A 72089-nucleotide genomic window follows, 5' to 3' on the forward strand; every position below is an offset into this window, starting at 1 on the left:
TGTAATTTTCAGAATTAAAATAATAATGTGACAAATATTATATGTCATTAAAAAAAATAAAAAATAAAAAATTCATCGTCTTCTTCCCGATCCCGATCCCCACCCCCAAACCCCAACCCCAGGTTCAACACCATCACCTCCTCTTCTGCAATCCATATCAGACCCGATCCGCACAACCCGAGGCTAACCCAACTCCAATTACAGCAACGACCTATCTACAACATCTCCAAACGATTTCTCTCGACGGCGACGAGTTTGACGGCCGAACCTGCTAGGTCCAAAAATTGCATCTTTTTGTTCTTTTCTCTTCTCTTGCTCGCCTTATCGCCGCCATCGCCGTCAAAATACGAGATTGTGGTAAGGTTTGAGGCACGGGTAAAATTTATTGGTGGAAACTAAAATTTCAAAGATATTGTGGGCGACGGATTTGGAGAAGATGGTGGTGGTGGTGGAGGGGTGAGTTGGTGGTGAGTGGCGGAGAAGAAGCGGCGGCCGGATGGACATGAGTGATGTTGCCTGTGAGTTGGGTGGGAGTGCGGGCCTGTTAGTTGGGTTTGGATGGCAGGGGTTTTGGAGAAGAAGCTATTTTTTTTTCTTTTCTTTTCTTTTCTTTATTTAATAGAATGTAAAAATATATAAAAACTTTTAATGTCACAATATATATTTTATTTTGTTTTAAATATTTTGTTTATTTTTAATATTTACAAAATAAATAAATATATAATATTTATAAAATTATTATATGTTTTATTAATTGCTGAAAAACCCAGGGCATTTTTGTAACTTTACCTTCAGTCAAAGCCTAAAATCACAAAGGGTGCAGTGTGCTTCGAAAATGATAACACAAGGGGGTGTTGGTAAGTTTTTTTTCCACAGGGGGTATTTGACAATTAGAGATAACACAGGGGTGGTATTTGCAATTAGCTCTTTCTAATATTATCAAAAGTTGGTTGACCGATAATTATCGGCCATCCAACTATACTATTAAAATTTTATTAAAAATATAAAATAAAGGCCGTGTTTTCTTAAGTGGTTATTGAAATTATCAAAATACTTAGTATTTTAAATTTTAAAACAATCAACAAAGGAAAAAAAATTGACTTAAATCTTCAACGAGTTTCTTTATGCTCTTTCTTAAACAAAAAGCCGCAAAACTCCACTAAATCTCTTGTGCATGTTTGAAATTACTTTGAATTTTCTAATTATACTTTTTCGTTAAATTGTTATTAATTATTTTTGAACTGATAAATGATGATGGCACCGTGGCATTAAGCAAAATGTGGATATTTTTACTCCAAAATTTGATTTTTTTTTAAATGAACTAGGTGACGGGTATAAACCATCAACTGACCCATTCGGAACCATACATTCGGTTGCCAACCATCAACCGACCCACAAAGGTTGGGTCGGCAACGGTTTTCATAGTTGAGCAAAAATGGTTTGACGGATGGGTTCCATTAATGTTTTGGCCTATGGGAGCGCTTCAACACTTGATGTAAGGTAGTGTATCAAGGGAGAGAAATATCACTCAAAGAATTATAAACCATCTTCGTGTATTGTCTTTTGGCTCAATTCTTTCGGATCCTGATGTCATTTACGACAAGAATCTATTGGCTGACTCTTGGCGTCATTAGCTTATGAGAAAAAAACCCATGCTTCACCCGAACTCCTTTTTGAATATTTTTTTCTACTTAGGATTTCTGATGTACACTATTTTAATATTGAATAAAATTAATGCATTATAATAGATGTACACTATTTTAATATTGAATAAAATTAATGCATTATAATAATCCAAAAATTTACCCAAGTATGAACTCTAACTAATTTTTAGAAATTTTACTAGCCGAATGACTAAGTTGTTAATCATTTATTAAATTGAATAATATTGTAATTATGTAATATTTTAGTGCTTTCCCTACAAAAAAAATATTTTTAACTTGTCAAATTTCATTCGGTTTATTTGCTTTTCAACTTAAATTTTGAAATATTATTTAGTGTGAACTTTTACAAATATTATTTACATGTTGGCGCCAGATTTCAGTTAGTGAAGATTGAGGAAATTCGCCATACATTAAAATTAAAATCTTGACAAAGAGTTGTTTCCATGTTTATTTTGGAATTAATTAGAGTCATATTCTTGTAATATTTTTATTAGGACTTAGATTTATTTCGATGTATTATATTCTAGTTAAGTATCTTTTGTACATATCTGGAATAGAAGTAAAAATCCACTAGGATTCTATTACCTAGTTATATCGATTTCTTAGGACTCAAGTTGGGTTTATGGTGGTGAATTTCGTGCTTATATAAGGCCCTCAACCTCATGTGAGTCCCATGGAGCTTTAATTGAAAAATCCCAGCATAAAGGCTTTGAAGGATGCAACCGGTGCTGCAGCCCTGTCTGGACATCAGGTGTCGCAACAGGGCGGGTTTCTTCTACCAGGAAACAAAGAAGATCGGCGTTTCGGGAGAACTGCTTCAAAGATCTCGGGAGAGGTCGATCCGCCAACTAAAGAGAGTTCAACATTGGAGGGAGTCCAAGAGTGCGGATAGAGGAATTGCTTTGATTATCAACATGTTCGAGTCGTGTGCGAGAACAGCATATAACATAAAGAGGGAGTGTTTAGTATTTTTATTAAGTCCAATATTGTACACTTAAATTTGAACTATTTTGCAAGTCCTCGTGGATGTAGGTACATTTGTATCCGAACCACATTAAATTTTTGTGTTCTTTTATTCTGTTTTTAGTAGATTAATTTTATATACACACAAGAATTTTGTTACCACACCTAATGTCGTAACAAGAAGTCTGTCTCAACAAAACGAGTAGATTTTCATAGCCATTTAAATCAACAAATGGCATCAAAGCGGGTCACTAGATATATTTAATGTCTGATTTTGGGTTTTGATTTATTTTCTTTGCTTATTGGATGACGTATGTTCACAAGTAAGGTTGAGATGGAAGTGTGTCACGACATTCACCCAATTCCGATGTGTTGTAACATGCCCCGTGATGGGACACTCGGATAGAAGACAAAGATGAATGAAGAAAAAGGACGTATGTGTTGCAGGGGGGAGTAAATCTCCTTTGCAGGATGATTCATATTGACAACGTGGAATTCTAAACAATCTACTCCAAAGGGGGAGATTGTTGGCGCCAGATTTCTGTTAGTGAAGATTGAGGAAATCCGCCATACTTTGAAATTAAAAGATTGACAAAGAGTTGTTTCCATGTTTATTTTGGAATTAATTATAGTCATATTCTTGTAATATTTTTATTAGGAATTAGATTTATTTCGATGTATTATATTCTAGTTAACTATTTTTTGTACTTATCTAGAATAGAAGTAGAAATCGACTAGGATTCTATTACCTAGTTAAATCGATTTCTTAGGACTCACGTTCGGTTTATGGTTGTGAATTTCGTGCCTATATAAGGCCCTCAACCTCATATGAGTCCCATGGAGTTTTAATCGAAAAATCCCATCATAAAGGCTTGGAAGGGTGCAGCCGGTGCTGCAGCCCTTTCTGCACATCAAGTGTGGCAACCGGGCGGGTTTCTTCTACCAGGCCACAAAGAAGATCGGCGTTTCAGGAGAAGTGGTTCAAAGATCTCAGGAGAGGTCGATCTGCCGTCTGAAGGGAGTTCAGCATTGGAGGGAGTCCAAGAGTGCGGATGGAGGAATTGCTTTGATTATCAACAAGTTCGAGTCGTGTGCAAGAACGACATATAACATAGAGAGGGAATGTTTAGTGTTTTTATTAAGTCCAATATTGTACACTTGGATTTGAACTATTTTGCAAGTCTTCGTGGATGTAGGGTACATTTGTATCTGAACCACATTAAAATTTTGTGTTCTTTTATTCTGCTATTAGTAGATTAATTATGTATGCAAACAAGATTTATGTTACTACACCTAATGTCGTAACAAATTATCCTTCTCAACAGAACCAGTAGATTTTCATTGGCATTTAAATTAACAATACCGTTAGTTGTGATTTTTCATTAACTGAACTTTACATTTTACATTTACAACTTTAAATTGGACAATTATTTTGAAAAACATGTTTTATCTAGATAATTTAGACATTATAATTTGATGAAAAGTTAAAGAGAAAGTAATTTTATAAGTTAAGACAGTAAATTCATTCAATTTTCTTAATTAGATTTATTTTTATAACTTTATTGTTATTTATCATGAATGAAAGTTTGGGTAGTGTCAACTTGGCACCAAATATTTTTTTGTGTTAGTTTTAAAAAGTTGGACCTAACTATTCTTTTTAGGAATTTTTTGAAATAAAGTTGTTTAATGTCTTTATTAAAGGCGCAACTTGGTAAACAACCTTCAAGTCCAATTTCATTTAATATCAGGAAGGTCATATTTTTCTATTTTCTTAAAAGTCTCTCGAGCAGCTTACTAAGAGAGCTAAGACTGAAAATATACATTTTATACTGACAATACATTATTCTCATCCACCCCATTCCTCCTCAAAACTACATCCGCTTAGAAAAATGACATTTTTTTTTCACTCATCCGCATCTCAACCACTCTCTACCATTGACCACCTAATTTCCACCAACCATATCACTAGAAAACATTATTCTCATCGGTCTTATTCCTCATTTTCCGTCAAAATTCTTCAACTAAGTCGTGCGTTTTCAATCTTGGATGTCTATTTACAGTCTAATTAAATTGTCTATTTTTAGTTTAAGCTGTCCACCTAAGCTGCTCGAGTGACTTTTAGCAATTTTAAAATATCCGAGCGAACTGTTAGCTATAAAAACAATATTGATGGAGTTTTAGCCATTTTTTTCTATTATAAAATGGATCAAATATGTAATTATGTATGGAATTCGAAGCATTTTGAAATTATATTTTCTGCGAATTATCTTCTGTGTGCATCAATTAAGATCATATAATAACTATAGTTGCAATCAACTATCAATAGAGAACTTAAGAATATCTTTATTTAAAATAGTAGCCGATAAATTATATCTTCCACTTTATGAAATGCTAATGCTTGGACGACTTATGGTAGCAAAATTAAATCTAATTGGATGTTAACACCTTAAACACGGTTTTAACTGTATATCAAACTAAAATGTAATCTTTTGTTTTTTTTTTTTTTCATTTTTCATTCTTCCATTTTGGAATACTATCCCGTGCAACACACGGGTGCAAGACTAGTTCATACATAAACATTTAATCTTTTGTGCATTTATTATACACGCACTTTCAAACTCGTCGGAGTTACAATTATTTGATAACATTTTTTTATATCAAATATGAAACTGTCTTAGAACTTATTTAAGTTCATACAATAACTATACGAGTTTAAACAACTTTTTCTTTGTCACAAAGAAAATTAATCCATAAGTTGACGATACTACACTAATTGTCCCATGTTCACTTTTTACATCATAAATTCGGAATTCAAAATCAAATTGTTGATTTCCTTAACTCTTTTATTGATCGTTGGTTATTTATTAATTTAATAAACTCTCACTTGATCCCCTTAGAGATATATTTTTAACTAACAACTTACACTTATTACAGTGTATCAAATATAGCTTATTTTCAACATGGGATTGTGACTTTTCACCTCCCTATATATTAATTTCTCATTCATCCGAAGTTGATTTTGAGAAATTACATACACTAGATACATCTCGTCTAGTCAAAATACATAATTTAATTCCATAAATTATAAAATGGAATGCACTTAAATTCTTAGTCAAAGTTGGGTCAAAACCCAATTTTCCAAACACATTTAATTTTAGGGTCTATTAGATATAACTCCCTTAGTCTTATAAATAATAGGGGTAGACTCAAACTTAAATTTGCCATTTTGATAAAAACCCATATTTTTCTAAATTACATCAGTACCCTCAATCAAATCCCACACATCCCGTTACTTTACCTTTTGAAATAATATCAAATCCCTCCCTATTTTCCCGTTAAAACACTATCCCCACAAAACCCACTACCAAAATCTGCAAACCTCCCAAAACCAGAAATTTATACGGCGTGGATCGACGATTTTCTGCACTCTGACCAAGCCGCCGTAGGTACGTCGTCGCCGCTCGCTGAATCGCTATCGCGAATCGGTATGTTGATATGTTTTGGCTAAATCGACTATCATGTTTGTATAATTGCAGATCTTTTATAATCGCATACCGAATTCGAGCCCTAAATCAGTGATATTGCAACAATTGATGGGCAGGACATCCACCAGAAGAGGTAACCCATTACTATATTTTTGTTTAACTGCAACGTGATAGTCTTTTTGAGTGTTTTTTTTTGGATACTCTGTATATATTTGCTTATCTAACACACTCAGTAATATGTTGCAGGCGTCGAAATATCAAAAATGAATGACGGCATTATGCTACTAAACGCGGGTAAGAAAGTGTTTTAAACAGCGTGATGATTGACCATAGTATAATTAATCTCATGGGTTTATTCATGTCATACAGTGTGATTAAATCGGATGTATATGATAGTTGGTTGCTGAAGTCCGATAGTATATTAATACATTAATAGTCGGTTATGTGTTGTAGAAAGCGTGATGTTTGGCCGTAATATAATTAATCTCATGGGTTTATTCATGTCATACAGTGTGATTAAATCGAATGTGTATGATAGTTGGTTGCTGAAGTCCGATAGTATATTAATACATTAATAGTCGGTTCTGTGTTGTAGATAGCGTGATGTTTGGCCGTAGTCTAATTAATCCCATGGTTTTATTCATGTAGTACATGTGTGAATATACTATTGTGTATGTGATAGTTGGTTGACGAAGTCTGATAGTATATTATAATAGTCTGACAGCTTGCTGTATTAATTTGTTGTTACGATGAGATAGTATTTTGTAGAAATTCAGACCGAGTTGTTATGAATTGAGATAGTATGTTAATATAAAGTTGTGTTGTTATGAATTCATAGATTATGTGTATATATATGTGTAGCACTATAACATTATTTTAGATGGAATTGTTAGTGTCTTAACTCCACTGCAGTTTTAGTTATGCATGCTTGTGTAGTTATGTGTATGCTGTGAATTTGTATGCCTATGATATGTTTAATTGCTGTCATATCCGACATGTACTTACCTATGTAACTTTAATAGTATTCACGTGAGGATTTAAACACGTATTATAATCTGTTTGATCATTTACGTAGTCAAATAATCTGTATGTGCATTGTCGTAATGAAGAATGCAACTGTCTGTATCAATATTTGTTGCGTATTTTGTGTTTCTCATAATTACACACTTTTACACGATTTACAGCCGAATCAAACATAATGGCAGAAAAGGAACTAGATCAAGGCAGCTGGACCCGACAATTCCGATCCAGCCTACACTCAACAGTTGACTTCTTCGCAAATGTCAGTCTGCGGAAAGCGCACTACAAATGCCTGAAAAGAACGCCATTCTACCGCCTAATCTTACCGTTTGCCAAGCATGAAATATCCATCTCGCAGGTCAGAGGGACACAAATAGGCACAGTCCTCATATTGAAAACATACAACAAAACAGACAGAGTGTTCAAGATTGGAGGAAAAGAATTACATATCACAGAGGAGGATTGCAATCTGATATTCGGAATCAAATAAGATGAAAAAAAAACATAAATATTCACAGAAGCACCAAAACAGAATTCGGTCTAACCCATCGTAAATTTAGAGACGAAGAAAAAATACGGTTGGGGATGTTGAAGCCTAAGATGATGGAATACATAGACAATAGGGATGACGAGGATGTGGAAGATGTGGTTCGTATAATCATACTCCATGTACTTGCATCCTGTTTTTTTGCAACTTCTGGAGACCAAGTCAGCTGGTGGATGGTACTGCTGTGTGATGAACTCTACAAACTCTGTGATTACTATTGGGAAGGGTACATCGTCGAATTCCTGATGAAATATGTGCAGACAACATAAACATCATTAGTCCGTGGGTGCACAACACTATTGTTGGTATGTCAGCATAATTGTATATACATTAACTCGTAATCAACTTTGCATAATAATATTTTGTTAGTGCACATAATTAACATGCATTTGTACATATGTATGCTCGTATATTCATTTGAAACATAGTGTACATTATATCCATATAGTTTAGTACTGTAACCTTAGTAGTATATTTTTTTTGTTTTAATAGTATATTTATATTGGCTTAGTAGTATATTTATATTGTATTAATAGTATACTTATATTTTCTTAATAGTATGTTAATATCTAACATGCAGTCGATTTCTAACACCAGTTTGTTTCCTCAGTTCTGGATGTGCGGAGGATAAATATCATTGAACCAATCGTTGTTGATGCTTTCCCAAGGTTCCAGAAGTGGAATTTGAAAACACTGGGGACAGCGCTGGAGCATAAAGCCATCAGAGACATCCACAACGATGAAGTGAACGAGTCAGCACTTACTCAAACAGAAGAAGAAACTGCGTTCTTCAATAAGGACTCACCTGCTGTGGAAAGAAGCAGTAAAATGAAAAGAAATTTTAAAAATAAGGATCACAAAAAAGGGAAAACAGATGACACATGCATCAGCTCTGACACAGGCGATAATGCTCAAAATATCAATGTTGATGAAAAATTCATGAAGAAATTACGTGAGAAGTCGTCAGAAAATCGTCGTCTTTCCAAGCTTGCACTTCAGTACGAGACCGAATCCCATATACTGAGAGAGAAGAACAAACATCTGGAATACCTCTTGGCCAAATACACACCAGCCGCAGAAGTGAGGGCTGGAGGATCGGCCCAACCCATAGCCCAAACTACAAAAGCCAAGTTAGCTGCCGAAACATTACGTTGCGCCGCACTCGAAGAACAGCTGACTGTTATGAAACAGTCGTACGAAGACTTAGAAGCAACAACAGCCCTGTTGAAGCTACATGTAAAGGCCCTGACCGCTGACAACAATAGCCGCAAGAAGTCCAAAACAGGGCTTCCAAACTAAAGTGACGTACCTGATACCAAATTGCACGAATCCGCTGGTAAATCAAACACTTCCCTGATGACAGGCTCGACTTCAAAAACTCCCACAGAAGACAGTATGCCATCTTTCCGATTGCTGTCACAAACACAACCTGACCCTAATGAAACAGCAGCAGAGCGCGGTGATCCTTTACCTCTGACGTACGTTGACGAGACCGAGATACAGCTCGTTGATCTCATTACCGATGTAACATTGCTGAAAGACATCAATAAGGAGAATAGTCAGACGATACTCCACCAAAGCGAATTAATTAAGCAGCTGAAGCACACAATATCTAGTACAAAAAAGACTATCAATTGTCCTGTAATTTCAGCTGAACAAATGAATGTATCCTTCGAGATTGATGGTGGGCTCATGGACTCCAACAGCGAAGGCACATACAATCAAGGTCATGAGGGCACAGTGTACAAATCTGCTGACAAATTCATCTTATCGCATGCCAACACAGAACATGCCCAAGGCATCGAAAAAATACTCCCCATATCTGATAGAACACGGTCTAAGCGTCCTGCTGTAACACCAACAACTGTATCCAAGGTTGTAAGGACGAAGTACAGGAAATTCAAAAACTATCGCAACATGTCAGAGAGTAACAGGTCTCTTCTGGACATCACTGTGGAGGCTGCTGCGAACAAGGAATAGTAAGCTTCAACAAAAATACTTATGCCATATTTTGTTTAATACAATATAAGTATTTTGCCCCCCACTAAACATTTTATTTACACTAATTTGCCCACAGCACCAAAGTTTGGACAAGCCCAGATGGCAGAAAATTTGTGTGTGTCAAGGATTTGGTGCAGAGCATTACGCACGGTGAAATCTCCTCACTTGTAAGTCTACAATTATTCATTACTCCTGTTTTTTCTCATATTGCACTTATGCAAAACATAGATATACATTAATGGCAACACTTCTACAGACAATTGACGCATATTGCGAGATCTTAATTATAAGACAATCCATACAAGAGTTCAACAAGACGCTGTATTCTGAGTTGGAGGGGACGAGCTATGTTTTTTCCATGCATGCTACTGGTAAGTGAATAATAGTAGGTATTACATTTGCGAACTCGTGACCTCCTGCAACTTATGTAATCACATTGATTCCGTACAGAGTGCAACGAGAAACCCAAAAAGCAACGACAGGTCCTTCCATCCTCCTGCAAACATAGATGCATATCGCTATCTAGTGTTCCCGCTCCATTCTGATAGGAATCCTAACAAAGTGGCAGACCATTTCACCCTCCTTGTTTTCGATCGGTTGGAAGAGACCTGGAAGTTCTACAACTCGCTGTTGCCAAGGGAGAATATAACCGACAAGTACTTGGTCGATGCACATGATATGGTAAAACTCTTCACCAACCCACCATCTTCAAATAAAAAACATACGTAAATAATAACATTTGTCTTTCTACCATGACAATAGAAAACATCAATGCAAGCTACTGCAAGTAGATACAACATCGACATCAATATCGATTTTGACATTGAAGTCGTTAAGGATTGCCCACAATAAAATAATGGACGCGACTGTGGTGTCCATGTACTCTACTGCATAAAGCAAATATTTCATCAACAACCCATAGACCCAAGCAGCGCAAGTGATGACTTGGCTAATATGCGCAGAGAAATCGTAGAGATTTTCTTGGAATGGGGTAACAAGGAATATGATGCATAGGCCAGTCAACCTTCTGATAATATGATGTCAACTAATTTTCTGTATGCATAGGCTTGTCAAAACTTATTTTTGAATATTATGTGTAATATGATGTTTTCAGTATTAACTTATTCACAATACTTATTTTTGAATTTTATGCAGTTATGAGCACATAATACGTTACATACATGCCAATAGTATATTATGTTGATGATAATAGTACTCAAATATATGTAGTAGTGAATTGTACATCCTATATCACCGAATTGTGTGCACCATTTACAACACTCCAAAAACAAACATGTGTTGAATAACATATTACTTCAATCCATGAGATAATCACTCGAAGATTATCATATGACATTAGTACACAAAAAAAAGTTCATATACCAAATCGAACGTATTATTGAACACCAACTGCTATGATAGTATATTAATGATTTCATTATAGTATATTTAATATGTAATGATAGTACATTACGGTTCTTGTACTGGTATGTAGGTTTCTTAAAAACAATATATCAATATAATAGTACAAACCCATATGTCAAGCTAAAATGATAATAACGTTTACAACAAAACCAACGTATAGTAATTCCAACATGATCAAATTAATACTTAAATCACATCATAACACTTTAATAATACTAATTAAATAGACTCTAGTACATTACTAATCACGTCATAGTAACTTAAACTGCTAATAGTAGTATAATACATTATTCATAATAGTACACTAAATTTATTACAACGTTTAACACTCAACAAATTCTACATTGCCATTACTAAGTAATCATGGCGTTAATCAAGCATATCAATTCTTAAGGGGATTTGGAAAATAACAACCATCGGAATCAGTTGAATTCACTAAGTTTAGGTCCTCGTCGTTATCATCTGGTATGCAATCCACTTATTCATCGGAAAACTGCGCAATGCCTGAATTCACTGCCCCACTTCCACTAGGATCAACGACTCCACCTCGTTCACCCCCAACACGTCTTCCAGCGTCACCAGCAACAACACCTTCGTTATTATTACGAACTCGGGGTGACCCGTTATTCTCGACATACAAACAAAACCAACACATGTTGCAGCCTATTAGATCATACAAAATCATCGTGTGCCTCGAACTACGACAATTGTCACTGTTCGCCACACCACCATCAGCCCCGTCAAGAATTGCCCATGACTCCTCGTACATTGGAATTGCAATATCTCTGAAGTTACACCTCCAGTCTGCTTCTGCAAAAACCCTCTCAGTTTGTATCCACAACCTTCGGTCCATATTGTCTAAAACTTATTTTATTGAGAAAAAGTGTGTTCCGGATATAATAGTATCGTTCCATTGATATGCTTATATAGTCGAAAAAAATAATCGTGAAACGTTATAATCAATATGATGCGTCTCCCGGGTTTACAAACGCATCGCTACGTACACATGCCTTTTCAACTTATGCGGTTTAAATACAGACGACTCATCAGAACGTACGCCTCTTCAGTTATATCCACAAAAAAAACCGTACGAAAAAACGACTATGTAATGTACACTATATTGCTATCGAGCTGTCATTCAACAGTTATATATTATTATACAACTGTGTATAACTAATTATACTGTGCATCGTATTTCTGCAATTTTGTGAAATTATAGAACCACGTGTTAATAGACCCTATCTTTGAATGTTAAATTGATTAACAACGAAAATCTTGTCAAAAACTGACCACACGATATAAAAAAGTCTACAACACAAATTAAATTGAAATATACTACTGAATAGATTTAATTAGACTACTGGTATCATTTTAAATAACTATAAGCATTCTAATAAAATACTAAGCTTGATAATATAAACAACAACCATTAAAAAGTCAATGTTAAACATTCCGTTCGAAAAATCCCATAAAACCAGAAATATTGTACGCAAACAAAAAATAAAATTATTTTTAACATAATCCATCAACCTTGAAAAACTACTGGAAAAAAATTAATTATAACAGTCACTTCCTACAAGTCTTCTTGTTATGATTTCCTTGAGCTTTGCAACGACTGCAAGTCATTTTTCGGGGGACACACTCACCCTGCGATGGAATCCTTTTCCTCTTTGGGCGACCACGTGTCGGTTTAACTTCAGGAGGTCCAATTACAGCAACATGAAGATCTGACACTTGTCTCACAAAGGGTATAATTGATCCCGAATAACTCTCCTTAAATGTTGATCTATGGTACCATCTATCAATATAATCATACGCAACAAGCCCACAACGAAGTTCAACAAAGATAACAGTAGTAGCATGTGCGCATGGAAACCCATTGATATGCCACAGCCTACAAGAGCATGTCCTTTCTCCAAGATCAACAACAGCATTTGGCGACGAAAAAACTTCGAATACATGCATAGACGATCTTTTGCATATCCATGAACGTCCCTTGTCAACAGCCTCCTCCAATCTCTTCTCAGTCTTCTCACACAACACAGTCGTCTATCTATTGCCATCACATAGCCTTTTACACATTTGCGTCATTAACAACCTTATGCCATCAATCAGACTAGTTATCGTCAAGTGACGTTGCTTCTTTATTTGATGATTCCACGACTCGCATCCATTAGAAGTCATTTGTCCGTACCTATGACCCTCGCAGTAAACGTTGGACCACTTCTCTTTTGGAAGATCATCTAAGAAATTTCAAACTTTCGTCCCACCAGTAGTCTTCAGCTTGTCAATACATCGATCAAATTCTTCCTTAGTTGTCGCATAAGCACACGCCGCAAATTGTTGCAACACCGTCTCACGAAAGCCAGCTGGAACACCCCTGAACCTGTATTTCAAATTTTTCTGCAAATGTTTGTAACAATATGTGTGCAAACAGTCAGGAAAAATGTTGCTAACACCCTCGATGATACCGTGGTTTCGATCCGAAACGAAATTGAGCGTCCTATCATTTCCAATAGCATCCCTAAAATGACTCAAAAACCAAGCCCAATTCGAATCATTCTCCTCACTTACAATTACAAATGCAATAGGGAACATACCTGCACATACGAAACTAAACCAAAATCACTACAACATTTTTTTAACTGTTTTGTGAATCAACTGTGCAGATTACTACATAACTCAATTGTACTATCATATGACATTTCATAAACTATGGTATAACTGTTAAGATACTATTAAACACAAATGCAGTAAGATCATTACCTTCATCAGCATCTTTAGCCACAACATCTTTAGCCACTGCACTAATCAACACCCCATTGTATCTACCTTTCAAAAATGTGCCGTCGAGCATGACAACAGGACGACAAAACTTGAATCCATCCAAACACGATGCAAATGCAAAAAAACACCGTCGGAAAATCTGCTTCTCCACCTCAACATCAAGATGAAAGATACTACCATGATTTGTCTTCCCCGCTTCATCAAAATAAGATGGAATGTAGGAATATGAAGAAGTCTCGTCCCCAAAGATCCTTCTTCTTCCCGCATCGATAGCCCTCCACGCAACCCAATAGCTTATGTCAACACCAAATTTATCCTTCACTTGACTCTGAATTTCTCCTGGGGTTATAGCCGGCATTGCACGAATATCATTTTCAATCAGGTCAATGACGACAACTGAATTCAATCTTCTCTTACTAGTTGTTCCAAAAAACATTCCACATTGATGATGTTTGTTGTACGACCGAATATAACAGTAATCATTTGATTTATCCACCGATGCATATATCCTCCACGAACATTGGCTAGCATTTTTGAAACGACACTCCGCTGTAACTCTCGTTGTCTCATTCTTAACATACGAGAATTCAAATCCCATCTCAATAGAGTATTTGATAAGCGATTTCCTGAACTCACGAACACCGCCTTCAAAAACCTGACCGACATCCTTAATCAAATATGCCCAATCCGCACTCAGCAATCTTCTACCTTTCACATTATCCGCCACTCTCTCTACATTGCGTTCATTAACAACCACACCTTCATCATACAACATCAATGGGAAGCCACCAACCTCTGCACATAATACATTCGGTCCAAGCAAATCTACTGGTTTTCCAACAATGTTAACATCAACACAATCCAACGAGAGATCTGATAACATTTCAAACATCGACGTCATGTCCTCATCGTTAGCCATGATACATTCACCAATGCCTTCCAGCCTATATGTGATGCTTATATCCCATCCATCGAGTTGTGGCCACTTTGAAATAACAAATGCAACCAATGAACCACGAGAAAACCCATTCGAACACCTCTTTATAGCAACCAACCCACCAAACCTCAACAAAATCCGTACGAAATTCGCCATCGAAAAAACCTAAAATCATGGAACGAACTTAAAAATTGAGAATACTAAAATTTGATTAAATAGACTGCAAATACATCTGAATGACAATGAATTAATATGATCAAAAATAAACTTAAGCTGCATAATCCATACACTCAATTAAAAAAGACTACGAAATATATTTTAATGTACTACCGATCACACTAAAATCGACTGTTGTAGACAAATAAACCAACTATCAATCGGGATCAAACTCATCAACTCGACCACACCATACATTTATTTCGATTATTACATAAACCAACTACGACACTCATATAAAACAACTCTGGTCCGACTGCGTGAACAATCTTCTTCTAACTCTCTAAATCCTAATCCAAACAAGCATCATCAGCCAAAATAACGATGTATATGTGACGACGTAATTTTGTTTAAAAACGTTCTACTTAATAGAATCAAGTATCAAACAGAAATCTTATTTGGATCTAACCACCATACACGACAACCCTGCACATACAACGGAAATAAAAACGAAAACAATCACATTCATACCTGCTTAACGACGGACAACAATGAACGCTCAAATCCGAACCTATTTCCACGCCGGTGAAAAAATCTTCAAAGCCGATGGAAAATGATGAAACGCTGGAGAAAATCTTCAAAACCGATTGTACACGATTTGATAGAAACCACCAATATACTCACGTAATTTTATTCCGTGATTTTAGGCAACGTATCAGCAATCTCATATCACGTAGTTAAGGAAATAAATGCCGTTCAAAATAAAACAGGGGTATTAAAGGGAAATTATATAATATATTTTGCCAAGTTGGCAAATTTGGGTTTATCTCAAAAAGGGAAAAAATAATTGGATCTACCTCATTAGAAAATATGAATGAGGGGGTTATCCCTAATAAACCCTTAATTTTAAAGATTGTACATTTATTTGCTTCATTTGCATTAAGAATGGCTATATTGTACACTACTGCACTTTACAGTACTTCACATATTCAATAATATGTACTTAAATATTTTTAAGTCCTTTGAACTTGTTTAACTTAAGTACTTTTACCTTAGTCAAAACATCCCCACGTTGCTATGGTTCAAGAACTTTATGGGTAAAATTTTGCAGAACCTGGTGAGCCATATATCCCCAACAAATTCTAGTTTCTTACTCAAGAATTTATCAATATGACTTTGTCACTCTTTAAGAATTCGAGTATTTTATCTTGTAATACTATTCAATTGTGCTAAATCTGAAACTTTACTTTCATAAGTACAAAACTCGTCAAACGAAGATCTATATCATCCACCTTAATTAATTTGAATAACATTTTTTATTCATATGCCATGATCATTCTCATTTAAATGCTTCTAAGGCTTCATCTGTGTTACTTCACAAAGGTACATAATTAACTTTTGGTTTAGCCACCAAAAAATGTAACAAATATTTTTTTCCCGTAAGTTGTACAATCTTTGAATTACCAATATGATTTAATTTCAAACACATTGTTTTTATTTCCTTTCGATGGAATACATGTACAATAAGAAACTTCTCAAGATACGTAAATCAAGAAAGTTCTTATCGAATTGTGGTCATTTGTACACAATTCAAGTATAGAATTTAGAGACTTACATTGTCATCCACATTGTTCACAATAAAGAACTATTTATGAGAAATATTCAGCCAATTACAACGATGAAATTGTCCGAAGCAATCTCTCAAGCATAGCTCGTTTGACATTTTCCTTACCAAAAAAAATACTTGTTGTTTCACCACCATAAAATCCACTCTTCAACATTAATCATATAAACTTATGTCTTGTGATCAGAATATCCAAAAATCAAGACGATCCAACGGTTCGATCATCTTGGATGGTCTGTTGGATAACAACTGCTCAAACATTCCTCAAGAATTAAACTTCTTGAATTTCAATTTTATATCAATTTCAAATAATACATGCCTCTAAGTGCTCACACAAATAATTTATCATATTTAAAATCACATCAACTCGATTGTGAATATACTAAACATCAAATTTAAGCACAATATATTCATTAACAACATGAATTATATAGTTATATAACACCACATTCGGAATTAAACTAATCATGAATTTATAAGAATATAAATATGCACGTAATCATAATTACTCAATTTCAAATATTCACATACATAGTACTTCATCATTCCCTTAATAGTTGTCACTTTTGTTAGTTGCACACATATTAAGAAATCCATTAAATTTGCATGGAGAGTAACAAAAAGTATAACAAATCACTACAATACCCATGCCATGAATGGACTTTTAACTAGTTATATTTCAATTAATTATGAGTGAGAAAGGGCAAAATTGAGAACATTTCATTAGCGATTCATTGGAATACTGAAATGGCAAATAATTTGAAATATAAAAAAATGGCAAATGTGACAACTATTTAGGGAAGGAGGAAGTATATTTTATGAATGTAACATAGTTACATGTACTTATGAATTTCGTAATTAACATAAAATAATTAATGCTTTCATAAATTAAAGAACAACATTATATTTAATTCGTACTCTCGACTAAACATAATTATTCTTGCTCAAAATTTATTAATCATCTTAGCATAAATATTCATATAATTTATACATGTTACATACTTTAAGGCATTTAGTAATCAACATATATAGAATTATTAATTCTCCACATGAAAGAATAATTAATTCTAATTCGATAATGCATACTAACGTCATAATGACTAAGCATAATTTTTATGCTTCAAGAGTAACATTCATAACCATAGTAAAACTATTCATATAATTGGCATATTTAACATAAATATCTATTAAATCATATCAATGTGCATCATGTTCTCATTAAATTATCAATGTCAATTATAACATATAGTACGATCTTATGGTGCCATAATTCTACCATGCAATATAATCATGTTCATATTTCATACAATATGATATTATTCTATAACATACTGCTTAATTGCATGAGTTAAAATTTATAAATGAAAAGGCGTACCCGAACGAATTATAAATTTGTTGTTTCAAACATTTGGGACAAATTTGAAATTCTCGCGTAGGGAATGCATCGGCACTTTTGGTAGCACGGACAAACTTAATCGTATATTTCACATCCAAATGTCCGATTTTGTTGATTCAATAAATAGCCAACACAATTTCCTACAACTTTCGTCTTTCACTTTTTGCGGGATTCAAACTGGATCATGATCAAAGTAAGCCTCGAAGTTGAAGTATGTGTGCTGTGAAAAAATGCACCTGCAATGGAACCATGAAAATATTCAATAATATTCATGAATATAAATAATATAAAACCTCATTATATGTATGGTATGATTCCATCATTATTCTTGGATTTAATCTTCTTTCACCAAAATTTCGTGCATTGAGTTACATTAGTCACGAACGGTTGCATTTTACATGAAAAGGTGCATTAGCAGTTCTGGCACCCTTTCGTATTTTCATCATAAATCATAGAAGATTTAACATGTTATGAGAAGCCAACACGATTTTCAGCAACTTTTGTGAAACGCTAATTTTCCATATTCTAACTTAATCATCTGCGAAAATGGTCTGGAACGGCAGGTATGTGTGATGTCTGAAAATGAATCATTTCTCCAATTTGATTTTCTAACTTCCCGGATTTTGGAGATAAATCTTCTCCATTTCAGTTGTAACAGCCCGCATTTTCATAAGCATTTATTATATTGAACATATAGTAAATACGAATATACGTGCATTTCATGAATCGAGTAGCAATTTATACGTTCTCAATGTGTTTATGTGATTTAGATACATTATAGTAGTTTTAGAAGTAGACATTATTATTAATTGAGTAGTTGATTCTAATTATGTGATTTAATGAATTATGTGCTTTAGTCCATGGATTTTAATGATGTGCTTTAATTGATAATTAATCTAGGATTGAGATGATGTGAAATTAGTTTTCGTTATAGTTTAATTGGTATCCTATGGAATTTATATGAATTATATGTTTTAGTGTGTGTGTATTGGCCGTGTGTTGTGGGAAGGTGAATTACTCCCTAAGTTTATTAATTACAAAGGACTTCCCTCTTCTCTTCTATATTCCTAAGATGCCCCCAAGGTATGTTCTCCCAAATTTCCAATAAAACCCCAATGTCTTTTATATTGCAAATAAGGACCTCATCTCCCCTATAAATAAACCCCTCCTCTTCACATTCTCTTCACACCAAAACATCAGCCAAAAGGCCCTCTGCTCTCCCTCTCCTCTCCCTCTCCATCGAGCAAAAACAGCCCCAAAGAAGAATTCTCTTCTTCAATTCTATCACCCCATCAAAGCCCCTCTCTTCAATTCCTCTCCAAGAGAAACTCCCTCCTCTTCAATTCTGCTAAAAATCTTCAAGAAACAGCCCCTTCACATCCTTCAAACTCAGCCCCAAAGCCATCCAAGAACATCCAAGTCAAACCCGCCGAAAATCCACCGAGCCTTTGATTTCCTTACTCCTTCATCTTCGATTTCTTGCTCTTGGGTAAGGACCTTGGTCTTTACTGAAATAATAACTTAATTAATATAAATTATATGGGTTTTAATGAATTTTATGTTTGAGGTTTTAATTTGGGCTTTAGAAGATAAAGTTCTTGATGAACACTACTTGAATTTCAGTTTCGTAGCTTCTGATTGTATTGCATGTCTCATCGGGTAATACTTTTGATAAAATTATGAAATTTGGTGGTAGTCTAGATATTTTGGTTGGCTTCATATTGATATAAATTATGCATAAATCGGATTTATACTGAGTAAGTTATGAATCGTTTTCTGAATCTGCACAGTTTTGGAGTCATCCACGAATTATGTGTTATATAGCGTTTTATACTAATCTTATGGAGTTGATTCCACCTGAATATGATTATTAACTTATGAAACTGACTTCCCACAAAATTTGGTAGTGTTTAAGTAAAGGTATAAATTAATTGGTATTTTTAAAGTTAGTGGATCTGTTCAGAATTTCTGCTTATGTTACTGCACTAAATTGATTATATCTCTTACATAGATAAGTTTCTTCATAAACTGTTCTAACCCTATAAACTAGACTTAGATATGGACATGTGTTCCAAATTTCATCATCTTTGAATCTACGGTTTAGGAGATATGAATTTCTGAAGTTGTAGTGCCTAAACTGCCAGATCTGTTTTGCTCAAAGATGTAGATATAGATCACTAATGAATTTTCAGGTTTTCAGTCTCGGAGTTTACTGCATGTTTCATAGATGCCCTGTTTTCTAAAAATCATGAAATTTCATGGGTAACTAGATCTTTCTGTTCTCTTTAATTTGATATATTTTAATCATCAAACGGATTTCAGATGATTAAGATATGAATTATTCACGAAACCTGTACATTTTTTGAGTCAGCTGAGGATTTGCTTTTAAAATCAATGTTTTCTTAGTTTGATTTCCTTGATTCCACTTGGAATATATTTATAACCTATAAAACCAGTTTTCTGCAAAGTTTTACAGTGTTTCAACAAAAGGGTGATTTATTGGGTATTTTTAAAGTGGCTGATTCTGTTTCTGAAAGTGTGACCATACTACTGTACTGTTTTAGTTATTTCTCTGAGGCTACTGCTTTTCTTGGCAAACTGTTTTAAATGAGTCTTTTACACTGATATAGGAGTATTTTGTTATAGTTTCAGAATTTTTGAAGTTATGGTCTAAGAGATATGTATTTCCAAAGTTAAGGTGTCAAAACTGTCCGATTTTCCTAAAAACGAATTTCTTGGAATTAAAGGGTCATTTGTGAGCATTATTTAAACTCTTGAAGACATGACTTAATATGGTAATGAATATAGATTATGATGTTACATCTAGAGAACCATTATTAGAGTAGTTATAAGTAAGATACAAAGACTAGTATATATTTAGACCTATAAGTTGTTCTTGAAACTTTCTATGTTCTAGTACTTATACTAGATTTGATTTTCTATAGTCCTTTGAATAGGTATTATGTGAAATATTGAATTTCATGATGATTATTTGAATAATGTGTCTTACTCGTATGAGGTATAAGTATGTATATATATAAGTATATGTATATGTATATCGATAGTTTAGACCTATGATGTTATAGGCGTACTCCCTCCGGGTTGAGGAAACTTATAGCCCATAGTTATAAATTAGAGTATATACGTATATGTATAAGTATATATATACGTATAAGTACCTACGTGTATATACGTGTAAAAGTATATGTGTCTTTATTACTAATGTTTGATCTATATGTGCTTACTATTGTTCCGGAATTTGCTTCCGAATTGTATGGTTTGATTATCAAGTTATGTGATTTAACTCCTTCGAATTATGTGAATGACATACTTGAAATTATTACTCTTTATTTGAATGGTGTATTAAGATCTTCAAATTACGTGCATTCCTCGAGTCATTAAATGGTTGCATGGTCTAGTATAGAAGAGTCAAAACGGTAACGTTGCTCCGATGAATAGACATGGGATACGGCGGGCCGGTATCCCAAAACGACAAGTTACTATAGAATGCAGTGTGGGTAGCTCTCACCAAAGACCGGGCTCAGTATAAAAACGTCTATTGTCGATGCTTACGTTAGGGTTTTGATAGGGAATCCCGTCATACGCATCTACGCATAAAAATGATTTTCGAAGAAAAATGATTTTCTTTTAAAAGAAATTTCGTTTTGTTTAAAAAAAGGGGAACTTCGTTCAAAGAGACTTTATGCCTAAATTGAATTCCCAAGTAAATTATGAATTAATTTACATGAATTATTCCCAGAATGATTTTCAAGTAGTTTTCGAAACAAAACCATACTTTTGTTACAATGCTCTCGATTTCAAGAAATATATGTTATGTGCTTATATGTGTAATTATATGCTTGAATATGTGTGACGTGTTTGTAGAGATAACATAATTAGTTGGAAAGGACATAGACGAATACTTTAGGACTCCCATAGGTCGTGAGTGATACGATGAGAGAGGCGTGAGTTCGTCAGACTAAGACTAATGTCCTTACTGAGCCAGTGTTTGGGCTCATGCTTTTATGCAAATTATCTTTTTAGGTTCTCCAAGCTATTTAGGAGGCCGGTGGAGTGGAGTTCGAGGAATCACGAGCTTTGGTGCCTAGATTATTTTACTCAGATTTTATACGCAATGTTTTATCGAAAAACTAATCAACATAGTATGATTTTATTTTTGTACTCTGATTTGGGAACTCAGTCTATTAAACGGGGTTATATTAAATAAAGTTTATTTCCTTCCGCTGTCTTACGAATGTTTTCTAAACCCCGATGATGTTTTGTGTGGATTATTCCGCCACCTCGAGATTTCCTTCAAAATCCCTTTCATGTTATGGTACACTCTCTATGAAAAATATTATTTTCCGATTGTGGGTTAGATTTGAAGTAAAGGGAAATGGTTCTAAAATTTTAAAGTGGTTTTTCTCAAAGTTCAAATTTGTTCCAAAAGGTTTTTAATAAAGTCTGTGTTTTCTAAAATTTCTTTTAAATCATTGAGGGTGCTACATCAGTGGTTTGCAATTTTGAAATTACTAAATATTGTCTTACGATTGTTATATATGTGAGGGTATATTTCGAAATCCAGTTTGGACAAACTTTTATGAATGGAAAAAAAAAGTTGAGGCAAGACTTTTGATTCTTTCTCCGTAAGAAAATATTGGTATGTATTCGTGCTCACGGTTCTAATCAATTGTCCCCAAGATACAATGACTTGTGGGTATTCGAGTTTCCATCACAACAAGGCTCGAAGTACAGTCAAACAAAACAAGAGATTTGGACTTTTTAGACACGAAGAAATGGACTTGATGATTGCAACAATACGCAATGAGATGCTTCAATGAGAAATATATTCTATCATGAATTAAATTCCATGTGAATGAATGAATCAAATGGTGGATTTTTTAATCTATTTATAGATCTTCAAAGGTTATGACCACAAGTCACAACTCTTAGGAAAATGAGCACTTGAAAAGGTACCACACATTTTCACAATTTACACGTATTTCTAAAAGGGTGTTTTAACAACTCCATATTTTTCGAAGGTGACTATTCACCTCTTCAGTTTCCATTTATTGTTTGAAGTCATTTTATTAATTTTTCATTCATCAAAAATAATTTTGAGAAACGAAATTAATCAACTCAAAATTTCCAACACAATGAAGGTGTTAAGATAATTCATTAGGTTGGATGGGATGTGGTCTGTAAACCTAAAGATGAGGGAGGATTGCGCATTCACCCACTCTAAGAAGTGCATGACAGTTTGAAAGGGAAACTTGCTTGAGAAATCTTATAAGGTAAATCCATGTGGGCTAGATTCTCAAGATCAAAGTATGGCGAGTCTATTGGTGATCAGAGTATGTGCATGGATTTGGGGTTGTGGAAAAAAAAAATTCCGCATCTTGTAGTTCTTAAGGGTCTTAGCCGATGGATTGTTGTGAATGGTATAGTTGATTGTTGACACGATAATTGGTGTGGTATTGTATTGAATCCTTCTAAATCTCTGATGATGTACGAAGCATGTGCGAATCGACAACATATTACTCAATTTTTGTCCGTTAACCAGCTACAACTTTTTAATCTCATTCATATTGATCAAGTTATCAGTTGGTTATTTCTAAGAGTGAAAATGGTAAATTTGAAACCTCTTTATACTGGGAAAATCGTCGAGTACCAAACCCTAAACCTCCATGGGCTCCGATCATATGGAATAATTGTATATAGTTCAATGTTTGTGTACTCATGTGGAGAGCTATAAATAATATTGTTCATTTGATCTGAATTTCCGAAGAAAATAGCTTAATTTCCCATATCTAAAAGAGGTGTCTTTGCAGTACCTTCTGGTGTCCTCGGAATTTTCTCAAAGTTTTCGGAGTTATTTAGGGGATATCCTCCATGTTTCCGAGAGTTTCGTATCCTTCCACCATCTATTCAATACGTACACTTTGGGCTCTCCGACAACCGAATAACTTAGTCTAATCTCTACTGGCATTATTTTCTTTGTTTGTTGGGAAATATGAAAGACTAGGTGCAAAAAGTTGTATGAAGAAGAATGGTTAGCGTACAAATCTTCAAAAAAGCTCATTATTATATTTTTTTCGTTCCTTACCCTCCAAAGATACAAAGCATGTGTCGGTGTAGAGTACGATTATTATCCAATGATTGGGTGTGCAGATTCAACAACCTATTATTTCTTTTGAAAGCTTGGTTCGTTGACCAATGACTCATAACTTTAAGATTAACATAGTTGGAGCTACAAAATGGTTCTTTTATTCTGTTGGTGGTGTCTTAAGAGATCCAAGGAATGGTTATGACAGTTTTTTTCCAATTTTTATGGTACTAACAACATCTTCCATGCTGAAGCTCGTGCTTTTCTTGAAGGGATATTACTATGCAAGGCTATGGGATGTTAACCGATAGACATACTGTGAATTGGAAAATCATTTATCTTCTTCGTCAAATCAATCATGAAAAACAACCTAGATGGTCCAACCATCACTTTCATCGAGATCATAAAGTGCGGCAGATCAACTTGCGAAAGATGGGTTGAAACACCAGCAATCTCAAGATTTTAATCCGCATACTTTCCATAGCAAAATTAATCATTTGTTGTACTTCGATAGAATCGAATTGTGTAATTTCCATAGAAAGTAGATTTAGGGGTACTCTTTCCTTGTTTGGCAATCAAGATTTTAACGAGGCCCCATTGTAGTTCTTTTCAATCACTAAAGCTATTTTTCTTGCCAAAAAAAAAAGTAAAATCATTGAACTACAAAAAAAAATTAGGACTGACAATCGGGCTATGTGAGCCGAGCTTGGGTTGACTCAAGCTGAGATATCACCAAGCCTTATTACTATATGCTCAAACTCAAATATCATCGGTCTTCATGGTTATAGGATCAAACTCGGCTGATGTATTTATTCGGGTCTCGGATTTATATGGGGCTTATATCGAGCCATATAAACATTATAACTTTACAACTTAGTAGCTAAACGTCTTCAAGAAAAATAAAATTTTGCAGCCGAGAGAAAAATCAAAAATATTCATGAAGAACTAAATAAGATAAAAAATCATAGTTTGTTTCATAAATTAGAATATTCATTTGATTACTATTTGACTAGTTGCCACCGCCACCACTTAATTTTTTTTTTTTAACTTTTTCTGTTTTTTTTTTCTCAAAATAAAATAATTATATACGATTGAAAGTGGTAACTTTTATGTGGAGCCATATCATTAAAATAATAAATATATGTAGTATATTTAATTATTACTTTAACCGGCGCGGACTTAGATCGAGTTGAGCCATAGTAGGTTTAAACTCGACTCATAAATGAATTGGTTTTAATAAAATAGCTCTTACTTATGCCGATTCACTAAAAATTAGGTTCAACTCAAATATAATTTGGCTGAGTCTTTGGGTTCTGACTAGCCCTGGCTCAATTGGTTGGTCATAGTTTCTATGTTGTTTACACATATAAATATAAATAATTACTTGTTTTAATAGATTGTTAGCAAAAATAGATTAAATATTGTGTATAAAAAATTTTATGATGAATATTAATATAAATAAACTACAAAAAGTAAAAAAAAAAAAAAAACTAAAATTAAATGAATAAGTAATATATTTTGATTATATATATATATATATATATATATATATATATATATATATATATATATATATATATATATATATATTATGAACATTACATAAACCTAAGAAATTGATCAATTTATTCACACACATGAGGAAAGATTTAGGAAATGTATCATAATTTCTTGGTGTTGAAGCTTTGTTGGACTATTAGACTTTTCTTTTATATGCATGAAGCAAAGCAACTTATATAAATGTGATAATTTTTCCAACCTCCACTTTATACAAATACCGTTAGTGGAAATCGTTATGTTCTGTTATATATAACCCCTAAAGTTCTCTTTCTTTTTTTTTTTTTTTTTAAATATATGAAATTAGTTTGTATAAATAGGTGGGTGATTTGTTTGGTGCAGCGGAAAACGTGGAGGTGAATCTGAATCAATGTAATTATTTTGTACGTGAACATACATTATTGAATCCATTGAGGGCTAATTAATAATATTAACAAGAATGGCATCTATGTCTGAGTTTGAGTTTGACCCCCCTCTCTCTCTTTCTCTCTCCTTCTCTCTCTCTCTAGCTCACAATTCCAATCCAAATCAAATAAAGAGATTTTCATATTCCTGGAGAGATTGACTAGGGAACGGGGAGGGAGACTCGCATTCATTCTATAAAATATTATATAATTAGAAAAAATCAATTATCCTTTTTTTCATTTCATAATTAATATTTTGCCAAAACTAGGATCAGGGGTTTGCTTCTTCATCTTTGGCCTTTTGCCTTTCAGGCCTAAAAACTCTGTACGTAATGTTTTTCCCTCAATTTTCAATTTGATCAATGGCCTTTGAATTTTTTTTTACACGTTTCCTTCATTTCAATTAATATTAATGATAATGTTTATATTTGTTTGTTTTGTGTTTGTTAATAATTGGCAGATGAAAGGCTAACAAGAAATCGTTTGTATGCATGTGTGGGTGGAGGAATATTATGGACATCTCTGTTTGTTAAGCAAAACAAAGATGCCATTAACCGTGAATTCGCCCACCCTACCTACCCACAACCACCTCGACAAGCCACGGATTGGTGGTTCCGATGACCCTCCACCGCGCTTGTATCAACTATGGAAAGGAAGAAATGTACGTTTTATGTTTAATAATTACCATTCGTCGTTAAATAAAAATAATAATACTCCGAGATTAATGAATCGAAGCATGCAAAACTTAAGTTAAATTGCATTTGCAGAAATTCATGTTTGGTGGGAGATTGATATTTGGTCCAGACTACAAGTCTCTGTTCCTCACAATGTCACTAATCCTGGCTCCACTAATCTTGTTTTGGACGTTTGTTGCTAAGGGCCTTATCGTTTCGTTTCCCCCTCGATGGGGCCTTTTTATCATCTCTCTCTCTTTTATTTTCACTGCATATGTGAGTTCTCTTCTTTTTTTATATAATTATAAATATATCTCACTTATGTTTCATGCATATATGTAGTTACTTATTTGAATCGTGATGAATGAATGCAGATAATGATTCTTCTGTTTATGACTTCTGGAAGAGATCCCGGTATTATACCCAGAAATACTCAACCACCTGAAAATGAAGATTATGATTCTTCCAACTTATCGACAGAATGGGGAACCGGCAGTCAAAATAGTTCTTCTATTATACCACTCACTAAGAATATAATGATCAATGGTATATTTGTGAAGGTCAAATATTGTCAAACATGCATGTTATATCGCCCTCCACGGTGCTCACACTGCTCCATATGTAATAACTGTGTCGAACGTTTTGACCACCATTGCCCATGGGTCGGCCAATGCATTGGAAAGGTTACTCCATATCCATTCCCTTTCTCTAGATATATTTATTTTTGCTATATTTAAAATTTTTGAGCTAAATATATGACCGCGAGTTTATGGCTCTATAACAGAGGAATTACATGTACTTTTTCATGTTCGTGTCCTCTACGACACTCCTATGCGTGTTTGTTCTAGCTTCGTGCTCGATAAACATCAACAGGATAATGAATGAGAACAATTGTAGCATTTGGATGGCTATCCAAGAGTCACCTGCTTCTGGATTTCTCATCATGTATACATTTGTTGTCGGTTGGTTTGTTGGTGGCCTCACTGCATTTCACTTGTACTTAATTGCCACAAACCAGGTATTTATGTGTGTGTGTGTGTGTGTGTGTGTCTATATATATATATATATATATATATATATATATATATATATATATATATATATATATATATATATATATTCTTTTCACTTTTTTTTCGGTTGCTATTTTTGTTGTTGATGCATTTGTCCAATTTTGATTTTTATTGATGTACAGACAACGTATGAAAATTTCCGGTATCAATATGACCAAAAGTTGAATCCTTATAACCTCGGATGTTGTGGAAATTTTAAGGAAGTGTTTTGCGCAAAGATACCGAATTCGCGGAATAACTTTAGGGAGAAAAAGAGTAAAGAAAATTCATCGGCAGGGTTTAATGTGTCACCTTACTTGGGTCGGACAATAAGCGCCGAGACGACGTCAAAGAGTGTAGAGATGGAAAAAAGGCAGAGTGTTGATGCAGATGAAATTGAGGTTGTTATAAGTAACCATCATGTTGAAAGTTTATCGAGACAAGATGATTTGGAAGAAAGACAAGAGATGCGTGTTTGAAACTAAGGATAAAGATCGATCATCAATTAATTGTGTACGTTTTGCAGTATGTAGATTATCTTTCTTGGAGATAATTAGCAGGTGCTGACTTAATTGCATGCAATATTCATGCACATGTTTTAAAATCAAAAGTACTTACTGGTGAAGAGGAAATATATGTGTTATTCTATCTCGGCCAAGTGATGGTACCAAAATCTACGTTCCTATAAATCTTGATTTGTTGTATAGCCTTAGAGCATAAGCTTTTCCTAATATTTTTCATATTAATAGAGGTTTTCTTAGCAATAAGTAAAACGATATATCTGTTTTTGTATGTAAAGTTAGAAAGTTAGCAGAACTTAGTTAATTATTGTTTTTAAAAAAAGATATATTTTATGTAGTTATTGTTGTTTTGTTTAGAGCAACGCATCCTCATCAACAGTTTCGAAACTGTGTGGGTGATATGAATAGATTTGTAGGGAGTTTAGTCTTTAATGTATATGTATTATGACTTGTGAGTTTTGGTATATATGTTCTGTTAGAAATTTATCTATAAACATATAAGAATCCCAAAAACTAACATACCAAACGAGAATTGTACAGAAATGTAAACATGGAAACGTAATCATTGAATCTCCACTGGTTTTGGGGTGGGCCTTTCAGAGAATCCGCAATTCTATGGGTTAGGACCATAATATTAATCCAATATCTACTAGTCCAATCTGCATAACTTTATTTGACCATATTTAATTGGATTAAGTATACGTTACATAACGATACACATTTAAATCACATCTGCAACATGTTAATTTTCTATTAGCGCCATTTACTTATGATTGTTCCTCTCTTGGCAAGTGCACTTTGTGTTAGTGCATCCCGTTAATATGATTTTCATTTTGAAAAGAAGGGGAAATTTGCTAAACACCCTCCAAGTATAATGTTTTTATTTGTATCAGGACAGTCGCAATTCTCCATTTTGCTGATAGTCCTCTAATATTGTACAAACGAATTTGCCCGATCTTTCTCAACATCAAAAATGAATTTACCCCGAACCATTTTCCTCTCTTCTCTCTTTCCCTCTATGTTTTCTGTGCGTATTGCTCCTCGAGTTCTCGATCTTCTGTCACCAAATTTGATCACTGATGCTCTCTCATCCACCCCTCACTCGCTACCATAACCGCCTGCTTCGATCTGCTCCATCCCACTCCATGCCGCTACACACAATCATACACACACGCACCCATCGGGTGCACACAGGCGTGCGCGCGCGCACACACACACACTGCCACATACATTGGCTCACCCGCACACAATGTGCCTGACTAGCAGTATGAGAAGTAATCTCCATTTAATGAGTTGATTGAGAAATTGGTGGGAATGGGTTACATGAGTACTGACATATCGTTGGCATGATTTAAAGGATAGAGGAGAATGGTTTGATTGAAATTATGTGCTTGAAGTAATGTTTGATAGTAGCACGAATTGATTTGATTCTGTCCAATCTGAATCCTTATTCTTATTATTGGTCTTAGGGGTGTGCACGGGTCGGTTCGGCTCGGTTTAGCCAAAAACCGAACCGAACCGAATATATCGGTTTTTGTAAAATTAAAAACCGTGTATGTCGGTTTTTTATTGGTTCGGTTTCGGTTCGGTTTCGGTTTTTTTCGGTTCGGTTTCGGTTATTTTTCGGTTCAAGAGTAACTATACATTCAAGTTGTACAAACAAAAGAATACAATTACAATTACTTTCACAACTTACTAATGCAATGAAAATATAAAATCTTTAATTTCATAGGACTTAACGTAATTTAGATGATGTATTATGCTTCATTTTTTTTTTCCTACTTTCATCTACCACATTATTAAAACCATGAACTCAAGTAAATTTTTAATTACTAAATAAATAAAATACAATGCCTCAATTATTTATGAACAAATGCTTAGAATGAGACAAGTAATTGAAAGATAGAAAATAAATATTAGGGTAAAATAATACATATATTATATAAAATGAAGTCATTTTATAGTTTCGGTTCGGTTCGGTTTTTCGGTTCGGTTATTTACCTTTCCACCATACCGAACCGAATAATTCGGTATTTCAAAAATAAAAAACCGTACATGCGGTTTGCTATTCGGTACGGTTTAAAACGGTTCGGTTTTTCGGTTTTTTTTGCTCACCCCTAATTGGTCTAATAAAAGATAGGACACACAACTCAGTGAAAGACAATATAATTTTGGACAGATGTTTGTTTTTTAAAGTACTCTTATCCATGAATGTAATTACTAATTAGGCTCTTTCAACGGCTATATGTTCACGTATCTTTAAGTGAACTCTCTTCTAAAACTGCTTGAAATGCATGTTTGTATGCTAAATTTATGGTCATGAGTGTAAATAAGTTATCCAAATAAGCTCTCTATTCAGTTCTTTTTAACTATGGTCGCTGACTAAGTTTGGTTACTAAGCCATTAATTAAGATCTCTAAACAATTCTATAACTAAACAATTTATTTACTTTCTGAACAACTATATAGGAGGGCCTAAATATCTTTTCATCAATAAAAAATAAAACTGCGTTCACCCCTAAATTCATCATTTGTAATAGCCCTACCAGTTTTTATTCCAATAATACCCCTCACATAAATAAATTAACATTAATCATTATTTTGACTGCATTGATTATTTTTGAATTGTTTTATATTTTTTGTATTTTTCTAATATCTCAAAAAACAGTTCCTCAATCTTTTTTTTTCTCGATAAGTTTACTACATCGAATATGATTGTTAACCACAAATTAAAATGTCTGCAAAATAAATTACAAGACAAAAAAAAAATAGGAACAAATAAATATTTGATCAAGGGAAAATAGGTTACAATCTTTGTTGATTCCTCTGGTTCTTCCTCTAGATTTAATCCAATGGTCGAAGCTTGTTCTTGAATTGAAAGCTTGATTCCTTCCTTATTTGCGGAAGTAGATATGGATATCTAGAAATCGATTTGGGGATTTCTAGGTCTTGTGGATATGGTGCCTTGATGAAGATGTAGAACCTCCGCGGTTGTTGTTCTTCGTCGTGGCAAGAGCTCGAGACTTGAGAGTTTTTGAGTGCTTAATGTACGCCTTGCTTGATGCTTGTGTCCTTGTATTTTTGTATATATTGCTTGTAGGTGTTTGTGATTTGACGGTGCAAATTTGAGCTTCAAGCATATGTGAGGTTGTGAAAGCCGCAGAGAAAATCTGATGAATAGACGCTCGTTATTGCAGCATCAAATTTAAATGTATGCAAAATAAATTACAAGACAAGAAAAAAATAGGATAAATAAATATTTTGGTTACAATCTTTGTTGATTCCTCTGATTCGTCTCCTAGATTTAATCCAATGGCCAAAACTTGTTCTTGAATTGAAAGATTGATTTCCTCCTTGGTTTGCGGAAGTAGACATGGATATCTAGAAATCGGTTTTGGGATTTCTAGGTCTTGTGGATATGGTGCCTTGATAAAGATGTTGAACCTCCGCGGTTGTTGTTCTTCATCGTGGCAAGAAATCGAGACTTAAGAGTTTTTTAGTGCTTGATGTACGCCTTGGTTGATGCTTGTGTCCTTGTATCTTTGTATATATTGCTTGATGATGATGTTGAAGAGGAAGAAAATGAGGAGGAAAAATAATGCATAATAAGGATGCAATTTGTTACATAAATTTTCTTACCGACCAATTCAAGGAAATCACATATCATGAAGATTCTCAATAATAAGAAAAGACTTCATATTAGCCAAATCTACAATTAACAACAAGTTCAAAACTGACAAAATGGATTTCCATTTGACGGCTTAGGAAAACAACAACCATTAGCCATTTTTTTTTCTTTTCATTCACACTAGGAAGCGGCTAAAACAAATAACGTTTTTTTCTTACTTCAATACCACCAACATAAAAAATAAAAAATAAATAGATAATAAATAGGTAATGATATTATTACCATTAATGAAAATAAATACCACACACAAAATTTGTGTGGTATGGATTTTATTAAGGATATTAACGTAATTATCTATTTATTTTCTATTTTTTCTGTTGGTGGTATTGAAGTGAGAAAGAAACTGTATTTATTTTAGTCGTCCCTTCACATTACCCATCAAGGAGCTAATCGAAGAGACTAAGAATATTTTGATATTGGCAAAATGACTATGTGTGACTATATATGTCCTGTTGACAAATTTTAAAAAGTGAAGCATAATTTGTCCTGTTGACAAATTTTAAAAAGTGAAGCATAATTTCTTCGTTAGACCGTTTGTTTTATAAATCATTTTTTTTTTAAATATGGGACTAAAATCAACTCTTGTCAGTCAAATCAGATTAATTTACAAAATTGACCCTTTATGGTGCATCAAATTTGTACCGGGAGTGCACTTGGCAGACTCTAGAAAACTAAACATAACTTTTTCCTCAAAACTTCTTTTTGTAAAACTTTTTTTGAGTTGTGTGTCACAAAAATTAAAATCAATGTCAATCAAAGCAGTTTAAATTCGAAATTTTCCTTCTGCTGCATCTATTTAGTGCAGACAGTGGCACCTTCTCTGGCAACCGCTTTCGGTTTCCTGTCACCGACGTCACAAGGGTTCGAGAGGAGAGAGATATTTAAATCGAGAAAAAAAAAACTAACATTTACCTTGCAATTGTCAAGACGAGTTTGAACATCCAAGGAACCGTCGCCCACGCCGAACGGCAGTAGTAGCAGCGAGCGGGTGAGTAGATGGTTGTGGATGGAAGAGAAAAGAATGGAAGACAGGGGAGCATACGAGATAGAAACGGTTGTTGGTGAAAATGTGTGGATGGGTTAGGGTTTGTAATGAAATTGTAAAATAGGGATATAACCATTTCAAGGGGGTCTCACTAATTAAACTTGAGATGTGGATGTGAGCAAAAGTCTTTAAAGTCAGTTGGGTCTAGCTCATAATATTTATCAATGTAGCGGGTATTGCATATCACCCCATAAAACAAATCACAAAAAATATAAGAAAACGAGGGCCAGAGACTCTAAACAAATTCAAAAAAACCGGATGGACTTTTACCAATACAAAATAATTTTGATTGAGGTTAAGCTAATTTGCCTATAAAAGAATATTCATCTCTAATATTTGAGTTTTTATCAAAGATAGTTTATCTCTGGTTAACCTTTTTAAGATGGGGTTTTGTGAGGACGTCTTTGACCAACAACCTTTATTGATCTAGGTTTAGATGTTTTATGTATTTTGCCAATAAGACCATTTTTTAATGGGGTTATTTTACATACCCCCTAGCCACCAAATAAACTAGGGATAAACCCAAGCCCAAATCATCATTTGACATACCCTCTGGGGAAGCGAAAGTACTATACTACCCTTATGCAATTTTCGGCCAAACTGCATTAAGCATTTATGGTCCTGCATTTGTCATTTTCGCTGATTTATTTATTATTATTTTCCTTTTTTTTTTATTTTTTATTTTTTATAAATCTGTTTAACAAATATATATATATATATATATATATATATATATATATATATATATATATATATATATTTTATTTTTAAATTAAAAAAAAATATTTTTTTTTTTTTTTTTTTTTTAGTTTTTATTTTATTTTCAAAACAATATGTTTACAGTACTGAAAATAACTACATGTAACTATAGTACCTATAGTAATTCATAGTTATGTTCGTTTTTTCCCCATATTTTTAGTCGATCAATTGTATACACACAGGAATACTGACTTATACAAAATAAATTCATAAAACCCCAACAAAAATTTACAAATTTAAATATTTTTATTATAAATCACATGAGAACCAATAAAATACAAATCGAAAATACATAAATATACGCATATGTAACTACATGTTACTATAGTAATGTATAGTAATGTATACAGTCTGTTGAACAGATCTGATATAACTTAAAAAACAAAAAAATGACACCTTCAAGGAAATGATTAATGGCCTTCATTAAGCTGCAATTGCAAAATCAAAACAAAAAGAAATTACTTTAGTGCAAATCAACAAATTTGAAGAAAAACATCAAAACACTCAAAAATCACCAAACATTAAGAGATCGAGAGATAGAGAGAGAGATTATTGCTGGGAAATGCTACAGGTTTTAAATCAAACAGACAGTGACTCCTCACCCCCCTCGCCTCCTACCAAAACCCTAGACGCCGCTAATAACCACCAATGGTTCCGCGCGGCCACAAATGCAAAAAATATAGAAATAAATCTGAAAACATAAGAATAAACGAAATTACCATCAAAATATAGATCCCGACGAGAGGAATCCAACGGTAGGTGACCCGTCAAATTTCGACGGGTGGAACACAAAATAAAACTCCGGCAAGACCAGCGTTCTCGAATGAAAAAAAATTGCAGAAACAGATCAGCGTTCGAAACTGAATGAATTCACCACCAAAAGAAAGAGCTCGACGAGAGGAATCCAACGGTAGTTAAACCATCGAATTCCGACCACCGGAGAGAGAGTTATGGCTCCGGGAAGCAATTTCGCCGGTGGGAGGTTTGTGGAGGCGGGATTTTGAATTTGGGAGAGAAGAAGAGAGAGACCGTGAGTGGCTAGGGTTTAAAACTGATTTTAGAAGGATATTATAGGAACTACAGGGTAGCCCAGGGGGGTATGTCAAAATATTTTCGAAATGAGGGGGGTTTCCCCTAGAGTGTAATCCACTTGGTAGTTAGTTATATGTAATTTGGAAATGAGGGGGGTCTACAAAATAATCCCTTTTTTAATATGTATTATAAAGAAATGCAAACTTAATATTTATAGCAAAATCACCCTCAACCCTCTAAACCTAGTTTCAACTGTGACAATAATTTAACTTCAATTTCATCAATTTTGAAAAGAAAATTCTGATTTTCACTTTTTTTTTTTCGATTTCTTTTTACCATGATAAGGTATTTTAGTTCTTTACACACCTTTAAACTTTGTCTAAACTTTTTTGTAAAAAATATTTAGTTATTTACACACCTTTAGACTTTGTCTAAACTTTTTTGTAAAAGATATTTAGGGATGAATTTAGATTGGAATAAGTTGTACACGGTGGACTTATTTAAATAGCCCCTTTTAAGATTAGTCAATATATTTTTGTTAAACGTTAAGCTAATAAACCTCGACTCATTCACTCCTTCAAGATATTACCACACATGTAGCAAAGAACTTATAGTAATAACTTTTAATATATTTATTTATTTATAAAAAAAATAATGGGAACTGATGATGTAAGAAATAAATCACCTGGAGTGTTGAAGTTGGGAGAGCAAAGTAGGTCACGTGCTCACGAGTTAGATAGTCCTGAAAACTCTAATTTACTCAAGGATCCTGCGAACAAATAACACGTAATCTAAGCCGGGAGTTGATCCGGCGGAAACCCCTCCGACGCTCAAGTCAGACGTGCGTATAATTAATAATAGCCGAGAGAATTTTCGTAGAGGGAGTGATTGAATAAAAATGCGTACCTTCATTAAATGAATTTAAGTTCTATTTATACTTTATTGATTGTGTCGAGAAAATTTATCGGGCCCAACCTTATTTGGGTTTGATTGGGTCTTGATTGGGCCTCTGTAGAAATAACTATTAAGTTGGGCATGTGGTCCAGTAAATGTGGGCTATTGGGCTGGGCCAATAGGCATATCAGGAACGAAACAAAAAAATCGCCAAGAATGATGTCAAAACGAATTGTTCGGATCACCATAAAAGCCGTGAATCTCCAATTCGTATTTGCATCATCATCATACACATACATCAATGTGATATTTTGAAAAGCTTTGCAAAATTACTGTGATTCTTTCAATCAAAGAAGGCCCAGACCTCTCGACGAACCAATTGCATCCATTGATACTCTATGCAACCCTAATTTATTCTTTAATAACTGAAAATTCCTCCAGATAACATGGGTTTCAATAGGAAAACGAGTAGGGGATTATTGTCTCGGATGAGATCGCCAAGATTACAAACAGTCCAAGAACTCCTTAGCTCTCGACAATTCCATAATACGCCATTCATAGCGACTAACGGAACTACCCCTGAACCGCCGTCGCCGGACTAAGAAAACTCGCCACTTCAGGTCTGGGACAAATCCTAGCGGTGCAATCGCCACAATAAAGCAACTAGAAAAACTTGTGCTGAAGGTGTCAATGAAAGGTTTGTTGGAAAATGATGAATTACAATCAAAGGACTTCCCAAACTCATAAGTGTTTCACATGTTGATGGGCTTAGTGCAAATTTTATTAGCATAAGTCAATTATGAGAAAAAAATTTATTAGCATAAGTCAATTACATGTTAAATTTGAAAAAAAAATTCTTGTTATGTGTTTTATAACTCTAAGCCTTGTATTTTAGCAGCCATAAGATCCATAACAATTGTTATCAAATTGGTGGCAATCAAGTGTGTAAAAGCACACGCTTGAGTGAAATCGAATTATGGCATCAAAAGTTAGGCCATGTAGATTTCATGAATTTACAGAGGCTGATCAAATATGAAGTTGCAAAAGGGGTTCCAAAAGTGGACAGTAAGAACACATTTGGTTGTGATTGGTGCCAACAAGGTAAACAGACGTGTAACATGTTACGACACTTTGGCACACACCAATATTTTGTACTTCTGCACATGATTATTATGGGTCCGATTGATTTTATGAGCCTTGGTGGTAATATGTACATTTTATTTTTGTTGATGATTTTTCACAATTTGCAAGAAAAATCTTATATTTTTGATGTTTTTAATAAGTTTGAAAAGCATTTGAGCAAGTGAAATGGGGTCAATTTTAGTCGAATAAGAACTAACCATGGAGAAGAATTTTAAAATTCTTCATTTAATTCATTTTGTGCTAAAAATTGTATTTTTTATGAACTTCGAACGCATAATGAGGTTGCAGAAAGAAAGAATGTGATTTTTTTAGAAATGGCTCGTGTTATGTTAAGTGCCAAAATTATTTCTAAAATCTTTAGGCCTGAAACTTTAAACACGGCTCGTCATATTTCTAATTGTGTTTATTCGAGAACATGTTGTACAATGACACCATATGAGATATTCAACGGTAAGCAACATAATCTCAAATATTTTCATGTATTTGGATGTGTGTGTGTTACATCCAAAAGGATAGATGTTTGTTTCTTTGATATTCTGTGAATAGTCATGCTTATAGAGTGTAAAATATTTGTACTATGAGTATTGAAGAAACTGTAAATGTTATTTTTTATGACATTTCTGATCTTACAATCTAAATCTGGGAAGACGAGATAAAGAAAATAATGGATCAATCAATAGAAAGCTATTTCCCTCAATCAACACAAAACGATGGAGAAGATGTTGCAACATCTGAAGGCACACTTGATTCTGGAAATCCAGAAGATATTGAACTTGATCAAACTTTTGAGACAAAGGTAATTAAAAATGATACTCATCCTCTAATAAGACAAGTTCCATGCATAATACAAAAGGATCATTCAATTTCTCAAGTCATAAATGATTTACCTGACAGTATACACGATTCTATGCACACTCTATTAATAGAAGCATTCTAGCCTTTTCCTTTTGTAGAGAAATGATTGCCTCGTCTAAGCACCGGCATTTCTTCATGTACCTATTCATCCCCACTAAAAAGTTCGTATTTGTTTTATGTACTCATTTTAAGGTTCTTTTGCCTTTTATGGTTTTGCACGATCGTCTACACGTAGGGGTGCACGTTGAAACGAAAATTTCAATTTCCGCCTATTCCGATCCGAAAAGTTCCGATTTTGGAACTACTTTTTTCATTCCAACTTCCGAAATTTCGATTTTTGAAATTATTTCAATTGTTTTGGATTGGAATTGGAATTATATGAAATACATTTGAAATTTTTGATTTCCGGTCCGATTTAATTTCCGAAAAAATCCGATTTTTTCCCAAAAAATATAACCATAAATAATATATATTTTTGATGATGCTAAAATATAGCTCACCGGAGTAGTATAGAAAACGAGCTGGGAGAGCAAAGCTGATCAGTAGCTAATCAAATCGATGATCCTGAAGTCCCTACAAAATGAGCACACTTGAACTAAGCCGGGGGTTGATCCGGCGGAAACCCCTCTGACGCCCAAGTCAGATGTACGGATCGTAGAGATAGTAGAGAGAATAAACTTGAAGTTGATTATGAATAATTAGAACCTACCTCAATAAATGAGTAAAACACCTATTTATATATCGGTAATCGGGTTGGGCTTGCTTTATTGGGCCCAAGCCTTATCTCGAAGGCATTTGAGCTTTCGTGTATTGGGCTTAATTAGTAGATAGACTAGAGGGCCCATTGGGCCGGCCTATTTAGGTATATCATTAAGCCCCCAACTCTCGATTCGAGACGGGGTCTTGTGTAGAGAGATCCGGGTCGTGTCGAGAGTTAATTGCGTTGTTTCCGTTGTCGGTGAACTAATTTCTTAATTAAATAAAGTATAGTTGTATTTATTTGGCAGCGCGGTATATATTTAAGGGTTTTAAATAATATACCAGGGCCAAATAAATAGACTCTGTGTACGGTGGAAAGAAATAAACTTCCTCTCTTGCGTGATAAATATGGTTATATACTTTTAATTCTAAGTCTTCTTCTGTGCTATTCTTCTCTTCAAAAAATTTTTTTTTTTGGGTAGAGTAGAAATATTTGTTTCTTGATTTTTTGTGTGGAGAAAATTTTGTCATGTCGAATCCAGGTAATTCGAAATCTTTTCGAATTAAACTTCGCGATCCGGTTGAAGGGGTCGAGAAAACTTTTGGTTCCGTGGGCATGGAACGCGAGAAGGTGGTACGATCGGGTGGAGAAATCGGACTTGCGGTAGGTGGGGCTCTAAATTCTGTGCAAGTGGGTGGGGTAGGTGGTTCAGATGAGGATGCCGGCTCGAGCCGCGTTTTCAGCCGATCAAAAACGTGTGAGGGCGCGCGCTTCGAGGTCAGAGAGAAGTCGAGCCGAGCTGTGGAAGGGGAAGCCGGGTCGGTGGCTGAGGAGAGGAGGGTTGGGGCACGTGGTCCAACGGGAGGAGGCCACGTGCGCGCCTCGGGTAGGGGAGTGATGAGCAGCCGCCCACGTGGGCCAGCTGTTGGTAGGGGCGCGTCGGATGTGCGGGGACGCGCGCGCGGGATTGGGCCGTGTCCCGACGCGCGCGTGGTGGCAGATGGAGCAGGCGGTGATGACGCGCGCGCGCTGCCCAATGTGGGCGCGCGTACGCGCGCGTCGCTGGGGGGTTTTGGGGCGCGTGAGCGCGCTTGTGTGGCTGGGGAAGAGCCACGTGGGCTTGCTGTACTGGGGGACGCGCGCGCGCGTGAATCAGCCCCTTTTGGGGTGACGCGCGCGCGTGAGAGCGCGTTTGAGGGCGGTTTCGGGCTCGGTTCGCGCGAAATTGATGGGCAAATTTCCGAAGGTGCTGATACGCGTGATGTTTTAAATGGGGGAAGTTTTGGTCGGCGAGAAATCATTGAATTGTGGTGTGACGATGTAGAAGTGCATAACAATATTACTATTCGCTCTACCGTTGATGAAACATATTCTAGTAGACGTCGTTGTGGGCTTCGAGTCGTGGATTTTGGGAGCGATAGTGATGATTCGAATGAAGCTCCTTTGGCGAGTGATCAAGCGGTGCCAAGTAGTGAAGTTGAGGTGACGGATGAAGAGGTTGAGGAAGATGATTTTCCGCCAGACGATGTTGAGGTCGACACGAGGAGGCAAAAGAAAAATAAGCCAATTAATTTGGACTTAGTTAATTTTGATAGAGTATTGACGGAAGAGCATTTGCATTCTATCCGTCGTTTATCTGGAGCGCCGAGTAATGTTGAGTTGTTGTTGCCTCGGAAGGGCGACCGTTTGTATTCGCCGCCCGATGGGTTTCATACGGTATTTTTGGGGTACTTGACATGTACATCTCAGATTACACCGCATCCCACCTTGTTGAAGGTTTGCGAGGAATTCAAGATCGGGTATAGTCAGCTAACGCCCACTGCTGTTCTGATGTTCCAAGCGTTTCACTTTAGGGTGGTTCGAGTAGGTCTGCCTGTGTCTGTGAGTTTGTTTAAGGCGTTATTTACGTTGCATCGGCCCAATAAGATGCCTTTCTTTTGCTTTCATCCTCGCGTTCATTTCCAATTTGTGAAGAGTGTGAAGCTATCTTTGGGAAAATGGAAGACCTATTTTTTTTACGTGAGGGCTCCCACTTTTGACGTTCCCGTAGTTTGGAATCCTACGTGTGAGAGTTTCGCGATTACTGCAAATATGGCGAAGAGGATTGAGGAATCTGGGTTGTGTGATGTGGAATTTGATCCGAGGAGTTTGATACCGACGGTGAAGGGTCAGCATCGTATATCCTTTTGTTGCCTTGACTTGTGTTTTTATATTTTATTTTATTGTATTTTTTTTTTTTTTTTGTAGTTGTTTGGTATTGTATATCCCATGTTTCTTATGTGCTTGTTATCTCTTGTAGATGGTGGTATCACCTTTGCGGCACTTCGAGCTAAGGCGAATGGATCGTCGAAGAAGAAGTCGAAGAAGGTTCCCTCTGTGTTGGGAGGTTCTTCAAATGGTTTGACTCGTGAGGATGTCCCTGTGAAAAGTCCTCGAGTAGTCGCAGATGATCGTAGCAGTGCTGGTGAAGTGGAAGGGCGTCCACCGACGAGGGATCGTGGCAAGGGAAAGATGGTGGATACCGAGTATGTGGATGTGCCTAAGCGTCCACGGGTTGAACCAGAAGAGACCTATGCTTTCCATGGTGGAGGAGGGAAACAATTGTTTACCTATGGTGTGAATCGCGATGGTAAGGAGTCGTATTGGGATGTGTCGGATCGTGATCTACCTATGTTGAGTACCGAGGGATTCGTTCGGGAGTATGATCGTGCTCGGATGTCTGGTAAGGGTCCTTGTCATATGTTGGAGTTAGCTGGTGGGGACATATGTCGGGTGAGTCCTTGTTTATTTAAAACTGGATGTATTCACTTAGCTCTATTGCCCATTTTGCTAATCGTCCGGACGTTTCGGGACTCCTTAGTATTTGCTTCAGTGGATAATTGGTGAGAACCACCACTTGATGTGACTGAAAGTAAGGTCGAAGCTTCCGGGCTGCGTTGATGAGGGCAAGAGCGAGCTTCTCCATATTGGTATAGCGTTGCTCGGCTCCTTGAAGAGCGCGACTTATGTAGTATATGGGTTGATGACCTTTTCCTCCATCTCGGATGAGGACCGCGCTGATGGCATCAGCCGAGGTAGCTAAGTACAGCATGAGGGTGTCTCCCGGCTGAGGTTTTGTGAGCAAGGGTGGTGATGCGAGATATGATTTCAGCTCAGTGAAGGCCTTTTGACATGCCTCATCCCACTCAAACTTTTTTCCTCCCCTTAAAATCTTGAAAAAGGGGAGCGCCTTGTCTGCTGATCTTGAAATAAATCTGTTCAAGGATGCCAAACATCCGTTGAGTTGTTGAACTTTCTTGATCGATGTTGGCGGAGCCATGGAGGTGATTGCTTCGATTTTCGCGGGATTAGCTTCGATTCCTCGCTGCGAAATCATAGAACCCAAAAATTTGCCTCCCCGAACTCCGAATGAACATTTGAGGGGGTTGAGCTTCATCTTATATTTTCGCAGGGTGGCGAAACACTGATCTAGATCAGTTAGGTGGTCCGAGACCTTGACACTTTTGACGAGCATGTTGTCGATGTACACCTCCATATTTTTACCGATCTGATCTGCGAACATTTTGTTTACTAGACGCTGGTAGGTGGCTCCTGCGTTTTTTAATCCGAACGGCATGACTCTATAGCAGTAGATGCCTTGGTCTGTGATGAAGCTAGCCTTCTCTTGATCTTCTGGTGCGAGCAAGATTTGGTTATACCCTTGATAAGCGTCAAGGAAGCTGAGGAGCTCGCATCCCGAGGTCGAATCGATGAGTTGATCGATTCTAGGTAGAGGAAAAGGGTCCTTAGGACAAGCTTTGTTGAGGTCGGTGAAGTCTACACATAGTCTCCACTTGCCACCCGGCTTGGGAACGAGTACTACGTTCGACAGCCATTCAGGATACTGAACCGGTCGTATGTGGCCCGCTTCAAGGAGTTTTGCCACTTCTGCTTTGATATGCTTGTTGCGTTCGGGACCAAATGTTCGCTTCCTTTGTTTGACTGGTTTCAATCTCTTGTCGACGTTGAGCCGATGTAGGGCTACCTGAGGGGGAATGCCCGTCAAATCTCGGGCTGTCCACGCGAACACATCTCCATTATGTCGCAGGAAGTTGATTAGCTGCTGCTCCGTGGTTGGATCTAAATCAGATCCTATTCGTATGAGCTTAGAAGTATCTCCGGGAGTGAGCTCTATGAGCTTAAGCTCTTCGACGGCTGCTAACTTGATGCTGTCGTCTGGTACACTGATGAAGATTTCTTTATTATCCTCAATGATTGCGTTGACCCACTTCCGCTTGTCGGATTTTTGGGTGTCATCTCCCCTCCCGGGTGGTTTGGGCTTTTTAGAAGGTTCTCGTAGGGCCCTTGCATAACATTCTCGGGCGAGACGTCTATCTCCAAGTACTTCCCCCATTCCATAGGGAGTAGGGAACTTCCACTTCTGATGATAGGAGGAGGGCACCGACCTGAATGTGTGGATGGCTGGCCTCCCCAAAATGATGTTGTAGGGTGATGGCCTGTCGACGACGAGGAACTTGATTAGTTTCGTAATTCGACAGGGGTCTTCCCCTAAAGAAACAGGCAGCTCTACTTCTCCCATGGATAAGATGCCTTCTCCTGTGAATCCTTTCAGGGGTGTGGAGACGGGATTAAATCGGGCATTATCTATGCCCAACTGCTTAAAAGCGTGGAGATAAATGATGTCAGCTGAGCTCCCACCATCCACTAATATCTTCTTGACCAAGAAGTTGGCCACCGTTGTTGTTACTACCAACGCATCGACATGATCTTCATCTGGACCTTCAAGGTCGGAGGAGTTGAAGACTATGCTATGATCAGGTCTTCGTATTTGATATATGCGTGTGGATGGAGAAGCATGTTCTTGATTCATGCGCGCTGATCGAGCGAGGGTGCATCTTGCATTTTGTGAATCGCCCCCCGCCGGTCCTCCGGAGATAAAGGAGATGATTCCCCGGGTAGGCTGGTTATCATTGTTATCTAGGTCACGTCGATGACCCCCATCTTTTCGTCTTTGTTGTTGATCTCGATTGTTGTCTCGGCGTGGAGGATCATCACGGCGTTTATTTCGCGGCTTATCGATGTATTCGCCTAAATGGCCTTGTTTGATCAGCCTCTCGATCGCCATTTTGAGTTGTGCACATTCCTCCGTAGTATGCCCTTTGTCCTTGTGGAATCGACAATAACGATCCGACTTTTCTCGCTTTGCGTTTGGCTGCATAGGACGTGGAGGCTCTGCTAAACCTTTCTGTTCTATCACGTGAAGGATTTCCGTGAGGCGAGTGTTTAGCGGGGTGAACCTATTGTAGGAGGAAGAGGGTTGGCCTGGAGGTGGAAATGGTGGACGTCGGTCATCACGTCTCCTATGGTCCTGACGGTCATCTTCCCTTTTCCTTTTAGGAGGAGCATGGGTAGAGGCTTCCTCTATCCGGACGTACTTTTCGGCTCGATTTAACAATTCCTCTAGGTTGCCTGGGGGTCTTCCGGCAATAGATTCCTTGAATCTACCCGGTTTCAAATTCTGCTGCATAATCCCGGAGAGCATGTCTTGCCCCACACTGGGGACTTCATGGACGGCTTCTACGAAGCGCTTAATGTAGTTGCGGAGCGTTTCGTTATCTCTCTGTACTACTGAGAAAAGATGAGCTGGGGTCTTGGCATATTGTTTGTTGATGGCGAATTGGTTGGTGAACCGGGTTGACAGTCGAGCGAAGGTGTCAATCGACCCTATGGGTAGGGAGTTGAACCAGTTCATCGCTCTCTTGGAGAGAGTGGTACGGAACATTTTGCACATAGCAGCATCCGTCGGGCCATATAAATCCGCCATGGCACAGAATTTCTCTATATGTTCCTGTGGGTCGGTGGTCCCTTCAAATTGAGGTAACCCCGAGATCTTCACTCCTTGAGGTAATACCTCGTTGAGAATGTCTATGGTGAAAGGACTGCGTCTTGTTGGGAGAGGCATTCTTTCACCCATTTGATTATTTGGTTGGAGGAAAAGATTTTGGCGAGACATTCTGCTGTTTACCTCGCCTTCTCCCTCATTAAAGAGAGGGACTCTCTGTGGTGACGCATTCCCCCTTGGGGGTGAGCGCTGACGCTGCTGTCTGGGCTGTGCCCCTCGGTGGTTGGTAGATAACTGCACTCGGGATCGTGGATCCGAGGTAGAGGAGGAGACACTTATTTGATTCGGTATTGGCTGTGGGGCCACGGGTGGCGCTACAGGTGGAGCTGGCGCTGGTATCGCATTGGGAGCGTTTGCTCCCATCGTGGCGATATATTGAGTTACGGCCTCCGTGGCGGCGCGAGTAGAAGCTTCCGCTATCATACGTTGGAGCGCGTCCTCGGTTATTTGAACCGTTCGAGGAGCAGGGAGTGGTGGATCGGCGAGTGGTGGGTCCCGAGGGGGGATCACCTGAACCTCGCGAGGTGGATCTGCAGCACGTGGAGGAGCTGGCTCCGCGGCACGTGGAGGAAGTGGCTCCGCGGCGCGTGGAGGAGGTGGTATGCCAGATCCTCCACGGACGGGAAGGTTATTAGCCGTGTCATTTTCTCTCCGAGCTGACGCCTCAGGAGGATCTTGTTGGCTACGTGATCTGGTTTGCATCGTTCCCACAGACGGCGCCAAAATGATGATGCTAAAATATAGCTCACCGGAGTAGTATAGAAAACGAGCTGGGAGAGCAAAGCTGATCAGTAGCTAATCAAATCGATGATCCTGAGGTCCCTACAAAATGAGCACACTTGAACTAAGCCGGGGGTTGATCCGGCGGAAACCCCTCCGACGCCCAAGTCAGAGGTACGGATCGTAGAGATAGTAGAGAGAATAAACTTGAAGTTGATTATGAATAATTAGAACCTACCTCAATAAATGAGTAAAACACCTATTTATATATCGGTAATCGGGTTGGGCTTGCTTTATTGGGCCCAAGCCTTATCTCGAAGGCATTTGAGCTTTCGTGTATTGGGCTTAATTAGTAGATAGACTAGAGGGCCCATTGGGCCGGCCCATTTAGGTATATCAATTATATAATACTTCTTTTTTCGAAAAAATACACCTATAAGTTTTGTTTTAGGCTTTTGAGATAATGAATTATTGTTAGAAGTTTTATTGGATATTATGTTGTGTTTATTTTTATTTATTTATTTTTAATTGAAATTTAGTAATTATTAGTTTTACTTTTATCGACCTGGATGTTCTTATTTTTGGAAAATTATGAACATTTTTGAAAATTTTCGCTAAGTTTTGAAATTTAAAACTTATGTGATTTCCGAAATTTCCGGGTTTTTGGAATTAGAATGAATTTTTAGATTCCAAAAGTTTTGGAAATTGAGTTGGAAATAATTTTGTACTTCCGAATTTTTTTTGAAATTTTCCGTCAAGGCTAATTCCCATCCGATTCATCCGACTTTCACCCCTATCTACACATGTACGCATTGATAATTCCTCTTGAACATGATTTTAAATATATGCACGACCTATTTAGATAAATACGTACAAGTAATTTTTTTGCTATTACTTTTATACACGAATCAATTATTTTCAATAATCTTTAATTCTGACTTTATTTATTTTATTTACTTGGCATATTTTAATCTGGTTTTTTTTTTTTTTTTTTTTTTTTTTTTTTTTTTTTTTTTTAATAATTATCTCAATATTTTAATACTATTGTTCGTTTTAATATTTCTTCATATCAATTCATCATTTAGTCAAAAATAAACATTTAATATAATCTACAATTCAACCATTTTATCACAATATAAGTTGAGTGGTGCTATTTCCACCTCCAAAGTATCTCAATTCACCACAAAAATTATACTAAATATCATAAATACTCCTCGAATTTCTAATCCTTACATTCGCTTTATCCTCATGTGTTCTAAGTTATTTCTATTTTAATCTTTTTGCAATGAAATATTTATTACAAGATACTTAAACTTCCATATCAGATGGCCTGCATATTATGTAATTTTTTTATTTTTTGAGGAAACAAAATTATAGTAAGCCAAACTGGCCAATTCTGGAGAAAGTCAATACCTTCCATATAAGCACTCTTAATTTATTTCTCCAAGAACGTAAAATCTTGCTCTTATTGTGGTAAAGATTCCAGTAAAAAATGTTGAGTTTTTTTTTTTTTTAAATATTTTATTTAGTTTAGTGGGGGGAGATTTATGAACTTGTACAGACTATAGATGAAAAAAGACTTAGCACGTAGCTAATGATATAAGGAGAGGAATAATGCGTAGCTCAAAGCTAATGCCATTAGGAAAGTAAGTATGGTTACCACGAATCTAATGCCATAAGGAGACGAAAAATACTTAGCTCGAAGCTAATGTTATAAGGAAAGTAAATGCTTAGCACGAAGTTAATGCCATTAGAAGAGGAATATACGTCACTCAAACCTACTATCGTCATAAGGAAAGTAAGAATTCTTAGCTCGAAGATAGTCCATATGGGAAGTGCACTACCAGCTTCATTGACTGTCATCTCCATTAAGAAGTCTGGTAGAATCTGGGCTTTGATGGATGGTCGACTCCATATTCACTTAGCTCGATAGCCCACTTGGCCATTCTTCTAGATTTTTATGTGCTTCTAAGAACATGCTTTAAGTGGATAGTTGGTGAGCACCACTAATTGAAAATAGGACTTTAATTTTCTTGTTGTGGTAATTAAGGCTAGAGCGAGTTTCTCCATATTTGAATAACGTTGTTCGGCTCCTTGAAAGACACGATTTACGTAATATATGGGTTGGTGACTTTTTTCTCCTTCTCAAACTATGAGTGCACTTACGGCTTCGGGCGAGACTGCTAAGTAGAGTAGCAGAACATCACCTGGACCAGGCTTGGTCAGTAGTGGGGGCGATGCCAGGTAAAGCCTTAATTATGCCAAGGCGTGTTGACAATCTTTGTTCCACTCGAACTTCTTTCCTCCCCTCAATACTTTAAAGAAAGGGAGTCCCTAATTTGTTGACCTAGCTATGAAAAGGTTTAGGGTTGCGAGACATCCGTTCAACTGTTGAATTTGCTTGATGGATTGCGGGGGAGCCATGGAAGTTATGACTTCTATCTTGGAAGGATTAGCTTTTATTCCCCTTTGTGAGATCATATATCCAAGGAATTTACCCCCTCTAACTCCAAATGAGTACTTGAGCGGGTTGAGCTTCATCCCGTATTTCTTGAGGATGGAGAAGCATTGAAGCTCTCGTACTTTTCATTAGCATGACGTCGAAATAAACCTCCATGTTTTCACCTATCAAGTCCAGAAAACATTTCTTTCACCAGGCGTTAGTAGATAGCTCTAGCGTTTTTCAATCCAAAACGCATTACCTCATAACAGTAAATTCTTTGATCAGTGACAACGAGCTTTCTCCTAGTGTTCCGAGGCTAACATGGTTTGATTGTCGCCCTGATACGCGACAAGAAAACTAGGGATTTCACATCCGGATGTAGAGTCCACTAGTTGGTCGATCCATGGTAAGGGGAAATGGTCCTCTGGGCAAGCCTTGTTCAAGTCGGTGAAGTCTACACACAATCTCCATTTTCTTACAGACTTGGAGACCAATACCACGTTCGAAAGCCATTGTGAGTATTGAATTGGGCGAATGTTGTTAGGATAGTAGACTAAAAGTCTCGTTTTTAGCTACATAATTTTATTATTGAATTAATAAAATTGTATATTATCATTTTATGAGAATCTGCACTAGGGTATTCAATGCATATAATTGATTTTGTCAATTAATTATATTCATAAGTCTAATATTCTAATAGTATTCGAGATGGTGTGCTACGGCGCACAAAAAGATCATTTCGAAAGTTCGTTTAGAATATAAAGATAAACGTTCACAATCTAGATGGAAATGGACTAACCATTGGTAAAAGATTGTTGCTCAGTATTTAAGTGATTGGTCTTGATCACAGTAAACAGAGAATAACTTTTTGTAGTTATTGTTTTGACTGATTGTGCTAGCACACCTGGCATGTGTTGAACCGGACAAAGTGAAATAATTGTTTCATCACTGTTCAAAATGAAACTGTATTATTTCTAGTTCACAATAAATTACATACTCTCTTAATCCCAAGATAATTAACGTACACATTTAATTGATGATCTCTACTTTGATGTCACAATGGGAGAGATTCCTATATTGAGTCAAATGGCCCCCGGTGCTTTGGGTAGAGACATTAAGAATTAATAGGTGGAAATTAATTATCGAAAGGAATCCACATCTCTGAAATATGGGATTGATAATAACCCTTGAGTAGCTTATAAGATTTGTTTATGCCAAGTCCTGGCCAGGTGGATTTCGTATCAGGCATACTCAAATAAGTTAAGCGGGCAAGACTCATGAAAAGAAACCATTAAATTTATTTAGCAGTGAATAAGTTATATGGTGGTTATAACATATCTTAATGTGGGGAGAATCTAAGTAATGATCGACCGGAGCTCGAATGTAATATTTGAGTATATAAACGGGAGTAAGATAATTATTTGGTAGTGGAAAATAATTAATTATTTAATGATTATTAAATGAATTCTTTTAAGAGTTGTAGTTTAATTAATTATTAGTTGCCCAATTTATATTATCTCCTTTAGTCCCTATTGTATCCCAATGGATTTTCTAATTAATCGAGAAATAAAGTTCAACCAATATTATATATTGGAATTAATATAGCCGAAAATTAAGTCCACATTGGACAACAATTTTCGACTATATAGAGTTGTAGAAGGACTGGGATTTGTTTCCATGTAATCCTCTCTATGTGTGACTCTAATTCCTTGTGCTATATACAATAGAGATTAGGTTGATGAGAGAGACGAATAATTCCACACGCCTAATACACGTTGGAAGAAAAGAAACTTTTCTCTTCTTCTTTTCTCTCTAAGTTTATCGATTATAGATTTAGATGTATTCAAGTACAAGTCCACCCTTGTAGAAGAATTATTAATCCGGGATATACAATAGAAGACTAGGTTTTTAGAGCAAACTATTATTCCCAAAATTTCTGAGTAATCCTGCGAATAAATTCACCATAAATCAACTGTTCGTCAGATTGGCTTGAAATTTATACAGTAGCTTCCTAACCCATAGATATATAATCCGATCGAAGGGTTTCTTAATCAGATCAACCATCTCATATGTATCGGTGAAGGAAGAGGGCTGTAAATTTTTGGACAACAGTTTTTCGAGGATTGAAGGCTTGGTGTGGATCCTCGTTTGTGCGCCGAAGATGGAAACGAATCTGCTCGCGAAAAATGTAAGTTGCTAGATTAGATTTATTCCGCTTTAAATAAATCTAATCAAAGCATGTTAATAAAATTAAAACCGGCTAATCTAGAACCTCTTGCGAATTTTCATTGACTCATGGGTTTCACATCCCATCAATGTCTTCGGATAAGCTTGTGTTTGGTAAAGTGTGCCACTTGCCAGTGGAATTGGACCACCGAGCTTATTGGGCTGTCAAAAAGCTAATTTCAATCAAACAGCTACCGACGATCTCCGGTTTCTTCAGCTCAACAAAATGGAAGAATTTTGGAACAATGCTTACTAGAATGCCAAGATTTACAATGAACAGACGAAAAAGTGGCATGACAAAAGAATTTCAAAACTAGAGTTCCGGGCAGGTGACCAGTCCCACTATTCAATTCTCGGCTATGACTGTTTCCAGGAAAGCTCAAGTCCCATTGGTCAGGGCCATTCGTAGTTCTGAGCGCAACCCCACAAGGAGTTATTGAAATCCGAGGACGAGACAGCCCACCATTCAAAGTAAATGGGCAACGAGTCAAGCAATACTACCCGAATGGTGCTCCTGAGAAAGTGGAGCTTGTCGCAATTATTTTCTCCCTGTAAATACAAACTAAGTCGATCCGTCGACTGTAAAATAGGCGCTAAATGGGAGGCACCCCATTGTTACTCGTATTTCTTTCATTGTTTTTCAGTCTTATTTTCATTGTTTTTATTATAGGTTCAATCTCTCAATATCACCCATATAAATGTCATTTTTTGGCAGGTTATAGGTACTTGGACCAGATCGCGATCTAGTGGCAAATTCTAGAAACAACAAATATTGGGCCCGGATCGCGATCGAGGAAGGACGGGTCGGGATTGAAAGCGTTTTAATAGAAGCAGCAAGGTAAGCCCCCTGATCGCGATCCGGGTATTGTGGAGCGCGATCTGGGATCGAAAAACAGAATTCAAATGGGGCAAAACCCTTTCATTTTCTTATTATCTCTTTTCTAATCTCAAGCCCTAACCCCACCCCAATTCCAAAATATTCAATTTCTTCAAATTAATATCATAAAACAGACATCAATCACACATATTATTATTATTATTATAAAATGTGATTTGCTTGTTTACTTCACGAATTTGTGAGTGAATCTTCAGTAAAAGGTACATTCTCAACCTAGTTCTCATTTTTTTCCAATTTCTTTCGAATTTCTCCTAAACTTTCATTCATGAGTGTTCCCCTTGTTTGTTAAATGTGTATGCTAGTACGTGATTTTGTACTTGGTGTTGGGGTTGAAAGCATGATTTTTCGTTGAACCAGAATTGCCCTATTTTTCGTAATTTCGAATTTTTTTAATGACTTGGGTTGATCATATAACTATCTATTGTTGTATCTAGTGGTGGATTCTCACATGGGGTGTTGTGATTGATGGAGGGGAGTAGGTACAGAAAAACTGTTGGAATCCAAAAGGCATAGGAAGTTGGGCACGCCACGTGTTCGACAAAATATCCTCCAAGAAGGCCTAACCAAATAAAAAGGAGAAGGCTCCAGCAAAGGAAAAAGCCCCACCAAAGAAAAAGCCAAAACCCAAAGCTGACTGTTTGTTCCCAAAGGGAATTGGATATCTATGGCATAAACAAAGAAGCGATCATAACAAACTTCGATCGTAGAAAATGGAAGTACTTGGTTAAAAGACTGGGGGACTACAACGAGAATCTAGTGAGACTCTTCTATGCCAATGTCGGTTTTCACGAGGGTGCGGTGGTCGTTCTCCGAGATAAGGAGGTGCGTTATGACGCCGCTACAATCAACATTTTTTTCCACTTGCCCGAAGTCCCAACTAAGCCTTTTCAACAACTGAAGATGCCAACAACCTATGAGCAGCTAATTCAGACTTTGTGCCCAAGGGGTTCGAGGTGGAGGCTAAGAGAACACTGGTTCCGTCGGGGAGAGCTATCAAGAGAAGCGAAGGTGTGGATTTACTTCGTCAGTTGCCAGCTCATGCCCAAATAGTCGACGACCAAAACCTATGCCCTACGTCTTACATTGATGTATGTCATTATGCAGAGGACATCTGTGAACGCGGGTGAGATAATAGACGCGGAGATCCGACGATGCTTGGGTGATACCTCTCTAGGCCTGATGTTCCCTTCCCTCATCACCACACTTTGTGAACGTGCAGGGGTCCCCAGATACGCCGACGATCGGATGACCAAGGCCCACAGCCTAACTTCCCATACCACAAGCTCCAGCCAGCGAGTGGACCCTAAGGCGAGGGCAACACAGAAGTACTAGATGAAGGGCCCTCAGATGTTCATGCAGCTCGACCTGAACAAATGGGCAAAAGAGGAAGACAAGAAGCAGAACCACAACTTCTAGAGTATGTCGGCGAATGGATGTATGTTATTGAAGAAAATGTGGGATGGTTCAAGAAAATTATGAAGGCCATGGCTGCAGTGCTCCAGTGCAGGACCGACAACATTGTCGAGCCACAGCCGTTCCCATCACGGCCCCGATTTGACGGAGCATCAACTTCCAACGCAGCTGCCGAAGAAGCAGCACAAGCGGCAGCCACTAAACTGGTGGCACATGCTTGGGAGGAGCACGAGCGGGGACATCAGGAAGAGGAGGGAGTAACCAATGAGGAGGACCAAGACGACTAGGGAACGTTTAGTATCATTTCCCTTTTATTTTTTATTATGCTTTTGAGCATATGAACTATGCTAGAGTTTGAGTTTGAGTGTGATGCTTGTTGAACTGTTTGTTTTGTATTTTCATTTGTATTGGTTGGTCTTTGGATTGGTATTTCGTTTACGATTTATCATTGCTAGGCTTTTCTTATCTTATTTTGATTTGGTCTTTTGCATGCATATCATATAAGTTAGTTTCATTTATGTATTTTGATTTTCGTATTATTGTTCTGTTTGTCACATACATTTCATATAGGATCGAGTGTAAGATTCATTTCTGGATTCTATTGAAGCAGAGCAGTTAATGAATTAGTAGACTTGCTAGTTGATTTTAAAATTGAAGTTGTGCATAACCGACAACTAATAGATGAACCTTCCGACTGTGTTTCTGCAACTTGTTTTGAGAGCCTTTCGAAACTTTTCCGATTAAACATGAGCACACTTTTCTAAAGGGTATAATAGTCTGAGGTTTGGGGGGCGAGCTAGAATTGAACTATGTTTTCACGATTCGAGTTGTTGGCTAAAAAAATCAATTACGTCTTTACGTTTTTACTTTCTATTGTTGTGTTGTTAATAAATGATATTGTAGTTATTCACGCTCTGATTTTCCGGCCTCTCTGACTCGAACTTAACCCGTAGGATGCACTTTATCGCCTAGTCTTTTGACCTAACGAGCTCGGGGTTTCCTGGACTAAAGTCCAATACATGGGTCAAAGAGATAACACAGTGGTGTCAAGGCTTGCATAAGTCATGATTGTATCCCGTTCCAAAAAAAAAGTTGTGATGAAAATCACCGAAAAGATTGTTGTTATCGTTCTTAATTTATTGAATAAATAGACCTACTTGTGCCCGATTAAAGTTTATGAATTTCAGAATCAAAACTAATTTTTTCCCACATTTCTACTCAAAACCCTCGATGATTGTGTTTTGTGTTTGATTACGAATATTTAGAGTCTATTTAAGATTTTGGCGTCGAAGCAACTAATTGCATCGGTAAGGAATTCGAATATCTTAAGCCGTATGCTATCCTAAGATTTTAGGTTATCTTGCTCGTTTTTATCTCCGAAATTAATTGTAATGCTTTGATCAATCCGTCAACTTTGTGGGTGTACTGTCTGAAAATCCTCACGAAACAACTCGTCATTTGGGGGTACCCAGGGGTTCAAAGGTTTGTTGCATACGCTAAATGCAATCGTGATTCTCTACGTTAGTGGCCTAGATTAGTTTGTTGTTTTTGTTCTTTTGTGTTGTAGTTTTGTTTTGATTTACTCGGGAGTAAAGATCTAAGTTTGAGGTTGTGATAAGTGTTCGTTTTGAACAATTTTTACCTATCAATTCCTCGAGTTTTGGTCTTTGTTTGTCCGAGTTTTCGACTTTTTTTGTACGTATTATGCGTTTCTTGTTTTATTTCTATTTTAGGTTAAGATTTGCTATTTTGACCGATTCGAAGCAATTTGAAAGAGAAATCGATTTTTCAAGCCAAGTAAATTGGCCATGAAGGACGAGGTCGCGATCCAAGAATAGAGGCACATATCGAGATCTAGTGGCAATTTCTAGTGAGCAGCAAAATAGAGGCCCGGATTGCGATCCAGGAAGGTCAGATCGCTATCTGGTGGCAAATTCCAATAGCAGGGAGAAAAGTGGCCAGATCGCGATCAGCACTCACTAGATCGCGATTTGGGAAGGTGGTTCACCTGTTTCGTGAGAAGCCAGATCGCGATCCGACTTTCCTGGGTCGCGATCTCGGCACAGATTTCGAGGGCAGATATTTGATTTTGTAAAGCTTCTTGAGGAAGCTTTGCGTTAACTATAAATAAGAGGGGCCTCTCATTCTCACTTATTTTTCGACTTTTTTCGGTTTTCGATAGTTTTTCGCATGAATCTTCGACAGGGGTTTCGGCTCGGGTTTTTCTTAAGCAATTTCTTCACGTTTTATTCTTCATTTTCCGTGTACATTATTTAGATACTATGTTTGTTATGAACTAAGATAATTTTATTCTAGAGTAATGTAACCTTGTATATATTGATATCGATTTCCATATCTGCTATCTATTTGTCGTGTTTTGATTTTGTATATGCTTTCTTGTATGAAATGCTTCTGATAGATTGATGTTAAAAAAGGGTGATTGAATTGAGAACATGAGTAAAATGATGAGCCATTGTTATCAGAACATGAAAGATTTTTAAATTTCTCAAAAAACATAAAAGAAATACAAATATACCCCTTTTCAAATTCCACAAATAGGTAACCGGTCAACTTTGTAGCTGAAAGGTGAATGAGGGTGCAGAGTGCAAAATAAATTACAATTGAAGGGTGCATTATACCATTTTTTCAATTTAAGGGAGCAAAATGCCAATGACATGTAATTCAAGGGTGCAAAGTGACAATTACCCAAATTATAAACGTTTAACCTAATATAACATAAATTCAATTCTGTAAAGTTACATCTCCAAATATATTAATAAAAGTCAAAGTCAAACCTTTAAATAGAATAGTTGGAAACCTTTATTTCTTTTGGGTCATTACAAATAAGTCCATCAATGGGTACTTATTCATAAAGAGATCCAGAGAAAAAACTAATTTACAAATAAGTCCAGACATGGTCCAGATTTTTGTAAAAGATTAAAATAGCCCCTCATACTTTAATATGCTCCAATTTCACCCTTAATTTAATTTAACCTTAATTTGACCCCAAATTTCACAAATTATTCAATTTTGACCCAAAATGTTTTTTTTCAAAAAAAAAACATTTCAAAACTTTTTTGTTGCCGCCGGATTGCGGCGTTGACTTTTCAAATTTTTTTTCTTCTTCCGGATTTTTTCGCCGGTTTCCGGCGTTGACTTTTTCGATTTTTTTTTCTTTATTTTTTTTCCTTCTGTAACTTTTTTTCGTTTAAACAGTAATATTGCTGTGATTGACAGTAATATTAATTTTTTTACTGTTAAACACAGTAAAATTAACTAAACTACAGTTTAACACAATAATATTGATCTATTAATCTCTAGCACAATAATATTAACACAACAAAACTCATTATTATTGTGTAATAGAATAATAATACTATGTTGACCGTTCAACAAATGTAAACATAATAAAAAGACAAAAATAATTAATATTACTGTGAGTGACAGTAATATTACTATAACAACAGTAATATTACCGTCAACCACAGTAATATTACAATAATAGACAGTAATATTATTACGTTACTCCGTGAATAACTCAAACAAACAAAAAAAATCCAAACAAAATAATATTATTGATGTGGTTGACAGCAATATTACTATAACAACAGTAATATTACCGTCAACCACTGTAATATTATTGTGTTTACAGTAATATTACAATAATAGACAGTCATATTATTACGTTACTCCGTGAATAACTCAAATAAAACAAAAAACACAAAAAAATAATAATATTAATGTTGTTGACAAGTAATATTATTGTGTTTACAGTTATTTTACTGTCAGCGACAGTAATATAATTACGTTGACTTGTCAACAAATCAAACAAAATAAAAAAAATAACAAAAAATAAAAAATAATAATATTACGTTAATTTACTGTCAACGACAAAACAATTACATAAATGTATTATCAACGGCAGTACAATTACGTTAATTACCTGTCGTTGGCAGTTTAATTACGTTAATTTACTATTAGTGACAACACAATTACGGTCAACTTTTAGCGGCGAACGTAAAAAAAATAAAAAAAAAAACAAAACAAAACAAAAAAAAAAAAAAGAAAAAAGAAAAAAAGAAAAAAGAAAAAAGAAAAAAGAGAAAAAAAACTAAAAAACACTAAAAAAGTCAACGCCGGAATCCGTCGGCCTAAAAAATTTTGAAAAAATAAGTCAAAATTGGATTTATTGTGGTCAAAATTGGATTTTTGTGGACAAAGTTGATTAAATTGGGGTTACGATTAAGACAATTGGTATAAAGGGTTAGATGTAATATTGTCATATACATGAACGTTTCATTTCTTTATAATACATATTTAAGGATGGGCTTATTGATGAAAGAGATATAGCCCCCCATAAACCTAGAATAATAAAAATATTTAGTTGTAAACTTATGCATAAAAACCCCTATTTCTTTGGATTGGTCCGCGAGTTGTAGGCGTTGTAGCAGAGAAGAATTTGTTTTTGCATAAACGGACAGGAATATGCAGAATCCAAATTAAGGATTCTAAGAAAAGTTATACTGGGCTTTGGTGGGTGGGCTAAATAAATATATATTAACTATAATATATGTACACATTATTAGGAGTTCACGATGGGCTGAGTCCATCATTGCTTTAGGGTAGCTCCGTCACTAATCGGAGTAAAGTAGGGGTGGACAGAAAAATAGAAAAATCGATGCCAAACCGAAAAACCAAGCGTTTTCAAACCATACGGAATGGCAAACAGTATGTACGTTTTCTTTTTTCCTTTTTGAAATACCCAATTATTCGGTTCGGTATAGTGGTAAGGATAACTAACCGAACCGAAAAACCGAAACTGTAAAATGACTTCATTTTATGTAATATATGTATTATTTTAACGTAATTTTTACTTTCTATCTTTCAATTACTTGTCTCATTCTAAGCATTTGTTCATTAATTGAGAATTTGTATTTTATTTATTTCGTAACTATAATTTTATTTGAGTTCATGGTTTTAATAATGTATTTGATGAAAGTAGGGGGAGAAAATGAAGCATAATACATCATCTAAATTACGTTAAGTCCTATGGAATTAAAGATTTTAATTAAAGATTTTATATTTTCATTGCGTTACTTAGTTGTGAAAGTAATTGTAATTGGCTTCTTTTGTTTGTATAACTTGAATAAATAGTTACTCTTGAGCCGGAAAAAATCGAAACCGAACCGAAAAAAACCAAAACTGAACCGAAACAAATAGAAACCGAACTGATGAAAACCCAATATATATGGTTTTTAATTTTACAAAAACCGATATATTCAGTTTATGTTCGGTTATAGCCAAAAACTGAACCAAAACCGAGCCGTGCACACCCAATGTAAAGTACCAGTTAATTTGAAAAGATGGTCTTCTCATTTCCTTAATCATGGGTTTTGTTGTGCTGATCTCATGACCCAATACTTAATAAATCGTGTAATTCCAATAAAGTTGTATTAATTCAGAGAATCGGTAGCGGAAAATAGTGTCCGATTGATCACATGCTTAAAAGTTGAGTGGGATTCCCTTTATTCTGTCTCAACTACTTTTGTCCAAATCAGCTTCTTCTTTGTTGTCGTTCATGTATATATAACACGTGCTTTTTGGTTATGACACCACTAATTACTCCCCTCTAAAGACTAAAATTATATATTCTTTTCAACACTTCCAACTAGATACTTTTCTTACCCTCTAAGGAACTGAAAAACCGGGTTAATTTTTTTACGGAGTGTTTTTTCTCATTCTATATATTTAGGATAAATTACAACTACCCATGAGCTAAGGTCAAATTATGAAAACTGTCATCATGTTTGGGTAATCATAATTACCCCTAAATTATAATTCTTCTTACACGTCCACCCTTATGTGGTATCAAATTCAACATAAACTTTTAGATTCCGTGAAATGTTCTCTAATTTGTATTCATTTTGTGCAAAATGTAGTTTCTGAAGCACCACAATCTGATATATATACAAGCAAAAAAAAAAAAACACATCTTATGATCAAAGTTTTAAGTTGGATGACGAATACATCATTTTTAAGTTCTCAGGTTAATATGTTTTTTTTTTTTCTGCCGCGTAATAAAACTAAAAACTCAAGCGAAATAAGACAATTCAATTTTGTGAAGCTATTGGATGCAAAACTGAACGGGGAGTTGGATGCTACACATGGTTATTTAAATTGGATGGATTTCAACTATAAATCTGATTAAATAACCACTCACTAAACACACATACACATGTGTATGTGTGTGGTTGATTATGTGTAGATATAAAATTAAAATGCATCCAGTGTAAATAACTAGGTGTAGCACCTGATTACCCAAACTGAAGTAGGGCAACTTAATTAAAGGACTAAATTCCTTAAAAGAACATAAATAACAAAAGGGTAAATTACACTTTCTGCCCTTGTACTTTGGTTCGATATCACTTTACCCCCTTCTACTCTCGATTACATGGATTTGCTCCCAAGTACTTGAAAAATTGTTTCAATGTGGTCCTCGTCGTTTGTTTTCAGACCTTTGCCCTTAACAGCGTTTGAAAATTACAAAAAAACCACCCCTCCCAGTTTAAATAACTATTAAAAAATTTAAAAAAATAAAAAAATAAATTGTTGTTGGCGTCGTGGATCATGTTTCCTCCCTATCTTGAATTTTTTATTATTTTATTTTTTGTTTGTTTCAATGTTTTTGTTTTTTGATTAATTATTTAAACTGGGAGATGAGGCGTTTTTGTAATTTCAGAGTTTAGATCAAAACGGTGTTAAGGTCAAACGTCTAACAACTAACAACGATGACCACATTGAGACAATTTTTCTAGTGCATGGGCACAAATCGATGCAATCGAGAGTAGAAGGGGGTAAAGTAATACGGAGCCAAAGTACAAGGGGGAAAAGTGGAAATTGTCATGACAAAAATTACGAATTTTCCTAAATTCAAATGTCATTACAATACCCCCAAGCAAAAATAAATTTGTGTGTAATAGCAAATTCCTTTAATGTTAAGAAAGATTTTATGTTACGTTGAAAGTTCTATAAATTAATTAATTGGGGGAAAAGCAAAGGGTTTGCTTTTTCACTTTTCTTTTAAAAAAGCAGATCAATTAGGTAAGGGACCACAATATTTATATATAAAGCACGCTACGGTCGGTCGATCGTGTTAGCCATCCGCTAATCTCCATAACTATATATATAAATATGGTCTCTTTATGGTTAATTGATGTTTTCAGCAGTATACATCATCTCTTTACAAAAGCTTATTAAGAGTGAATCAAAACATTGAGTACCAATTATTCAAGTTATATCGGGTACATACTACATACATATTGATTATATTGATTGATTGTAATAAAAATGAAGGGGAAAGGTGCAAGATTTGTGAAGCAGATAATATCTATGGTAAGGTGCGTAAGTAGAGCGAAATGCATGGCGATAAGGAACAAAACGGACGCCATGAAAGCGCAGTTTATGGTGACAGCATTAACAGTTTTGTCAAAGAAGAACAACTTGATCTCTATTGGAGCGATCTCCGACAAGATTAATGATGCAATAGATGGTCTTCTCATGAAATCCAATCGCGACAACAACGGTAATAAAGAAGATGTTGAGGCGGAGCAAGTGAGCAGCAGCAAAGCCATTGTTCTATACACTAACAATAACAAAGCGGTGGTCGGGGGCGAAATGGGAAATATTCATATTCACGATGATGAATTTGTTATTGATGAGGATAAGTATCCGGACCTAAGGCATTCGTTATTCGACGAGGAGGAGGAAGAGGAGCTTGCTCAGCTATTGGATGATCCGAGTTCGTCCATATCGGCTATAGATATTGTGAAGAATTCAAAGGAGAACAGAGATCACGGTTTCAATCTTGAAGAAGAAATCGATGAGGTGGCGGATTTATTCATTAGCAAATTCCACAAGAACATGCGCCTTCAGAAGCTCCTTTCGTTCAAGAGGCAACACCAAGACCAGATGATGATGGCCGATAAATAATGTGCTTGACGGTCATCCTCTCTCTCTCTCTCTCTCTATATATATATTACTCCGATCCATTATTACTCGATCGTATTATTGCAGTTTAATTTCCTTTTATTTCTTCTTGTATTTTGCCGGAGCTAAGGCGCATGTGTAAGTTCCCACAATAATGGCATCTAGTACGAAGATGTAGTACTTTTGTCATATAAGTCATTGTTTTACAACATTTTTGACAATTCGGAAAATAAGTCTTTGAATACAGTTTGTTAGTTAATACATTTTTAATAGTTAATAAATTAATAATTCATTAGTAAATAGACTTATGTAAAAAATAAATCATTTCATTGGGTTAGTATAAAACAATAATTTATTACAGTACTGTAACTGTATGTTGGGCAAAATACTTAACACGCAAGTGCACGTATCACAAACAAGTAGTAAAAGTGGACTCGTGAGAGTCGGATATCGATCCCACAGGGAATACTTAAATTATCTAATCCTAAGTACCAAATTCTAACAATTATGATTTTTATCCAGCCTACGCAAGGTTGTCAAATTTAATCAATTAAACAATTAAACTAATTAAGAAAGCAAATAATCACGAGAAAATATCAATATAAAAACGGATCTAGGATTTTATCTTCCCCTATGCGGTAATTCGTCACCCAATTAACCTCTATCATGCAAGTTACGATACCCGATTATTAACCCGAGACTCTCAATTACTCATAACCCGCTGTCGCGTGTATTATGAGTCTATTATTTATAACCGATTCACTATATGTCTATGCAAATCAATTATGAATAAAGCATTAAATAACAAGTCTCGCAAACGGCTACCTAAGGTATTATCTGTATGTCTACGATAACATATGCAATTAACACACTCATCCGGTGAAAACTACTCGAAGGCTCTCCTATCCTTGTTCTAATTATTAAAACGATCTGTCAATCAATTCTAACAATAACATATATCAACATAAATTAGCTACGTTCATGTGCTAAATAAAATCAAATAGAAGAAATAATCAAGGAATTTAAACTTGCATAATATTAGAAAAATTGGTTCGAATCACCACATAGGGTTCCAACAAAATCCTAGATTAAAAAACTTAGCTACTCATGTTCTCTACGAAAAGCATAATAAAAATACGATAAATCATAAAAGTTTTCAAATAAAAGTAAAGGGAGAACTATGATGAAGATTCGTCAAGTCTTTGTCTTCGTTGCTCCGTTCTCTTGCTCCTAGATTGCGTGTAAAAAGATAAGATTCCCAATTGTGTGCTTGGCTTGGCCTTATATAGGGTGTAGAAGGATAGGAAGGCGGTTTCCTTGTGTAATTAAACTTCCTTCACTGCGCCTCCTCGTGATCTCGGACGGCCGTGTCAAAATTAACTCTAAAACTCGGACGGCCGTCCGGATTTCAATTCTTCGAAGTTTTGATTTTTTAACTTTTGGCCCACTTTTTCTCCAAAATTTCAGTTTTTACCCCATAAGTTTCCAATTCTTCAATTTGTACCTAAAATACAAATAATCAACATTTTAAGCACCAATTATCGTTAAAACACACCAAAAGCTCCAATTAAAAGGTACGATTAAGTGTAAAAATATACACTTAACACACCCCTAAACTTGAACTTTTGCTTGTCCTCGAGTAAAATCAATTTAAAAGCACAAAACTCGACTACACATCTCATCACATAGATCAATTGATCAATTTCACATTTTCAGAACTTGTAATTATGATAACAATTCTTAGGCATTCGCAAGCTCAACATTCAACAGGACTTAGTCACTCACCATCACCAAAACCACAAATCATACAATTGCTTCAAGCATCCAATATTTGCAAATTAAAGATAGAAATAATTTATACTTACATGCATATACTTGACTCTAAATACTCACCAAATTATTCTACTCAATTAATATTGAGCATTAAGCTATTGAGATACCTAATTGGGCCGACCCAATGGGCCTACAATTTCTTTACCTACTGGGCTACGAGCCCAATATCGAAGACTAATATCACCGAGGCCCCAAACACCTTCAAGTAAGGCTTGGGCCCAACAAAGCAAACTCAACCCAATAAACGACATATAAATAGAGGTTTTACTCATTTTATTAAGGTACGTCCTATTAACTGAGCAATACTACAATACGTATTCTCTGGACTATTTCTACTATCAGCACGTCTGACTTGAGCGTCGGAGGGGTTTTCGCCGGATCAACCCCCGGCTTAGTTCATGTGTTCTATGATCGCAGGTACCTCAGGATCATCAAGTTGTCAAGCTACTGATCTGCTTTGCTCTCCCAGTTCATTTTCTACACTACCCTAGGTGAGCTATATTTTAGCATCATCATTTTGGCGCCGTCTGTGGGAACGATGCAAACCAGATCACGTAGCCAACAAGATCCTCCTGAGGCGTCTGCTCGGAGAGAAAATGACACAGCTAACGACCTCCCACCTCGTGGAGGCTCTGGCTTGCCACCTCCTCCACATCCCATGGATCCGCCTCGCGAGGTTCAGGTGATCCCCATCGAGACCCACCACTCGCCGATCCACCACTCCCTGCTCCTCGAATGGTTCAAATAACCGAGGATGCACTTCAACGCATGATAACAGAAGCTTCAACTTGGGCAGCCACTGAATCAGTGGCACCATATATCGCCACGATGGAAGCAGATGCTCCCAACGCGATACCAGCATCTGCTCCACATGTGGAGCCACCTATGGCACCACCGTCATCGACTCCCTGGGGGCTTACATCTGCCCCCAAAATATTACGCTCGCCAAGGGTTATCGACTCCATGGGGGCTTACATCTGCCCCCAAAATATTTCGCTCGCCAAGGGTTATCGACTCCCTGGGGGCTTACATCTGCCCCCAAAATATTTCGCTCGCCAAGGGTTAACGACTCCATGGGGGCTTACATCGCCCCCAAAGTATCTCGTTCGCCAAGGGTTATCGACTCCCTGGGGGCTTACATCGCCCCCAAAATATCTCGTTCGCCAAGGATTATCGACTCCCTGGGGGCTTACATCTGCCCCCAAAATATTTCGTTCGCCAAGGGTTATCGACTCCCTGGGGGTTCACATCGCCCCCAAAACATTTCATTCGTCATAGCAGGAGCCAACGCTCCTCCTCGTGAGGCCCCACTGGGTCCTACTTCTAACGGTTCAGATAACCGAAGAAGACCTTCAGCGTATGATCACGGAAGATTCAACTCGTGCTGCCACTGAATCAGTGGCACCATATATCGCCAAGGTTGGGCATCTCACCCCAGATGTTCGTGATCGCCTCATCCTAAATGGGGAGCTATCCCATCCTAAAGGTGCACATCCCACCTCAAGGAACGAGGATAATCTCCCTACTCAAAAAAATAGAACATCCCCAAGGGGGTGCACATCCCATCTCAAGAGACGAGTATAATCTCCCTACTCAAAAAATAGAACATCCCCAAGGGGGCACACATCTCATCTCAAGGAACGAGGATAATCTCCCTACTCAAAAAATAGAACATCCCCAAGGGGGCACACATCTCATCTCAAGGAACGAGGATAATCTCCCTACTCAAAAAATAGAACATCCCCAAGGGGGTGAATATCAACCAAATAAAAAAGAAAAAGAAAAAGATGAAGATGAAAAAATAGAAGAAAAAAAGAAGACGATGAAAAAAGAGAAGAACAAAGAAGAAGAAAAAAGAAAAAGAAAAAATAGAAGAAAAAAGAAGATGATGAAAAAAGAGAAGAAGAAAGAAGAAGAAAAAAGAAGATGAAAAAATACAAGAGCAAGAAGAAGAAAAAAAAGAGTAATAGAAGAAGAATTAGAAAAAGAAAGAAAAAAGAAAAAAGGGGGAGCCGCAGCCGAGCCAAGCCGCGCGCGCGCGGCTCTTAAAAAAAAAAAAAAAAAAAAAAAAAAAAGGGGATGGCGCGCGTGCACAGCACGCGCGCGTGGAGAACACGCGCCTAACGTGCGCGCGTGCGTCAGCAAAAAAACAAAAAAAAAAAAAAAAAAAAAAAGAGAGGAAGAGGTGCGCGTGGCGACCACGCGCCTGACGCGCGCGCGTGCACAGCACGCGCGCGTAAAAAAAAAAAAAAAAAAAAAAAAAAGTACCTCACGCGCGCGCGCGCCTTCCCATGCACGCGCGCGCGCCTCCCAAGGCCTCCTTGGAGAGCGCGCTCCCATGTAATTGGACTCAACTTTCACCGCCCTCCACCAAATTGCGCGTAGATTTTGACTCACTTCTCCAAATCGCACGAGAATTTCAACGCGCTCCACCAAATTCCGCGAGCTCTTTAACGCACCTACCAAATAACGTTCGTTATCAAATGGAAAAAAAAAATGTATTTCTCCACGCCATGCCAACGATTAACGCAAGACTACAGCACCGATCTACTCTCAATACGATCCGGTACCCCTTTCGACTTGGCTCCCACATCGTCTCGAGAGTGGGGGGCTTGCAAGACAACTTCCACGAGGAGCCAACTCGCTCATTACTACCACCCGCAGCGAGACAACTCCCACGAGGAGCCAACTCCCTCGGGTCTACGAAACCATAGCGAGTAAACTCCCACGAGGAGAAGTCCCGGAGGATGTCTGCAGCTTCTTAGCCATACTCCTTGTAACTACGCCCATGCTTGATGAATTTGAAGAAGCAGCCTTCATCGTGAACGTAGAACAGCTACTAGGATCTTCGAGAGAGAGAAGATATGAGAGGTAGAGAGGTCCCCACCGGGTGTGCCAAAATTTGTAACAACAAATTCTTATCTGCGATATAAACAAACAAGAAAAATTGAACAAGGATGATTTTTATTGAATTAAAATAAATAAATTGCGGTTAAAATCTCTATTTTAATCATCTGATTCTTCTCTCTAGAACAATATATAGTTGACTTGATTTTTCGGAGTCGGGTCGTTGACTTGATCTTCTCCGGATTTGATTTTGGATTTGAATGACGTTTTCCAAGGGTCTCGCGACTTGAATTTCGGATCGAACGTTGAACTTTGACTAAATTTGACTTGAAGATCTTGAAATTCTTGATGGATTTGGCCCTTCAATCTTCTAATGATCTTGACTTGAATTGATTAACGTTAATCCGAAGGTTTGGCACCGTTATCTCGGATCGAATGCTAGATTTGATGAAGAATGCCTTGAATTTGCTCAAGAACACCTCGAATATGACGAAGAACACTTTGAATGTAGAGAGAGAATCTTACCTCCTACGAATTCTTCTTCTTTGCTTCTTGAATTGTAGAGAGAATTTTGCTCCTACGGTTTCTGCTCTTTCAGTTGTGTTTTTAATTGTGAAGGGAGGATCCCTATTTATAGTGGTAGAATAAGAGTCCTTGATGGGCCTTACTGATGATGTGGCGCGATTTGATTGGCCCGATTTAAATTGATATTTATCTCTTGTAACTTGGAAGAGAAGAAACAATTCTATTGGCCAATAATTAATTGATATTTATCCCTTATAATTTGGAAGAGAATAAATAATTCTATTGGTCAATATATATATTTAAAATCAATTATCTATTTAATTTAGGAATCAATATTAAATACCTAAAATTAAAATAGACAAATATTAATATACGCCACTTTTCATGGCATATAATTTGATTTGATTTATATTCAAATATCTAATTACGGAACTGCCATTGAATTTGCATGAAACTCCTTGTCCCCATAATTGCATAATTGCCCCTTTGTTTGGATAAAATTCATTTATCTACACATATATATATATATATATATATATATATATATATATATATATATATATATATATATATATATATATATTTATCTCTTTTTTTTTCGAAGAAGAAGAAAGACCTTATAAGAATTTTCGACCGAACTCCAAGGGGTAATTATTCAAAAATCTCCACTTTTGTACCTTCTACATATTGGCTAAAAGAAAGAACGCCTTTTCTCCGAGGCTCAAATCAAGGTTCGAAGGATACGTTCGATAAAAAGGTAGGCTTGAAAGGCTCATACGGTTCAAAGAAGGCCCAAATCATATCCCAAATCACTCACTACCCAATACTTCGTATCATAAATGTCCTAAGGTGAGTTTTAAAACCGAACAAAGCATGACTTAGCACAAATAAATTCCAAATTTAAAATACAAAACATTCAACCAAAGCAATGCACAAGGTGTGATTCCTAACAATAATTCGCTTCTACGTTCCGTTGAATCAACACACAAGTAATCTCATCATCAAACATTGATCATCTCTCATCATCATAATTCATCGATGCATCGATCCAAGCAATTGTTTTTTTATTTTTTTAATCAAATAATAAAAAGACAACTAAAACAAAACCGAAAACATGCAAACTAACAATCAATTAAAGCACAATTAAAACGCACATAAAAGAAAACAAATAATTAACCACCCCCAAACTTAAAATTCACATTGCCCTCAATGTGATTCGCACGAAGTTTAAGGATAGAAAACACTTGATTAAGCGTCAGGACCATCACCGGGTTGCTCACCACCTCCGCCTTGCTCATGAGCATCACCATCCTCCTCATCCTCCAATAGCTCGGGTAGTGGCTCAAGAATCGGTGCGGGCAACGGGTCCGGTTCGGCGCATTCGGGGGTACCGCACGCCAAATGGCGCACAATAGCTTGGAGCATCTTCCCCGACCACCGTTGAAGGGATTCGATTGTGCTAACTTTGTGCTCCACCGTGGCTAACCGATTTCGAGTAATAACTAGCTCTCGTTCCATTCTCCTTTGAAAACGGCGGTCCGAACTTGTGCTTGGACCCTCGGGTGGAGCTAGTTGTTGGCCATCGGCGGGTTGCTCTCCAGCATAGATGGGTGCCTTGAATTGTCGGGTCGCAAGGTTACTAATCGGCTTCCGGATTTGTGTGTCAATATCCGTCGTTTTAGTTGGAACCTTTGCCTACTTGCATAAGCCGGTAACGAGGCAAGGGAAGTAGAGCCCTTTGGAGTTGTTGGTCATGGAGATCAAAAAACGGTCGGAAATGATTTCTCCAATGTTGATCTGTGTTCCCTTCAAAATGTAATATGCAAGAGCACACCGTTCATGGTTCATTTGAGTCCACGAGCGAGTGGGAATGAGGTTAGCGCATATGAAAGTAAGGCATGCCTTGCCTATTTGGTGGATGCATTTCCACTCCAACTCGTATTCCTCATCGGTGGAGAATTCGGACAAAATTGGGGGTCCATCGCATAATACCTCGCCGAGTTGATCTTTTGTTACCGCGAGTTGCATTTGTTCCCAATTGAATGCCTCATGTCGGGTGTTGTAGAAGGAGTTAATGGCCTTGGCACTCCAATCTACTCGCTTTCCTCGAACCGTGCTCGTCTTCCTATCCGAAGTTAGGAGGATACGGGTGTTGGCATAGAACTCGCGGACCAAAGACAAATTGATCGACTCCTCCGGTTCCAACAATGATTGCCACCCTCGTCGTATGAATTCTTGATTCAACGGTTCAAACTGCGGTAGGGTGACCGTATATGCACGCTCCGTCACGAGTTTTTACACCGTTTGTTTGGCAAATAGGGCCTTGGAGCCTTCAACAAAAAAGGCATCGTCATCGGGAGTTGGAACTTGGTCGGCTTTCTTGCCCTTCCCCTTTCCCTTCGAAGTGCCTTCTCCTTTCGAAGTGCCTTCTCCGTCACGTCCTCTTTTTCCCATGATGTGAGAATGCCTTGTGGAAGGGATTTGAAGTGAATTGGGGTGCAAAATTTTCTCCAAACTTGACTCGGGCAAATTGTCGAACACCTTGTGGGTGTTCCTTGTTGAATGAGTTTTTGGAGAAATTTGCACCCTTCTTGAATCCTCCCTGCAAGAATCAACAAAATCCACAGTGTTGAGTGTTATGTGTGTGTAGTTGGTGAATTTTAGGCGAAATTTTTCAAATAAAAGGAAAATTTTGAAAAGAGGAAGCTAGGGTTCGAAGTGGGAGAGAGAGAGGATTTGGAATTGTGAAAATTGTGGTGTGGAAACCCTTCTTTAATACGCCCTTTTTTTTGTTTCGCACGGCCGTGTGAATAATTTCACTGTTTTCCCGTACGGCCGTGCGAAATTTGAATTTTGGGCAGTAGCCTACTGTTCCTCGCACGGCCGTGCGAGATTTCAGCGTAAATTCCGCACGGCCGCGCCCCAAGTCAATTTTGGGCAGTAGCCTTCTCCGATTCTCAGACGGCCGTGCGAAATTTTAGTTATTTTTTCGCACAGCCGCGCCCCTCACCGAATTTATACAGTAGCTCCTCCAAAATCTCACACGGCCGTGTGAAATTTTTGCCTTTTTCTTGCGCGGCCGTGTGAAATGTGAAAATTGCATTTTAACCCCTGAAAATAAAAATTTCTTATTTCATTAGTGTGCATGCTTTTTAATAAAAAATAAAAACTAAAACTATCAAAACGAATAAAATAAAAGAAAGAAAATCAAAATCTCGGGTTGCCTCCCGAGAAGCGCTAAGTTTACAGTCTTAAGCCAGACTTTGTCTGCTTCTTTGTTCAAGCTAACGTGACCGAAGTCACTTGGCGATTGAATTCCCCTCCCCGATAATGCTTGAGGCGTTGCCCATTGACTTTGAAAGATTTTCCAGTTTCGGAATCCAATAACTCGACTGCACCGTGCGGAAATACTTCGAGTATATTAAACGGTCCGGACCATCTGGACTTGAGTTTTCCCGGAAACAACTTTAGACGAGAGTTGTAAAGGAGTACCAATTGACCCTTTTGAAATTCTCGATGCAATATCTTGTTATCGTGCCAACGCTTGGTTTTTTCCTTGTACACACGATTGCTTTCATAAGCATTCAATCTCAATTCATCGAGCTCGTTGAGTTGCATCATTCGTTTCCCCTTGCATGCTTCAAGATCGAAATTCAGTTTCTTAATTGCCCAAAACGCATTATGCTCCAATTCAACCGGTAGATGACACGCCTTGCCATAAATCAATCGAAACGGTGTCATCCCAAGTGGAGTTCTGTAAGCTGTACGATATGCCCAAAGTGCATCGTCTAATTTTCTCGACCAATCCTTCCGGGTGGGACTCACAACGTTTTCGAGGATGTTTTTGATTTCACGATTCGTGACCTCGGCTTGCCCGTTCGTCTGTGGGTGGTAGGCCAATGCGACCTTGTGCTTTACACCATACTTGGCCAAGAGTGCCTCGAATTGTTTATTGCAAAAGTGAGTGCCTCCATCACTAATAATTGCTCGTCGTGTTCCAAAGCGAGTGAAAATCTGTCTTTTCAAGAAGGCACAAACCACTGCAGAATCATTAGTAGGAAAGGCGGCCGCCTCAACCCATTTAGATACATAATCGACGGCCACTAAGATGTATAGGTTATTGAATGATGGGACAAAAGGCCCCATAAAATCTATTCCCCATACATCGAAGGGCTCTACTTCGATCATTGTATTTAATGGGAGTTCGTGCCTCCTAGAAATATTACCAACTCGCTGGCATCTATCGCAACTTGATACAAAATTATAGCAATCTTTAAACAGAGTTGGCCAAAAGAAACCTGATTGAAGTACCTTCCTCGCCGTGCGCTCACCTCCATAATGCCCCGCATATTAGTCCGAGCCATGGCAATAAAAAAGTATATCTCCTTGCTCGCTTTCCGGTACACATCTTCGAATTACTAGATCGCTGCATTGTCTAAACAAAAAGGGTTCTTCCCAAAAGTAGAAATGCTCATCGTGTAAAAACTTATTTCGTTGATGAAAAGTGAGCTCAGGTGGAAGCACATGGCTAACTAAATAATTCACAAAATCCGCATACCATGGTACTTCTTGATTATCAACAACAAAAAATTGTTCATCCGAAAAGTTTTCATTAATGCAAATTGGATCTTTTAATTCCGTTTCTAGCCTAGATAAATGATCGGCTACTTGGTTCTCGCTACCCTTACGATCACGAATTTCCAAATCAAACTGTTGCAACAGTAAGACCCACCTAATAAGTCTAGGTTTTGTTTCTTTTTTTTCTATCAAATATTTCAAAGCCGAGTGATCCGTAAAGACAATGACCTTTGTGCCTATAAGATACGATCTAAAATTTTCAAATGCAAAAACAACTGCTAGCAACTCTTTTTCAGTAGTGGTATAGTTTAATTGAGCCTCGTTTAGAGTTTTACTAGCATAGTAAATTGAATGAAATTTTTTATTCTTTCTTTGACCCAACACGGCACCTACCGCATAATCACTAGCATCACACATAAGTTCAAAGGGTTCATTCCAATCAGGCACAACAATAATAGGAGCAGTTACTAACCTTGTTTTCAAGTCTTCGAACTTTGAGGCATTCGTCATTGAAGTCAAATTTGACGTCCTTCTCCAACAAATTGCACAATGGTTTGGCAACCTTAGAAAAATCCTCGATGAACCGCCTATAGAATCCTGCATGTCCCAAAAAACTTCGAATTCCCTTTACAGAAATTGGTGGCGGCAATTTCTCGATTGTCTCAATTTTTGCTTGATCGACCTCTAACCCCTTCCTTGACACCTTGTGTCCAAGCACAATCCCTTCTTGTACCATAAAGTGACACTTTTCCCAGTTGAGCACCAAATTTGTCTCTTCACACCTGCGAAGAACCTTAGCCAGTATTTGGAGACAAGTGTCATACGTATCACCGAAAACAGAAAAATCGTCCATAAAAATATCAAGACCACATTCAACCATGTCCGTAAGAATTGCCATCATACAACGTTGAAAAGTAGCAGGAGCATCGCATAAACCGAAAGGCATACGTCTAAAGGCAAAAGTACCAAAAGGACGAGTAAAAGTGGTTTTGTCTTGATCCTCATGAGCTATGGCGATTTGATTATAACCGGAATACCCATCTAGAAAACAATAAAATTCTTGACAATCTAGCCTATCAAGCATTTGATCAATAAAGGGCAAGGGAAAGTGGTCTTTTCGAGTGGCTTTATTCAATTTTCTATAATCCATGCAAATTCGCCAACCCGTTACTGTCCTAGAAGGGATTAATTCATTTTTTTCGTTTTTTTATCACAGTCATCCCCCCTTTCTTAGGTAGACATTGTACCGGACTAACCCACGCACTATCAGAAATAGGAAAAATAATACCTGCGTCTAACCACTTGATGATTTCTTTCTTCACAACTTCCTTCATGACGGGGTTCAATCGCCTCTGCTGTTCCACTGAAGATTAATGGCTCTCCTCCAATATGATCTTGTGCATGCAAAAAGTTGGACTTATGCCCTTGATGTCGGAAATTGTCCATCCAAGTGCTAGCTTGTGCTCTCGCAAGACATCCAAAAGTCTCTTTTCCTGTAGACATGTCAAAGATGAAGAAATAATAACAGGTAAGGTATCATGAGCTCCAAGATACATATATTTGAAATGAGAAGGTAAAACTTTAAGCTCAAGTTTCGGAGGTTCGATCTCTGAAGGCTTAAAAGTGACAGATAGCGGGAGTTCCGTTTCCAAACTTTCGAAGCGTGGTCTTGACAGCGGCTTTGCTGAATCCAACCAACATAATTGTTCCGTCATTGCTTCTTCATCAATTGATGTTCCTACACTCAAAGATGCTTCCAACAGATCCGCAATTAAAGGTTCCATAAAATCAAAATTCAATTGATCTAACACATCAAAAGCAAAACATTCATCAACCTCTTGAGGGTGCTTCATTGTACGGAAAACATCAAATTTAATCATTTCATCCCCCAAAGACTTAGATAAAATGCCATTATACACATCAATTATAGTTCTACCCATTCTCAAAAAAGGTCTTCCCAAAATCAAAGGAATTTCTTTATCTTCTTCCATATCAAGAACTACAAAATCTGCAGGAAAGATGAATTTATCTACTTTAACTAACACATCCTCTACTATTCCTTTTGGGTATATGAGTGATCTATCGGCTAACTGTAAAGTCACAGATACCAATTTTATATCTCTTAATCCCAAACTTTGAAAAACTGAGAAAGGCATGAGATTAATGCTCGCTCCTAAATCTATGAGAGATTTTGCAAAGAACTTACCTCCGATAGCGACTCGAATCGTAAACTTACCCGGGTCTCCAAGCTTTGGTGGAATTGGGCGAGTAAGAATGGCACTGC

The 72089-nt window shown here is 36.8% G+C and overlaps 5 protein-coding genes and 1 long non-coding RNA gene across 6 annotated transcripts in view; 3 read left to right on the forward strand and 3 right to left on the reverse strand.

The window, feature by feature from the left end:
- Positions 1–12671: 12671 nt before the first annotated feature.
- LOC148766910 (uncharacterized) lies at positions 12672–14811 on the reverse strand. Its single transcript, XM_088825857.1, has 4 exons — positions 13872–14811; positions 13563–13705; positions 13365–13508; positions 12672–13133 (listed from the first exon to the last, which is right to left on the reverse strand). The coding sequence occupies exons 1-4, from the start codon at positions 14809–14811 to the stop codon at positions 12672–12674; spliced, it is 1689 nt and encodes a 562-aa protein (XP_088681983.1).
- Positions 14812–19190: 4379 nt separating this feature from the next.
- LOC105970714 (uncharacterized) lies at positions 19191–22257 on the forward strand. Its single transcript, XR_001173977.2, has 2 exons — positions 19191–19494; positions 22050–22257. It is a non-coding gene; the product is annotated as an uncharacterized LOC105970714 (long non-coding RNA).
- A 3702-nt stretch (positions 22258–25959) lies between these two features.
- LOC105970693 (putative protein S-acyltransferase 7) lies at positions 25960–28845 on the forward strand. The gene is made up of 6 exons (XM_088825468.1): positions 25960–26397; positions 26533–26733; positions 26840–27022; positions 27121–27429; positions 27531–27764; positions 27942–28845. Exons 2-6 carry the CDS (start codon positions 26560–26562, stop codon positions 28275–28277), a joined length of 1236 nt encoding a protein of 411 aa, XP_088681594.1. The 5' UTR covers positions 25960–26397; positions 26533–26559; the 3' UTR covers positions 28278–28845.
- A 12377-nt stretch (positions 28846–41222) lies between these two features.
- Positions 41223–44699, reverse strand: LOC148766911 (uncharacterized). Its single transcript, XM_088825858.1, has 2 exons — positions 43430–44699; positions 41223–43213 (listed from the first exon to the last, which is right to left on the reverse strand). The coding sequence occupies exons 1-2, from the start codon at positions 44697–44699 to the stop codon at positions 41223–41225; spliced, it is 3261 nt and encodes a 1086-aa protein (XP_088681984.1).
- Positions 44700–59194: 14495 nt separating this feature from the next.
- LOC105970709 (hypothetical protein) lies at positions 59195–60268 on the forward strand. The gene has a single exon (XM_012995539.2). It carries the CDS (start codon positions 59384–59386, stop codon positions 60023–60025), a length of 642 nt encoding a protein of 213 aa, XP_012850993.1. The 5' UTR covers positions 59195–59383; the 3' UTR covers positions 60026–60268.
- A 10907-nt stretch (positions 60269–71175) lies between these two features.
- LOC105970670 (uncharacterized) overlaps positions 71176–72089 on the reverse strand; it is a 972-nt gene continuing 58 nt past the window's right edge. The window contains exon 1 of the mRNA XM_012995504.2: positions 71176–72089. This exon is cut by the window's right edge and continues 58 nt beyond it. Within this exon, the coding sequence (XP_012850958.2) occupies positions 71176–72089 (914 nt within the window).

Source organism: Erythranthe guttata, chromosome 11, assembly GCF_056151865.1.
Source record: "Erythranthe guttata isolate IM_541 chromosome 11, IM_541, whole genome shotgun sequence".
Classification (NCBI taxonomy): domain Eukaryota; kingdom Viridiplantae; phylum Streptophyta; class Magnoliopsida; order Lamiales; family Phrymaceae; genus Erythranthe; species Erythranthe guttata.

Coding starts and splice junctions, on each gene's coding strand:
- LOC148766910 (XM_088825857.1), bottom strand. CDS start 14,811: ATGGCTAACGATGAGGACATGACGTCGATGTTTGAAATGTTATCAGAT. Junction 13,509..13,562: donor ACCACGGTATCATCGAGGGT/GTTAGCAACATT, acceptor AAACATTTGCAG/AAAAATTTGAAATACAGGTT. Junction 13,134..13,364: donor AGACTACTGGTGGGACGAAA/GTTTGAAATTTC, acceptor TTGTGTGAGAAG/ACTGAGAAGAGATTGGAGGA.
- LOC105970693 (XM_088825468.1), top strand. CDS start 26,560: ATGCATGTGTGGGTGGAGGAATATTATGGACATCTCTGTTTGTTAAGC. Junction 26,734..26,839: donor AACTATGGAAAGGAAGAAAT/GTACGTTTTATG, acceptor TTGCATTTGCAG/AAATTCATGTTTGGTGGGAG. Junction 27,765..27,941: donor ACTTAATTGCCACAAACCAG/GTATTTATGTGT, acceptor ATTGATGTACAG/ACAACGTATGAAAATTTCCG.
- LOC148766911 (XM_088825858.1), bottom strand. CDS start 44,699: ATGGGAGCAAACGCTCCCAATGCGATACCAGCGCCAGCTCCACCTGTA. Junction 43,214..43,429: donor ACAAAGACGAAAAGATGGGG/GTCATCGACGTG, acceptor CCGACCTTGAAG/GTCCAGATGAAGATCATGTC.
- LOC105970709 (XM_012995539.2), top strand. CDS start 59,384: ATGAAGGGGAAAGGTGCAAGATTTGTGAAGCAGATAATATCTATGGTA.